The sequence below is a fragment of the Cornus florida genome, unplaced genomic scaffold (genome assembly GCF_030987335.1).
Source record: "Cornus florida cultivar Cherokee Brave unplaced genomic scaffold, ASM3098733v1 CherokeeBrave_3.0.0_Hap2_Chr11, whole genome shotgun sequence".
NCBI classification, from domain to species: Eukaryota; Viridiplantae; Streptophyta; class Magnoliopsida; order Cornales; family Cornaceae; genus Cornus; species Cornus florida.
Window position 1 is genome coordinate 117,697,231 of NW_026775581.1, and position 71,490 is coordinate 117,768,720.

The 71,490-nt window shown below is 33.4% G+C and overlaps 8 protein-coding genes and 1 long non-coding RNA gene across 12 annotated transcripts in view; 6 read left to right on the forward strand and 3 right to left on the reverse strand.

Moving 5' to 3' along the window:
- The first annotated feature begins 4,014 nt into the window (after positions 1-4,014).
- LOC132284721 (pentatricopeptide repeat-containing protein At2g38420, mitochondrial) lies at positions 4,015-11,350 on the forward strand. Of its 3 annotated transcripts, XM_059786848.1 has the most exons (3): positions 4,015-5,795; positions 9,487-9,659; positions 10,315-11,350. In XM_059786848.1, the coding sequence occupies exon 1, from the start codon at positions 4,085-4,087 to the stop codon at positions 5,642-5,644; it is 1,560 nt and encodes a 519-aa protein (XP_059642831.1). In that variant the 5' UTR covers positions 4,015-4,084; the 3' UTR covers positions 5,645-5,795; positions 9,487-9,659; positions 10,315-11,350. The 3 variants fall into 3 exon arrangements, with proteins under 3 accessions (XP_059642831.1, XP_059642832.1, XP_059642833.1); XM_059786849.1 differs by lacking the exon at positions 9,487-9,659 and having other exon boundaries at positions 10,315-11,349; XM_059786850.1 differs by lacking the exons at positions 9,487-9,659; positions 10,315-11,350 and adding an exon at positions 9,346-9,480.
- A 4,596-nt stretch (positions 11,351-15,946) lies between these two features.
- On the reverse strand, positions 15,947-16,674 carry LOC132286000 (wound-induced protein 1). Its single transcript, XM_059788251.1, has one exon. It carries the CDS (start codon positions 16,574-16,576, stop codon positions 16,103-16,105), a length of 474 nt encoding a protein of 157 aa, XP_059644234.1. The 5' UTR covers positions 16,577-16,674; the 3' UTR covers positions 15,947-16,102.
- A 9,056-nt stretch (positions 16,675-25,730) lies between these two features.
- LOC132285817 (putative pentatricopeptide repeat-containing protein At3g08820) lies at positions 25,731-28,261 on the reverse strand. The gene has a single exon (XM_059788044.1). The coding sequence runs from the start codon at positions 27,960-27,962 to the stop codon at positions 25,896-25,898; it is 2,067 nt and encodes a 688-aa protein (XP_059644027.1). The 5' UTR covers positions 27,963-28,261; the 3' UTR covers positions 25,731-25,895.
- Positions 28,262-30,746: 2,485 nt separating this feature from the next.
- LOC132284381 (uncharacterized) lies at positions 30,747-35,239 on the forward strand. The gene is made up of 4 exons (XM_059786481.1): positions 30,747-31,268; positions 31,988-32,057; positions 32,137-32,203; positions 34,904-35,239. Exons 1-3 carry the CDS (start codon positions 30,978-30,980, stop codon positions 32,184-32,186), a joined length of 411 nt encoding a protein of 136 aa, XP_059642464.1. The 5' UTR covers positions 30,747-30,977; the 3' UTR covers positions 32,187-32,203; positions 34,904-35,239.
- A 1,662-nt stretch (positions 35,240-36,901) lies between these two features.
- LOC132284380 (probable protein phosphatase 2C 65) lies at positions 36,902-39,922 on the forward strand. Its single transcript, XM_059786480.1, has 5 exons — positions 36,902-37,479; positions 37,894-38,256; positions 38,355-38,472; positions 38,562-38,785; positions 39,426-39,922. The coding sequence occupies exons 1-5, from the start codon at positions 37,264-37,266 to the stop codon at positions 39,831-39,833; spliced, it is 1,329 nt and encodes a 442-aa protein (XP_059642463.1). The 5' UTR covers positions 36,902-37,263; the 3' UTR covers positions 39,834-39,922.
- A 5,212-nt stretch (positions 39,923-45,134) lies between these two features.
- On the forward strand, positions 45,135-48,934 carry LOC132286711 (cation/H(+) antiporter 15-like). Its single transcript, XM_059789077.1, has 2 exons — positions 45,135-46,980; positions 47,385-48,934. The coding sequence occupies exons 1-2, from the start codon at positions 46,018-46,020 to the stop codon at positions 48,594-48,596; spliced, it is 2,175 nt and encodes a 724-aa protein (XP_059645060.1). The 5' UTR covers positions 45,135-46,017; the 3' UTR covers positions 48,597-48,934.
- A 3,290-nt stretch (positions 48,935-52,224) lies between these two features.
- On the forward strand, positions 52,225-55,262 carry LOC132285282 (uncharacterized). The gene is made up of 2 exons (XM_059787449.1): positions 52,225-52,409; positions 54,955-55,262. Exons 1-2 carry the CDS (start codon positions 52,299-52,301, stop codon positions 55,183-55,185), a joined length of 342 nt encoding a protein of 113 aa, XP_059643432.1. The 5' UTR covers positions 52,225-52,298; the 3' UTR covers positions 55,186-55,262.
- A 1,497-nt stretch (positions 55,263-56,759) lies between these two features.
- LOC132285083 (uncharacterized) lies at positions 56,760-59,049 on the forward strand. Of its 2 annotated transcripts, XM_059787251.1 has the most exons (4): positions 56,760-56,966; positions 58,325-58,525; positions 58,613-58,671; positions 58,855-59,049. In XM_059787251.1, the coding sequence occupies exons 1-3, from the start codon at positions 56,856-56,858 to the stop codon at positions 58,664-58,666; spliced, it is 366 nt and encodes a 121-aa protein (XP_059643234.1). In that variant the 5' UTR covers positions 56,760-56,855; the 3' UTR covers positions 58,667-58,671; positions 58,855-59,049. The 2 variants fall into 2 exon arrangements, with proteins under 2 accessions (XP_059643234.1, XP_059643235.1); XM_059787252.1 differs by lacking the exon at positions 58,613-58,671 and having other exon boundaries at positions 56,763-56,966.
- Positions 59,050-64,264: 5,215 nt separating this feature from the next.
- Positions 64,265-71,490, reverse strand: part of LOC132286069 (uncharacterized) — a 9,990-nt gene continuing 2,764 nt past the window's right edge. Inside the window, exon 4 of the long non-coding RNA XR_009472664.1 lies at positions 64,265-66,475. This is a non-coding gene — a long non-coding RNA (uncharacterized LOC132286069). The remainder of the gene's footprint in view (positions 66,476-71,490) is intronic.

Sequence of the window (71,490 nt, forward strand, 5' to 3'; positions counted from 1 at the left end):
CATACCTCTTTTATTTATTACAGATTTAAAATAAATAATAATAACGAAACATGAAATAAAAAACATGAGGAGATTTTATTTCTTCCGCCTCAAAGTAATATTGATGAGATGTAATTCTTAAATTAAACAAAAAAAAGACTAAGTTCACTGAAATGTTCGCCAAACGGGTGGCAGGGATTAGCTAGGGATTAATTTGAGTTTTTTGTTGTGAACTTATTCTCTTTATTTCCATCCAAAAAAAAATGTCTTCCCTTTGGATATCTCATCAATTCCTTCTTCTCTTTCCTCCATATAATTTTTTTATTTGCTATTGAAAAGAGCATAAAAGTCCTAAATACGGTCATTTCCGGAGTAATCTAAATTGTTCAAATTTTCTTCACTTAAGTCATTTTTTGTATTTACGATTTCTCAATTGTTTGTGCATGAACATATTCCACTCCTTAGCATGATTTGTGATGGTAATGCGAGATAATTGAACATATTTTCACATAAAGGGAATTTTGAGGGAAAATAAAATAAAATAAGTTTTTCCTTCACATACTTCGTATATGATACTTTTATGCTATGTTTGGATTATCGAATCAGTATTTAGTTAAAATTTTGAATTAAATTTCTTCCAATTTTATATCCAAAACATCAATTCGATACTTCTAAACGTGACAATGCATGTTTGTTTTTTTCTTTTTATATTTCTTTTACGTAATTATTAGAGTTTAACATCAAATAGTTAGAGTTATCACATGGCCACTCTAACAATCAAGTATTTGGTGTGCTCGATGCATTGTGCATCGGGAACATCACAACCGTCCGTGTATAACACGCACGGTTACGGATGACTATGATAAGCCCGACGCACAATGTACCGTGCACATTGTATATATTATCCGCTCCAACACCCACATGAATTCCATCATAAAAGTTGCATGCATTTATTGGCATGTTACAATTCGACCAACTTCAATTCTAGGTAAAAAAATTCGAAAGGTATAATAAACAAAAATAAGGAGATAAGAACTTATTAAAATTTTGTTTTACATCACAAATTATCTCAATTCCTAACACCTACATTATCAAACAATATAGAAAACTATTCTTAAGTGATTAAATTTTTAAGAAGTTATTTATTTATTTTATGTGAAAATTAATCAGAGTAATTTTCATTATAAGAGGAATTAAAAATATATATATGGTTCAAAATTTGAACTTATTTTTCTTTAATTTTAATTTTAATTTCAACACATCAATTTCATGCTACAAATATGAGTTCTAATTCAACCGCTCGGAAAACACGGGACTTTTTTTTTTTTTTTTTTTGTGTGCATACGGACTTCAATGAACAATGTTACTTAAGCCCAAATCTTAAACCAAATACCGGATCCCACTCTCTGGATCACACCATGCGGTTTGGCCCAATTCCTCGGCTGAAGACTTGGACGTCTAAATTTCAATTCATGAAATTTCGGGCTTTGACGGGTTATTGGTGACCGATGCTGTTTAATCCTCTAATTTTAAAAACCTCCTGCACCAACAAGAAATTCTTACGCATATGTTTTCCTTTTTCGTTTTTTATTGTCTATATAATTAATTATGTACAACAAATATCAAAAGAAAATTACACTACAGAAGATACATATATGGAAAGAGATATATAGGAAGAAGATAATGAACAATTGACATGTATAATAACACAAGCCAATCGAAAAAATAAAATAAAACTAAAAATATGACTTCTAACAGTCAAAGATCAGAGATTTATAAAGGAAAATAAAGGTATTAACCTGTAATTTCATATTATACCCTTATATCATCAAAGATTTTATTTCCAAAATAAAATTAAAAAAAAAAAGATTAGAGAATTATAAATTGTTGGTCCCAGTGTTATTTTGAGGTTTAATCTTTTAATGTCAAAATTATTATCACATGTTCTTCTATGCTGGATATTTCAAGTTCTGGTCTGCATTTATCTTTTCTGGCATATACAGGGATAGTATGACATGTCCATTCCTTGATCAATTGAACTAGTAAATATCAGCAACGGATAGATGGAAAAAGTTGGGGTGGAATTTGAGTGACCCAATCCGAGCCCTAACCCATTTTTCGTAAGTTTGGATAATTATTTCTACGTTGGAATCCAGAGATCTCAACCAAAATTTAGTCGAGCAACTCAAACTTGGGATATATATATATATGTATGTATGTATATATATATATAGATATAATCGTGATCAATTTTGTATTTAAATATTGAATTTGTGTATATATCGGTACACACAAGTTAGGGGCGGCAAAATGGGTCATGACCCACCAACCCACTCATATTCGCATGTTTTAAAATGAACATGGGTGTATCATTTTAAAATATTAGTCAAAATAGATAATTCATATTCAACTCATTTTTATAGAGAGTTAAATGGGTTGAATATGATTCACCCATTTTGACCCATTTTTCACCTATTATATAAGAGAGATAGTTTCACATCATCTATTCAACTCAAATTCACATATTCTTCCTCTCTAAAATTCTCTCTAAGATTCTCTTTACATCATCCTCTTTTTCACTCTAAAATTCTTCGTAGTACTATAGTATTGCTCTGTTACATTCACAACACATATACAATGTATTCGTGTATATTATATATGCTCTGCTTTCCTGCCAACAATATCCGTTACTTATTTTTGATAATTCTTGCGACAATATCTAATGGTCCATTCCTTTCTCTCTCTACATTCCTTTCTCTCTCTCTCTATATATATATATATATATGTATATGTATATAGGATGTTGAAATTGAATATCGATGTTTCTTATCATGGATGGTCTAGAGAGGGAGGGGTGTAATGATCCTGAAGGATTTTATGGGAAGGTGTGTTAGAGTTGCATCAATCTTCTTTTTTGGTTTATCTATTGCAAAAATAACAAAGCATTTGTCTCGAGGGAATCATTTTATCTCTCAGCCCAATGGGTTTACAAATAGGTTGACATTGACCAGAACTGCAAGTCAATTTTGCAACTCAAGCAGTGGATTGTTCAACCATTATAATAGAGAACATTGTTAATCTATTGAAGTATCTTCTATATTATGGACTTCTCGTGTATGTAATATTACGGCTCGAAACAAACCTATATTTATATTTGTATTTCAAAATAGGAATACTGAATTTATTCATTTAATTATTTATTCTATAAAAAGCTTAATAGATGATTTCATATAATATATATATATATATATATATATATATATATATATATTTATCTTACTTTCATGCATGTCTTGTCATAAAATAAAATAATATAAATTTAAAGAAATTTCAAAATAAATTGATGGATTTACAATTATCGATACATATTTTTACAAACTTTTATTCATCTAGAAAAAAAAAAAAAACTATAATAACGAGATTATCTAAAATAATAATATTTCTATTTTCTAAAACGGGTTGGTGGATCATGACAGGTTAACCCGGCCCAATTTGATTTAACTTATATTTAATCCATTATAAACGGGTTGAATATAATTCACAATTCATATTTGACCCTGCCAAAATCCTATCCAACCCGCCCATTTACCCTAACACAAGCATAGAAGTTTACGATGTTCGCAAAAGAGCACAATGTTAGAAATAGTGTGAATTTGTTGGGTTTTAAAGATGTAGTTGTAGGTGGTGGAGTTTATTCCGACCGAGTGGAGTTGATTTAGTATGAGCTCAAACAAAACGAATCTTGGGAGGTTCCGCATTAAGACATTGAACTCACAGATCGATCATGGCATCAACATCAATGACAATTTTATTTTTTGGGGTGGGGGTTTCATTTCAATATAATTGCCCCAAATAATACTAATAGACAAGTGTAACATAAACGGTGTAAAATTATTTTTAAAATAATACAATTATTATATAACCGATGTAACTGCGGATGACGGCACAAAATGAAATGGGACCCGATCCGGGTTTTTCAATTTTTGGTTTTAAAGAAACAAGTGTTGTGTTGTTAAAGATCAACGGTACTGCATTTACAAGCTCACATGGTTGGTTAACATAAACAAACTTTGAGAGCAACATCCACGAGCAAGCTCCATTGTAGATGTTGAAATCAGTGACTCAATGCAGACACTTATCTTCAAGAACAACCATTACATACAATTATCATCTCAGGAAAAGAAGAAAATTGCTGAACTCAATTCACAAATCCAGATGGGAACAAACCCTAAATCAAGAAGCAGCCATGCGATACCTAAAACAACAATCAACAAAAACCTCACCAACCCATCTTCTCTCTGCTCTCATAGACTCCTTCAAAATCTTCAACTGCGACCCAACTCCCTCTGCCTACCACTTCCTCATCAAAACCCTAACCCAAACCTCTCAGTCCCACCAACTCACCCCACTTCTCAATCACCTCCAATACGTCGAAAATTTTCAGACACCCGAATACATTTTCGTCTATCTGATCGAATTTTATGGCCATAACAATATGATTCAACAAGCCATTGATCTTTTCTTCAGAATACCCAGTTTCAGGTGTACCCCTTCTGTGGTCTCCCTCAATTCTTTACTCTCTGTTCTTACAAAGAACAGAGAGGGTCTTCGAATTGTTCATCAAATCTTGTTGAAGAGTCAGCTGATGAGTATTCGGATTGAAGGATCGAGTTATTGTATATTAATCAGAGCTCTTTGTAGAATTAGGAAGGTTGGCTATGCAATTAAGTTGTTGAATTGTATGATTATTGATGGGTATAGTATTGAGGCCGTGAGTATGTGTTCTTTGACATTATCAGCGTTGTGTGAACAAAGAGATGTATATTCTGGTGTTGAGATCATGGGTTTCTTGGAAGAAACGAAAAAATTAGGGTTTTGCCCAAATGGGGCAGATTGGTGTAATGTGGTTAGGTTTTTGGTGAAGAAAGGGAAGGGTATGGATGCTTTGGATGCTTTGAATCGGATGAAAACGGATGGAATTAAGCCCGATATAGTATGCTATACTATGGTTTTGGATGGGGTTATTGAGGAAGGGAAATACACAGATGTGGATGAGCTGTTTGATGAAATGCTTGTGTTGGGTTTGGTTCCTGATATTTATACTTACAATGTGTATATAAGTGGTTTGTGTAAGCAGAACAAAGTGGAAGAGGGAATCAAGATGCTTGATTTTATGGAGGAGTTGGGGTGCAAGCCTAATATGATTACTTATAACATACTCTTGGAGGGGTTCTGTAAGGTTGGGGAGTTGGCAAAGGCAAAGAAGCTTGTGAGGGAAATGGAGCTGAAGGGTATGCAGCAGAATGCGTGGACGTGTGGGATTATGATTCGTGGGTTGGTTCGGATTGGTGAATTTGATGAAGCCTGTAGTTGGTTGAGGAAGATGTTAGAGGAGTGTTGCATTCCACATTCTTCGACAATCGATGAAATAGTATGTGGTTTGTGTCAAAGAGGATTGGTTTGTAATGCCATGGAACTGCTGGAAGAAATGGTTGGTAAGGATGTTGCTCCTGGGATTAGAGCATGGGAAGCATTAATTCTTGGATTTGGATATAATCCCAGTTTTGAGGAGACTGCTTTCATGGATTTAATGAGTCCCATTGGAACTGAATCAGTTGAATTGGTAGAACATAACTTCGATCATAGATTTCAGGCGAAGTTGTGAAAATCTTTGATGAATATTGGATTTCTAAGAGATTATACTGAGAACTCTCCCTCTTTTGGGACAGTTATGGTTTGTTTGTGAACATTGGATTGACTATAACATCTCCTGCAAGTTGCTGGTGAAGAATTGAATCACAAAATGCTGGATCATGGTAATTTTTTTGGGCACCATGTTCATGTCTTTTATGGAGTTCACTAACGTAAAACAAAAGAATGTATTGAGAGGTTTTATTCAATCTATTCTCTTGCAAATTTTCCGTTCTTCTGTAATATAACCTGTTATTCTTACCATAATCCATACAATTATACATGTCATGAATTGGTTTTCAATATACTTTTGTAGTAGATGACACTTTGTGGTCTTATATCCTGTTTGAGTTTTTCATCATAAATTCTCGTTTAACCTGTCCACTTAAGTTTAGTGTTGCTCTGATGGATAGTTTATTTAGATTAGTTGATTTTACCTCTGCCAATAGCGTTCTCAATTGTTTGAAGTTCCTCATGTTATTTCTTTATTTATTTACCATCTTCGTCGTCGTCATCTTCTTTTTTCCTATGAAAACTTGCATAATTGTTATTCTTGCATTATTCTTATTCTTTTTCGTGGTGCTCTGTCTAAGTTGCAATGAGTCTATACAGAATACTTGAAAAAACCACCCTTCCGTTGAGACTCAAGGAGGCTATGACAGGCGAATAAACCGGAATGAGATGACCTGACTTGAAATGAACTTGTTCGATTTTTTTACCCATATCTGTTGTTTATACTTGTCTGTGATTTAGAATTATTTGTAGCTGGACCAGATTCAATGTGCTTTATACTTGAATTTGTTCATCCATCATATATATGTGTGCAGAATTGATAAATGAAAGAGGGTAGAATTATTTATAAGAAAGGAACATACATTAGTTTCAATTTTCCTATTCTGAATTGATTGTCAATGTGTAAAAATAGTTACCATATTGGCTTGGAAATTGAGCCCGAACATCTCCCAACTTAGGAATATAAACTGCAAGAATACATGGTACCTACAAACGGATCAAAATCCTCTCCTGCGCAACAGTAGGACCGGTCACAGCTAGTGAGTTAAAATCGTAAAAGTTAAAAATTAAAAAAGCAAAACTTTTGTATAATACACACATACATACGAGACCTAATCAAAACCAGACCAACTTTTTGCTCTTTTTTTTCTTTCTCTACACAAACATTTCTCTAACCTACAACTTGTATATCACAACATTTTCCTAGCCTACATCCCAACTTTCTCCTTACCAACATCCTACTTATTGTATAAATACATAAATAAACATATCTTAATATAAATTGTATATCACAACATTTTCTTAACCTAAGCTACATTTCAACTTTTCCCTTACCAGCATCCTAACTTTTTCCTTACCAACATCACACGATTTATTGCTTTATCTTGTTTGGGATGTACGTTAGAAAAATGTTGGGATGCTAGTAAGGAGAAATTTGAAAAATATTGGGATGTTGTTAAGGAGAAAGATGGGATGTATAGACTTTGTATGTTTACACTAAAAACTGACTTACCTATTTCCCAAACTTTCCTCTTACAAACATCACAACTTTCTCCTTACCAACATCATACTATTCATTGCTTTGTCTTGTTTGGGATACACGTTAAAAAAATGTTGGGATGCTAGTAAGGAATCTTGTTTGGGATACACGTTAAAAAAATGTTGGGATGCTAGTAAGGAAAGAGTTGGGATTTACGTTAGAAAAGTATTGTGATGCAAGATCAACGTCCAAACATTTTTCCTAACAAGAGAAATAGATGAATAGTAGACCATATTCTAAGAAAATATTGGGGTGTACATTACGAAAATATTGGGATGTTGTTAAGGAGAAGTTGGGATGTATAGATTTTGTATATATGCACTAAAAACTGATTTACTCTCTTTTGTCTTTTTTGACTAAGTGACGTGGCAAACTTTGTATATATACATTAATATGTCTTCAGTAAAAATTGATTTACTTTCTTTTTTCTTCTTTAACTAACTGACGCGACAAAATGGTGTCTACATATCACTTATAGGCTGGGACATTTTTTCTGTTGCGCTGGAGAGGATTTTGATCCACCTACAAATCCAGTGATTAAGGCCCTGTTTGGTTTGTGTAGTGTAGTGTTCTATGTTGTTCCCTACAGTGCTACAGTACCCATTTTTAGACCACAATACGTTTGGGCCGGGCTGTGTTGGTCCGAATAGTTGCAGAACATTCTGTAAAAAAGGGCCAAATCTTGGAACACCAAATTGGCGTTCTCGCTTGTTCCGACTTTATTTCAGGGCCAACTTTCACTGTAGTGGGTGCAACAAATGCACCCACTTGTTCTCATTTCAGAACAACTATAAACTGAAAATTCAGACATGTTCTAGGGCTAAAAGCTTGCCTTGCAGCGTGCCGACTCCACTACAGCAAGGCGATTCATGGTCTGCTTTCTCTTCCGCCTCTCCCTTTCTCTAAAACTTTTTTAACTAAGATCACAGCAACCTATGTTTCATCGAGCCAATAACTCCAGATCAGAATCAAATGAGCCGCCTCTCTCTCTCTCTCTCTCTCTCTAAAACTCTAACGAATTCTCTATTCCTCCCTATTTATTAATCCAATTCGTGTAATCAAAATCGTTTCTACTCTTTCCCAAAATTTTCGAATTATAAGGTTTAGTTAGTGAAGCTTACCTGAAAATTGAAATTCTTTAATCAACAAATGCCAGATCTCGAACCCTAAAACCAAGAAATCAAATCTTTTTGAAGATAAACAGGTAGATCAACCCAAAAATTACCGAATATGATTTTTGCGTTGCTGAAAATGATCTTTATCTCACCTCTGCGTTTTCCGGCGAACCCAAAGCTTCGGCGCGTCGATCTATCACTCCGACGAGCTCTTGTGCGCTCTCGTCTGCCGATTCGGCGAACCCCACTTCTGCGTTTTTTTAACTGAATTTTTGTTTGATCCAAATTTTCAAATTTCTTGCAATTTCTTCACCTGCTATATATATATATATATATATATATATATATATATATATATATATATCAAAATAGTTTACACTATTATACTTGAATCTTCATTTTTTATATTTGTCCATCTAAAATTTAAAAAATAAAAAATAAAATGGAGAAAGAAAAGAACAAAGGAAACAAATTGTGACTTATTATTAGATAATATAATATATAATCAAATTTGTTTTTCTATTTTTAGTAAAAGGGTATTATGAAGAAGCAAATTTTCTATTTATAGATTTTTATTTGTAATTTTTTAACAAAAAAAACCCAACACTCGTATTAACTTCATGCAATGGAATTTATTGGTAATATTTACAGGTTTTTATTGGTAATTTTTTAACAAAGGAAACTCAATAATTTTTTTTGATAAATTATAGTTTTGGAATTTATCACTTAAAAAAAAAAGATATTTCATGATTTTTTTTATTGATTTTGGTTACACTTTTATCCTGTCAAACATGTTTTGTTCTCATATTTCTTGGAATGAAATACCTTGCTAAACATGTTTTACTTTATTTCTGTTCCAAAATTATAACTGTAAATTTTCGTCGTCAAACATATTTTGTTCTCCTTTTAAAACATCACATCTCAAAATAATTACATTACACCACACAACACTTTCCAAAGGCATAGGGCCTGTTTGTTAGGTGTTTTACTTTGGTGTTTTTGTTGCAGGGCTCCATTTCAGGCCCAAAAACATGTTTGGTAGCACTTGTTTTGTTTTAAAGAGTACAAAAATATTGTTTTAAACAGTACTCAATTTGGGCCCAAAAGTGAAATACCGAAATGGTGTTTTTTGTTGTTTCTAAACTGTAGCCCAATAAAAAGCACTGTAGCGGTTGAAGTAAGTTGGGTCTAACACTGTAGTGGAGGAAGTAACTTTAAACCGCGTTTGCAACATGTGGCCCGATCTTTTCTCTCTCCTCCGAAACCCTAGAGAAGGCGATTTGGGAGGCGACGAAGATTTGGGAGGCGACGAAAAGGAATCGGTAAGTACTCTCTCTTCTATTTCTCTCCTGTTTAAAGACCTTTCCTTTGTTGTTTCCTTTGATGTTGCTTTACTTCCAAATCTACAAGCACGAAGTCGTTAAAGCTCAGATTTGATTCTGGTTTGGTTTGTTCACGAGTGACTTAGCAAGTGGTGTGGAACACCTATTCCTTTAAGATCGTAACTGTTTTAACATTAGAAATGAGTGGGGGTATCATCAGTATGCATAATATTGTTGGATCATGCATTCAGTGTGCAAAGAAAACAGATCCTAGTAGCTCGTAATGAGTGGGGGTATCATTAGTTGGAGGGTTGACTTTAATGCTTACTCCATAGGATCTGTTTTCTTTGCACACTGAATGCATGGTCCGTTAAAAAAAATAAAATAAAATGCTAGGACGGATTTAATTGCATTTGAAGCATATTTTTTTTATAACCTATTTAAATAGGTCGCTTTTGGTTGAATTTTTGGCTATTTTGATTCGGGTGTGTGTATCTATATATAAATATAAATGGTTTGCGTGCAATCTATGTTTAGGCATTGTGAAGTATAATATTATTAGGGGTTTATTTATTTTGTTCAAAATTATGTTTACAATATTACTCTGACGAAATACAAGGGTGTGATTTAAGAAAAGTTTGTTCTTTTATTGCAGGGGATAATTGACTTTGCACTGAATCCAGTAACATACAAGATTGATACTGATCATTATCTTTCAATGCAGTTTCATTTGAATTTTCTACTGTAATTATCTAGATATCTATGCTTTCATGCTTTAATTGTCCTGTGACTATATTTTTATTTGCCTCTCATAATTCTTTTTATTTATTTATTTTTTGTTTCAGTGAAATTCTGTTTCCAGACATAATATCTTTTGATTTAGGTAATCTTTGCCATCCTTATATATTTGATATTGTTTCAGCTAATTGATTAATTGATGAGCTTCTGATTGTATGTTTATCTTGTTTGGAACCATTATTGAGTTTGACCTACACTTATATATCTCGTGTGTGTCCATGATAGTTTGCCACTATTGTTTCTGTTGTACTCGTGTGGAAATCAAACAACCTCTTAAGTTTCTTTTGGATTTCTTGTCTGGTTGCTGAGAATTTCACATCTCCTTAGTATTCCTCTTTTGTGGTGTCCTGGATCTGCACTTCTGTACACAAAATATATGTTTCCATTTTGACTTGCCTATCAATTGATCGATCGATCGTTCCATCTGATATTATCAAAGAAGAGCAAGCAACGTGTATTGTAAGTAAGGGCGTCCTCTTCTCTCCTCAGATCTACAGCCCCTGTTCTCCTAGCCTCAGGAGTCTCTTCACTCTTGCCGTTTGACGGAACAAACAAGGTTGTTTTCCCTCTGAGTGTTTGATAACAAAAAAATTCAATCCAACTTCTATTTTTTATTTATTTTTTATATAATTTGTTTTTCTGATCATGTCAAGCTGCATATATATATATATATATATATATTGTTGATTTTGGTTTTTGATTATTTGTTATTGTAAGAGATGGATCTTTGACTTTCTAAGTACCTTTATGATTTTTTATTGGAATTAATTTGATTGTTGATATATAGTAGCTTTCTTTGGTTTCATTTGATTTCGGATAAAATTATAGCTGTAATGAATTTGATCTCCATTTTTTAATTTGATTGGCGATGTGTAGTTGCTTTATTTGGTTTCATTTGATTGCGAGAAAATTATAGTTGAAGCTTGTAATAAATTTGATCTCCACTTTCCTAAAATTACCTTGCTATTGATTTTAGAGATTTTCTCCAGATTTCTGTTTTTAGCATTTATCAGAATAATATCTATAGCAAATGCTATAGACTATGCACTCATTGTGTGTGTGAAAAACAAGAAAAAATCCTCTGGCATTAATCCGGATTGAAAAATAAGAAAAAATCCTCTGGCATTAATCTGTGTGTGCAATGTTTGTGGAATATGAACTTAAACCACTTCCACATGTATGAGTGAGTGAGTGAATATTGTAGAGATGTTACTGAACTTATTGGCATATGAACTTAAAGCAACACTTGCTATCATATTAACTGAATTTCAATCACAAGGAACCAAATTATTCAAGAGCTACTTAGCATAATACCAATAATATAAAAATTTACAAAGTCACTTAGCACGCCTTTGTGTTCCAACTCAATTCAACTCAACCATCTCAACAAAGAAATGAACTTTGACATGAGAGAAGAATATACTGAGGCACCTCAACACTGCACCAAGCAAAGTTCCAATTCATTTCTTTTTTTTCCCGAACAATAAAAGAATTCAGTTGTTAAACAGAAAGTGATTACAACTATAGAAATATATGTTTGTGTGTTCAAATTTCATAAGAACACAGTAAAAAGATGGAACTCTATATGTCAAATTTTATATATATATATATATATATATATATATATATGTTTGTGTGTTCAAATTTCAATATATTTATTAAAAATATATAGACTATTTATATAGAAATAAATTTATAAATATATTTAAAATTTATAAAAATAAATTAAAAATAATGATAACCAAACATGTTTTTTGTTTCTGTTTTATTTTTTTTTTACAACAGTTGAAGTTACCAAACATATTTTGTTTTTAAAATTCTTGAAACGCATGGCTTACCAAACATGTTTTTCATGTTTCTGCTTCCGACATTTTTACAACAAAATATCTTTTCCAAACGTATTTCTGATTTTTGCCAAAACACTCCAATAGTAAAAACACTGTTTCCATTTTAGACAAAAATAAAATGCCTAAAGTAAAACGGCATGCCAAACGGGTCCACAATGAACGTACATGATTGTTGTCATTGTTTTCTTCGATGTTGTGTGTATTACGGAGTACTTTGCTTATAAATCCCGTGATTAAATGGCACACACATTGAGTGAAATGTCACAGAGTCTGAGGTCCCGGAGTGATTTCAAAATTTCATGTAATTTCCAACTATATAATAATTATACCGTTTTGATTGCACCAATGAGTAAAGCACAGTCAGTGTTCTTTATCCAATTAGCTTTTGCCACGTGTTTCATTTTTGTAGCAAGTAAGGAAAACATGGTCGCGTGGTCTTTGAACTGCAAAACGTTTTTTCGGCTGTCATTAGTATTGTGAAGTGGACCATATGCATGAGTCTTTTCATGTGGAAGCATTGGGATGTTGTGTTGGATTGAATTACATTTTCTGTGATTTAAGGTGTCTCTTGATTGGTCCATAATTGACCACCTTAATTGAGTGCCCTATGGGACAAGAGACCCCTGATTGATAGGCAGGTCTCAATTCCATCTCATTCCGATTGCAATTGATGATGAATTATTAAATGATTTCCATCAATCACAATGTACATGTGTCACGTAAGTATTAAAAATAAGATAAAAGAAATAAATATTTTGATATAGTGGTCATAGACACGAACTACAATAAGTTTAGCGGGGACATCGATCCTTACTAAAAATTTTAATTATTGTATTTTATATTTTTAAATTTATATATATATTTTTAATATTTACACTCATAAAATTTTAAAATTATCTATGCTGAAATTATAAAAAAAAAAAAAATCCTTTATATAAAATTATTCTCCTCATATAAATTTTTAAATACATCCCTAACCGTCACAATATATAATTAATTGAGATCATGTCGTGTAAAAATTTCTAATCTCAAAATTGATCAAGTGTTAAATCATGTCTCTCACTTAGTTATCTAATCTCACAATTGATCAGTTGTTAAATCAAGCCTCTCACTTAGTTATCTAATCTCACAATTGATCAGTTGTTAAATCAAGCCTCTCACTTAATTATCTTAATGTAATGTATTTGAGTTTTCTTATTTGCAAAGCGGTGTGATTATTTGAGTTTTCTTATTTGTAAAGTGGTGTGAGTTGAGTTTTCTTATTTGTAAAGTGGTGTGAGTCTAGTCATATGATAGGTCCACAAATGTCTTATGAGTAATCCATATATCTATTGTGTGATGAAATGAATTTTTCTATTGTATACATATTATGGAATGAATTTTTTGATTGTATAAATATTATTTTCCAATTAATTTACAATGTTTGGATTGAAATTAATAATGGCAATTTGCGTCCTAACTACTTGTAGAAGAGCCTCTCACTAGCATATGCCAAAAACAACCAAACATCCATTCACGCGTACAAAATTTGATCACATGTCAATTGGCCAAATGCTTGATTTAGATTTTAACATATTCTTAACATTATTTTGCCATAAAAAAAAAAAAAAAAAAAAAAGACACGTTATTATAGACTGAAACTCAAACCTCATTCTTACCAATTTATTTTCTTTAATTTTTGTACCCAAAAAAATGATTCCTAATTACCAGGCCCATGCTGGCCCAATACTATTTTTATGTTTTTTATACCTCTAGTTCAATAATTTATACAAAATGCTCTCCCGAATTTTTCCTTTTTCAAAGCTGCCCTCTGTGTCATGCTAGCCTATTAAATTCTTTTATATTTTATGCATATAATTTATTAAATTATACAAAATGATCCACTAATTTATGTTTTTTTTTTTTTTTTTTTTTAAATCCTTCTAATTTATTTATTTCAAAGTTTCCCATATATTATTTCCCAGCCTACTTAATCATGATACAATGTCCCTCACATGGTCAATGCATACATGGACAAACAGATTGGTGGAACAGCTCTCTTGATGGGTCAAATGCCATTTTGTGGTGAACCTAGGATTGTAAACGAACCGAACTGAGCCGAACTTTAGGCTGTTCGAACTCGGGTTCGTGATGAGCTCGAAAACTCGACTTGGCTTGGGCTCGTCATGGTATTAAAGAGCACTGGTCCGGCTCAGCTCGTTTAAGAAATTAAATTGAACTCACATTTAAAATTTGCTTACTCGTTTGCAAGCTTGCCAAGCTCGTTTAGTAAATCATTATATTTTTATTTTATACTTCCGAAAATTAAACAATTCCAACAAAAAGTAAAAAACATACGTAAACGATCCCTTAACAAGCCGATTGTTCACGAACATATACAAGCCTTATATGAGCATATGTTCACAACATAAACGAGTTTACACAAGCCGAGCCTAACACTGATCAGGCTCGCTCATTTAGTAAACGAGCTTAGAAATTGAGCTCGAACTTGGCTCTTTTGCTTTACGAACGAGCCTGAACCCAAACAACTCAGTTCATTTGCAACTCTGGGTGGACCCCACCAAGGACTGTGATAATGTATGATTTATATTTTTATTTAATTAATTCTTTCATTTTATACCATAAGAGGCTAAAGTGGATCCAATAGATAGTGAAAATAAAAGCTTAATCGATCTTTTACCATAAAATTTTATTGTTGTGAGCCGGAAAAGCAATGATAGGGTCCATGCATTAGAATGTGATCACTAGTGATGTTTCAACCTAATTAGAAGCTAAACCGCAAATAAAGGATTGGATATGTTTTGCAAAGTCTCATCACTCATTCTAGGACCGTTAGGTGTAACGTAACACCTTTTTTTTAAAGATATAAAGCAATATGTCGTGATATACTAGCTGTGATGAATTAGACCACCACCCACCACCTCGCGTTCGTCGACTTGGTGCACAATTGTTGTTGATTGGCAATTCTTACAAATTGTACATATATTAGACATGAGATTACGGGTGGTAATAGATTTTTCAATCTTTTCATTAAGAAAAAATTTCTAAACCATACGACACCTAATAATCGAACTAAACTTGACAATATGTAACAATTTGAGTAATGATCTTCGCTCATTTCTTTCACCGGAGAGGATTTGAGTCCCATTGACTTTAAAAACGAACATTTAATAACAAATATTGATTGATTAAAACCAAATCCAAGGCCCCACCTAGCTAGTCAAAAAGGTGGACGTGGTATATATGAGTTCTTTCTCCATCATTTTCTTTGAACGTGACTTCAACGGGTTACTCTAAAACTTCAACCAAACAAAAACAGTGACAATTTAAAACTTATATTACAGTTTATACCATTACTCCATTAGTAGTCCACGTGAAAAACACGTGCATATATATATAATTATATATACTATATTATTGATGGATTGAATTCCCTAACTCCACTCAAGGTGGGGAAGGAAAAAATCAGTCTGATGCACCTCAATGGGACCAGGATCTCTTACGTTCATATTGTGGTAATTACATTGACATTTTTGGCCCTCTATTCTAGTGACAAAATTATTTTCATTGTGATATATAAGACTATAAGAGAAGTATCGTGCCTTTTTTGCTCCTATGTTTAGGTTAGAGATCGAATTAGTGTACCATAATTCTAAACAACCATTATTATACAATTTTTTTTTCCCTAGATGTTTGTTACATGCACTTAGGTCCGTCCATTACATACAACGTTCCAAGCTTACAGTTGCTTACAGTTACATATATATATATATATATATATATATATTCCACAATTAATCAAATAGCAAGCACAAGACCAGGCAAGGAACGGTTCACCAGGTCTCGAGGCTGGCTCTGCCACAGGGTGGGGATCTGGACCCCAAACACCAGACCCATTGGCCTTAGCTTGCTCACCGTGAGCCATGTGTTGAAGTACTCTCTAAACTGCGTGATCAAACCATCTTTCAGAGTCCACACATGCACCCAATACACCTGTGTCCCTTCCCAGCCCTCCGCGATCACCCGGTCGTCGATGGCCGTGATGCTCCGAGGCTCGAACTTGAACTGGGTGGGCCCCGATTCACCGGTGAGCACCCTCATCATGTGCTGGCAGTTTTGAGGCCCGTGGAACCACCATTCTAGGTCACTCGCCAAAATTCCGGCCACCCTCTCCGCCTCGCCTCTCCCCAGTGCCTCGTAGAGCGATTTCACCGTCGCCTTGTTCTCCATTTCCGGTTCCGATACCGGAGTTTCCACATTTTTGGCATCCATTTTTATTCGATTAATAATGAGGCAAGAAGTGAGGCACTTAGTAGAGAATACTAGGAATGTGTGTTAGAAGAATATGAAAATGCATGGTGTGGTTCTAACTACTGGAACTCTTTTATAGCAAAATTTTGAGAGAGAGAGAGAGAGGACTTGATTATTGTTTAATGCTGACGTGGACAATCCAATGGCCTAGATTGGCTGGTGAGGCAGATGTATCCAATGTCTCCCCTAAATAATATTCTAACCAAATTCCTTCACACACACAAAACACCGAAAAAAGTAATAATAAAATAAATAATAAATAAAACTCCAAACTCAATGCTTTTTCTGGGGACAAACGATGAGATTCAAACTGTACCAGATAATACAAATCATGTTCTATTATTATATGACAATATTATATAGAAAGCTTAGAAAAGTTCGTAATGTCTCACTTTGTATATGTCATATCAAGAACACCATTTTATTTTCTCTAGCTTTATTATTAGTTCAACAGTAACGCCAAGCCCAAGGATCGAATAATTCCTTTTTGGTTTAATTTATTCTTTTTCCTAACTCATTCTTAGTTCTTCTCCTATTATTAATACTTTCAGTTTTGGTAGTAGAATATGCTAGAAATTGACCTCTATTTTGATCATTTTTTTTTTTTTTTTTTTTTTTTTTTTTTTTTTTTTTTTTTTATCGTTTTTGAACCCCTCTCGACAAGGACAAAATATCATACCTTCTTAGTAAAAATATTATATTATTAATTTATTTTCATTATGAGAGTAATATATATCGTCTAATTCTGGATATACAAATTGAATATTATATTGAATTTTAAATGACACTAACACACATCTCATCGAAAACTTAAAAATTGAAAATATATACTCATTCATTTTCTCTTATTTTACAATTACCAAATAAATTTGAGGTATTTAATTTTGAGATTTATCAATCAAAAAGCACCATCTGACACTTAAAAGAAGGAATTGAGAAGATTTATGAATTGCAAATATTAATATACCTTCAAAAGTTGCATGGGTTAAAATAATTCTAAATTTCTAACAATTAATAAATTCATCCTTCCAAAGGAAGTGGAGACACATGTTTGACAGTGAAATGATGTTCCTTTTCTTAATTATATTTTCTAATATTTTCTCATGTTTTTTAGTTAACCTAAAAGCTCCAAATATTTCTGTTTCATGGGCAAATATTATATATGCAAAATTGAAGCTTTTTAGTCATTTTCACAGGTCTGTCGTCTACACTGGCGATTCATTCATGCCAGCCTGCCTCGTCGTTTATTGTTTGACTCAGAGACATCGCTTTTAGGGTGGTGCCGTTTTTCTCGCCGATGCCAGCCGATAGAGACATGCATGGGTCACGTGGAGCCTCACACCAATCATGTTTATGGTGGCTTATGGCTATGGTTCATGATTCGCGATCGCGGTGTAATGGATTCGGATAAAATTAGTATAAATTGATCGATATAGATTACGTATTGAATTTAAAAAAGGATTACTTATTGATCGATATGTTACATATCAGACGATACGGTGAGCTATGCTATGATTATAAATGAACCTAGCCAAGTTGAACCTGCTCAAATTCAGCTCATTCGTTTGTGAATTTAGCTTATACTATACTTAAATATATATTGTGAGTAGTTTGAAAAGTTAAAGTTAAACTAGACATGTTTAATAACAAAAATTATTTGGGCTAGCTCAATTTGAGCTCTTGAATAAAAGGTAGTTTTTGTCTGTTTAATAACTTTTATAAATTTATACGAGTGTATGTTTATAAACATATATATGTAAGTCGGCTAAGATTAAAAAATTTATACAAATGCTTATGAACGTGTTCATGATTGTATGTGAACTTATGTCTATGAATATATTTAAGTTTACATGAGATCGATTATGTACTTTCATGAGTCTAGACAAGCCGACCCCAATATTGCTCATAATCAATTCATTTGTTTAGCAAATGAGCCTAAATATGTTTGGTTTCGTTTTTCAAAACAAAGTTTTTTTTTTTTTTTTTTTTTTTTTTTTTTTTTTTTTTTTTTTGAGAAAAAGAAAATTTTGCATGGTTGAAATTTTTTTTAAAAAGAAATAAAAAACAAAATTTCATTAAAAGTAAAGAGTCTCTTATAAATAATGATAAGCAGTTCGAAAAGTCGAATATATGCGATTGTTTTATGTGAGTGAGAAATGATATTATCATGATGTCATTAAATTTTTTTAAAAAAAATTGCACTGACCTCCCTTGAAATTTGGACAAATTACGCACCGGTAAAATGTTTAACCTTTATTAATTTGATATCTCTAGCTTAATATTTAGCGCGTGTCGTTAAAAAAAATATATATGACTATATTGTCATTTCCTTGCGTTAGAAGATTTCAATAACCTTATATTTTAACCTAAAATGACAAAAATAATATGAAATGTCATTGAAATGCAAAATATCAATTTTTATATCAATTTCATATTATTAAATTTTACAAAAAAAAATATTATATTTTATTTTTGTTAATGACATTTAATTAGGTTTCTTGTTAGGGTTTGATTAAGGTTTCTATTTTTAAATAAATAAATAAATAATACGTAGAGCAATATTGTGTTTACAAAAAAAAAAAAGTGTGTAATGGAGTCTCTTTTGATTTGACAATTTTTTTAATTAAACTAGTACTCCGTACAATATTACATTAAATAGAGGTATGAAAGACATTTCACATTTTAAAGAATGTCAAAGTAATATTACCTCCGTCCCAAATTAAATATCCTCTTTGGGGAACCATGATTGTGAGTCATGATTCCCCAAACAGGACATCTTTTTTAAAACAGAGGGAGTAAAAGTAAAGTGTTTTATGTATGTATAATTTGTCCAAATTTTAAAGAAGATTAATAATATCATTCTTTACTTGCATAAATTTAACCGTGTCCGATTATTCTTCAATAATTGAACCAAACGGGTTAAAAGTTTGCATATTTTGAAAGTACATTTGTGTAACAGTGATACAATTAGGATGATGGTTTGGTGTGCTGTTAAAATTCAAGCATCTTCAAAACCTGAGAATAGTTACTTTGTAATAATAATAATACCACACTAGCTAGGTTAACGATTCCTGTAGTACCTTTTATGTGCAAAGCGGTGACATAAAAAGATTCTTAAGAAATAAGCAAAATATGCTTTGTACATTGGCCGGCTTGTTCCATGGCCAAATTAATCATTGACAAATACGTATATATATATATATATATTAAAATCTTAGTTTGGTAGTTCTAAGCAAAATATGGCTTGCTATTAAAATCTTAGCTTAGTTCCAAGTGAAAATATGCTTTGTGCCCCCTCTGCGCACTTACACTGGTCGGCTTCTTATATATAAACATAATAAATAAATAAATAAATTTCTCCTTATTTGATTATGTACCTAGTAAACCTAGCTAGCTAGGACATGTACAAATGCACTAAATAATATATATATATATATATATATATATATATATATATATATATATTATGTAAAGCAAAAACTCATGTTGTTTCAACTGGTAACTTATGTAATTTTTTTTAGGACAAGATTAAATAAACACTCAAGAGCGAGACGAGACAGAAAAATTGGAGCTGGAAATATTAACTTCAATCACACTCATGTCTCTACTGAAGTACGCTCAACCTCTCCTTTAGAGAGGACTTGCTTTAGCCAAGTTATTATTCATTTAATTTAATTTGTGTGAAGTTATACCACTTAGATCAATGGTTAGATTGTCCAGCTAGAAAAAAAAATAATAATAATTTCATATACCTCTACTGTTATTTTAAATATATAAATTTCTTAGTGATTTGTAATGGATAGATTGTCCTGCTAGAAAGGAAAGGAAAAAAATTCGTACACATCTACTGTTATTTTAAATATATAAATTTCTTAGTGATTTGTAATGACCAATAATGGACCTTTATAAAATGGATATTTTAGTAAATAATATTTGGGAAAATGGAAAGGTTGTTGCCGACAGAAAAGTTCAAAATATAGCGTGACCCAATTAATAAATCCCGCGAATGACCCACTTTGAGTGGATCCCTTACTAGGCTGTGCAAATCCTCTCGATCTTCTGCAAGCCTAACATAATAATACTATATGTAAATACAGACATAGACATATAGAGAGAGACAGTACAAGTACAAACATATGATATTGATGCATTTAATGATACCAGTTGGATCCAACCAGGTATCGATGCCTCGTGTGCACGGAGTTAATTTGGACATTCTCAGTCAGCCAGTCAGTCAGAGACTAAAAGCTCACACGACGGAAATTATTTGAGCTGTACAATGTACTGATCATCGAAACTCGTATGGATAGGAACCAAGTATGGTCATCTCCGCTACCCATCATTTGTTCGATTTCTCAGTCTTCCTGTCCCAAACAATATTTGGAGGTCCCCTTCAATTAAATCACGACATATATGCATTAATTGCTACTCCGTAAACATATATATATATATATATATACACACACACACACATATACCTTATATGATTGACACTTATCATCTTTGTTTCTCTGTTTCATTCCTCATCCACTCAATATAGATGACCTCTATTTTGTTTTTTAAGTTCAAAGACAACGATACAATACACAAGAAAAAAAAACCTTTTTATCTTCATAAAGATAGGATTCGATAATAATATTACATTATCTTTGGAGTACCGAATTAACGTCTTGAATTTGGAATTGAAACACAATTTTAAGATTGTATTCAATTGCATGAAATTGGAGTTTTATAATTGAAATTTGTGGAATTGAAGAAAAATAACTCACAAAATTAAACCAATTTTTTTCTCTAATTCCATCCATGCAGTCGAATACAGCTTAAATTTTAACTAAATTTCTTTCGATTCTTAAACCAAGACGTCGATTCGATACTTCAAAACATAATGTCCTGTAACTTTCATGCATTATAATTTCCTCCTAAAGCTATAATCCTTATAAACATTTTTTATTATGATTATAAACATTGAATCATCTTTTCATTGGAATGACAATGTATGTGTAAGATTTACCTACGACGAGAGAGAAGAAAAGGAAAAAGAAAGCAAGGGGAAGAAAGTGGCACTAATATAGATTAATAGTTTTTTATTTTTTTTATTTTAACAAACTTTAATTAAAGGAGAGAGAACAAAAGTAGGATAAAAAATAATTGCAGACGTTGGCTTGATTTAATTTGATTTTCGCCTCCAAGTGTGACTGCCAATTAATTAAATACTGGCTTGTTATACGCATGCATTATGTGCCATAGAATAATAATATATGCAGTGTTGGGCAGGCAAAAAATACCAAAAATGAAATAGGAATGACTTTATTTTAGAACATTGGCGGGGCCTTTGTAGACAAAGATTCTTAGTAAAGAAATGGGTCCAAAAGATCAAGCGTTAGGTGATGAGTTGCCACTTCATGATCTAATCATTACAAACCTATGGCTTCAATTGGGTCCATTTCCCCTCACCCATGGGTCTAAATCAAACGGGTCGCAGTCTTCACGTGCATGCCCTCATAATGCAGACTGCGATGGCTCATCCATGGCTCTCATTCAACTCATAATGGCTGGAGATGCCCAGTAATGATCTGTACATGATTTTTCTTAATTGGCAAGAGGCACATGCATCCAATTTTTTCAACCAAGACTAGAATCTCACCATTCCCTTTAAGAGGTAGAGGATTTTTACAGCTTCAACAAATTACAACCGTTAAATAGTGTTTCAACACCATTACTTTCGCCTTGAAATAATGTAATTAAACATGATTTACTTGCATTAAAAACGTAATGCATGCTACAGAAGAGGATCTGGATGAAAGAGCGTCGTCTCTTAAACACGATCACAAGAACCAGAAACGGTGAGTGAACAAAAAGATTGAAAAAGAATAAGAGAGGATCATTTGATCCTGGAAGAGGAGGAAAAACCACTGCAAGGGCTCTCATTCTTATTGTTTTTACCTCTATTGCAGTCGTCTATATTAGTATTTTTTTTTTTTCTTTCTATAAGAGGATTGAGGTTGGGAGAGCTGTATTTTACTAGCCCTCTCTCAGCAATAAGAGGATTAAGTCCACCTTGTCCTGCTCATTATCAGATTCTTCAGGAGAGCTGTATTTTATTCTACTAACAAAATTATCCGCGGAAAAGCGTTGCCGGCAAACACTCTAGATTTTAAGGCATTTAGAAGATTCTGTTTCATACTCTCTCTCAACGAACAATTTCAATGACAATCCTCTATTCCCCTTCTTTAGCAGGAGCTGAACTAATAGTTTGGTCAGGTTGCTGAGCAAAGCCAGGACAATTCTAAGAGATCAGGCAAAACCAAAATGAGAAAGTTTTACCATTTCCAGATTCCAAGTTCCATCTTCCTTCGGTTTGGAGTTATCAACCATAACATGTATGCTCCCATCGACTCTACTTCCTGTGTAACTAAGAAAATGAAGATTAACTATACACAACGCTGTACAGTGACAAAAAAACGACATGCTTATGGAATAATATCACCAGAAAACTCATACATTAGGTGCATGACAATTTATACTACATTGTACTCTCCTTACCATTGCACCAGATCTTCAGAAATAATCAAAAGTTTATTGCATCATAGTACAAAATAATAATAATAAATAAGAGGCCAGACCACCTTGAAGAGCGAGTCAGTAACTTCACTGTGTGTATACAGCCTTAACAATGTGAAAATTGTGTGGTTTACAGTTTACATTACACTTATGATGTAAGTCCTTTGGGTGATCATGCAAAATTTTCTTAGATAGGAACTTTCTCAAGCACTAACCGAACTCTAGTCCTGTTTCCAAACAAGAGACGAACTTGAATACAAAACCAGTTATCTGTTGGGGTACATCAATTATATGTATAAAACACTACTTCGTAGCCTACACACTACAAAGTAGGATGTGAATTTAGACACTTGAATGTAGTCTTTACATGTATATCATGCGTATATATTTAAACAACTAGTTCTATTTTAGGTGGAAACCAGTTCCCACCATAAAAAAAATGTTTAATATGCATAGCATAATAAAGAACGGTGATATAAAAAATGGAAATTTCAACCAAATTTATGCAAACTAAAATAGGACAAAATTTTATTTCAGTCTTACCTATTCAATCCGAGACCGACTCCATTCCATTACTTTCCTCTACTGCACATAGTTCAAACTTCTAGAATAATTTATTCCAGTCTCAACTTAGTTCATATCTGTTGCAGTACTGAATCTCTTTCATCTATATTTCCTTCAATCCGAGACCAAATCCATTCCATTACTTTCCTCAACTGCAAATAGTTCAAACTTCTAGAAAAAAATTATTTCACAAAATGATATACTCAAGTTGATAGCACAGGGAAAAGGTATACGGTTTTTCTTTAAATAGCACCAGCAGCAGTGGGACAATTTCAAGGTTATGAAAGCTTTGATCAGCCGATTCCCATTCATCTTTCCATATTCTAAAGCTGAATAGAGCTAATGTACTTGATAACATGCGAAGGCAGGCCTTGGTACAACGATAAGGTTGCTTCATCGTGACTGGAGGTTGCAAGTTTGAAACGGGAAGCAACCTCTCCACATGCGGAGGTACAGCTGCGTATATCTGACCCTCCCTAGACCCCGCAATGATGGGGGTCTCGTGCACTGGGCTAGCCCTTTTATTTCACTTGATAACATGTGTTTTCTCCTCTTCAATCCAAGGAAATATGCCGAGGTCATTCATCTTCAATCATTTGTGAAGGCATAATTGTCTCAGGAAGATTCACCACTCTCATATCATTTACAAATGCAATAAAACATAAATAAATAAATAAATAAAAACATTGAGAGAGAGAGAGAAACCTGGCAAGTCATATTTGCTTTCCCCAAAATGGTAGCTACTTTTATGTTGGTTTTAGGAACCTAAATGCTGGTTAATCAGATGGCTGCATCTTCAAGTTGGACTGCTGGAACCAAGGTCTGAGTTGCTATGAAGTCATCACTCCATACAGTAGTTGCATTTGAAGTTGATATGATGTAATATTGATTTATAATTGCTATCAATCCATTCTATTGCAAATCTCATTCATCTAGGCCAAACTCGTTCAGTTACCTTCTGTAACTGCATAATGTTTGAACTGCTACAAATATGCAATTTTACGGACAATGTGTACTATTCAAGGAAAAGGGCAGAAAGGACGTAACGCAAAACCATTGATTCCTTGCTTTTATCATGAGCAGAAAAAGCATTTATAGGAGCATTTCGAAGTCTGAAGTTTCATCTGCCCAACTCCTGTTCAACTTTCCCTCTTTATTAGCCTCGAAGTAGAGCTGATATATTCCATAAAGCGTGTTGTTTCTCCCTCTGAAGTCAGGAAAACACGCCACTGCAGCTCACCTTCCATTGTTGGCAGTATAAAAATGTGTTGGGAGGCATCACCAATATCCCCTCTGAATTTATTGAAAATGCCAAAGTTTCTCATTCTCAAAAATTAGATCCCATTGCTTACGGATGCAAGGTATTAGGAGTATTATAAAATATATAAATAAATATATTTTTAGAGTAAATTCATTTTGAGTTGGTATCTATGCAACGACAGGGAATCTGACTCAACAATACAAGACAGCAAAAATACATATACAGACTCTCACTCCAACACAATGTTCTAGAAACCAAATATGCTTAGATGATTTTGAAAGAAGTTAATGATTATATTTTTCAAAAGCTCAACAAGAAGAACTAAAGCTCTATTAACTACGAATAGACATAAGGGTATATGGAACATGACACAATTATCTTTCACAAGTACTGTCACGCACTATAATTATAACCACACTCTTACACTCCACTTTCTACAGATATTTGTAATCAGTTCCTTTATTAAAGAAATCGAGTGAAGTGCAAGAGTACAAAAGTGGAGTACAGATATTACATGCCTATATTTTGTATAAAAAATTTAGTTGATTTTATTTTCTTGCAATTATAACTTTTCATGTTAAAAGAAAGCCATGCCTAATTCCCATTGCTCATTGGTCAAATACTGTCAAATGTGCAAAAAGTGTAGGCCACAATCCAAAATGAAGAGATCAATTGATGAATAAGGATTTTGAAGATGTTTCAGGCCTGACCAAAGAGTGGCAAAAGGAATAATATCAATATCAACAATTATTTATATATATGTTGCCTCTTTAAAGCTAGTAGGGAGAGGGAGAAGGGGGGAGAGAGAGAGAGAGACCAAGGTTTTTAAACGTACGTGACACATTGTTTGAAAAATAAATTTGAATGTTTGATAGGGTCAATATAGCCCTTACCTCACCAATAATCTTTACACGAACATGATCCATCAATGAAACAATGGAAACGGTTAGTGTCCCTGACAATTATCTCTCTACCTGTAATCTTGGATATGAGCTTGATGGCCATGTGACAATCACCACACACACGAAGGTTCTTCACTATTCGTATCACATCACTTGATGCTGTACTGATTAGACCAAATGCAACAGCGAGCTTCTCACTGTGACAACCAAGGAAATGCTCCTTCTCCTCCTCTTCTATGTCAAAAAGCACAAACTCTGTTGTCGGAACATAACCAGCTGCTTTCAATTCCCTTTTCAATTCACCAAGCTTTGCATATATCTTATCCGATGAGGGATGGAACTTGTCTCCCACAAGGAACTCATGAACAATGCCATCTACTTCAATCCAACTGCATCCAGGTGTTTTTTGAATACTTCTCTCACTCATGCTTGACCTAATCTTTGCAGCAGCATCCCATTTATGATTCGCGGAGTAAATATTTGACAAGAGCACATAGTTACCAGAGTTCCAAGGTTCCAACTCAATCAACCGTTCCAACACATGTTCAGCCAATTGGGTATCACGATGAACCCTACATCCACCCAACAAAGCTCCCCAAATGATGGCATTAGCCTCCATTGGCATATCTTTTATCAGCTGATGGGCCTCGTCTAGTAACCCAGCACGGCCAAGAATATCGACCATACATCCATAATGCTCAACAGTAGGAGTCAAGGAGAAAACACGATTCATGCTACTAAAAAATCGACGACCCTCATCAACAAGACCAGCATGAGAGCACCCGCAAAGCAGACCGATGAAGGTGTTCCCATCAGGTTGCACCCCAAATTTCTCCATCTGACCAAAGAGACCAAATGCAGCTTTGACATGACCATTCATGGAAAGCGCAGATATTACAGCATTCCAGACCACAACATCCCTCTCCTTCATCCCTTTGAAGACTCTCCAAGCAGAAGCCATCTTCCCACATTTTGCATACATGTCAATTAGTGCTGTACCCAAAACAGGGTTAGTCAAAAACTCATTTTTATCAATTAAGCTACAAGCCCAATCCCCTAATTCAAGCGCCCCTAACCTGGCGCAAGCGGATAGAACTCCAACCATGGTATAGCAATCGGGTTTCAAATTTTCTCTTTGCATACGGTAGAAAAGCTCTAGGGCTTCTTTGGGGAGTCCATTTGATGCATAACCCTGAATCAGTACACTCCATGAAACTATATCCTTCTCTGACATCCCATCAAAGGCACCACGAGCTTTCTCCATGCTTCCACACTTGGCATACATATCCACTAAAGAGGTACCTATGAAGACATTCTTTCCCATGCCAATGTCTACTACATATCTGTGTATCCACTCTCCGCTATTTAAATCCCCTAACCGAGTACAAGCAGACAAAACAAGAACAAGTGTGAAACTATCAGGCCTCATATCTATCTCCAACAGCTTCCAAAACATGTCAATAGCTTCCCTGAATTTGCAAACTCCTACATAACCACTAATGATGGCAGTCCAAGAAACAACGTTTTTCGCAGGTATATCATCAAATACCTTATGGGCGTTTCCCAAATACCCACACCTGGCGTACAAGCAGACCAAACCCGTCTTAACAAACACATCGTAGTCGAAACCCGCTTTCACGACAAGGGTGTGAAGCTTCAGACCCAACTGAAAATTCAAAAGCCTGGTGCATGCTTTTAGAACGAAAGGGAAAGTGAAATTGTTGGGTAAAAAGCCCTCTCTCCGCATTGAATTGTAGAATTCAATACCTTGGTCGAAGCAATCGCTGGAAACAAAGCCTCGAATCATGGTGTTCCATAGAAAGATATTGGGTTCGTGAGTTTGATCGAAAACGAGTCGACTGTAATTGGTGTTGCCCGAGTTGAAGCTAGATTTCAAGACCATGTTGAGGATATAGTTGTCTTGATCGAGGCCGAGACGAAGAAGTCGGGCGTGGATATGCTTGAGCTGCTTGAAGGAACTGATGCCTTGAAGGATATGGTTCTTGATCTCCAATGCCCTTGAAAAAGAGGGACTAGTTGGTTTTGTGAAGATTGTCATCAATCGTGACCTTTCCCGCTAGAAATTTAAAGTAGTTTAAAATGGGTTTGTCAATGGTCCTTTTTTTGGTGATTGGCGCATAAAAACACTAGCCGAGCACTGCAACGAATTCAGTCACGCGACTGTGATTCGAGAACTTGGATCCATCAAAGGCGTAGATTGTATCTTAAGATGATGAGATTAGACTATTTGAATGTTTACATCTATGGTACTACAATCACCAATTTAAGTGGAATAATAATTTCACAAGTTCTTGTGCTTTTAAATAGAAATGTTACCAAACAAGTCCTTCCATTGTATTAGCTTACATCTGGAAAATGTAGGGATCAAAATCCCTTTGTTACACTCTTTATTCGAATTGGGTATGATTCTTACTTACCCGTCCTTGATTGGCCTATCAAGAGAATTTAGAATACTCTGCTATGCAAATCGAATGGTGCAAAAAGCAACTCATTTTTCATTTTTCAAATGATATTGTATTGTATTTCGAATTTCACTATTATAATTATGATATTTCTATTGTAGTTTTTTTTAATTTTAAAGTAAATATGATTAAAAAAAATTTACAATGGAGTAGGAAATACTGTTGGACAGTGGCTAGAATATTCTTCGGACGGTGTTTGGTAGAAAAATTAAGGTGAAAATTACCATTCTCTTAGAATGATACTTCATTTCAAGGAATAAAAATTTATTTCACATCTAAATCTACTGAATGGTCATTTCATTCTCAAGTAAATTTTATTTAAAAATAAATAAAATCAAATTTCTAAAAAAATATCATATTTCAAGACTAAAAACCAACATCGGTTCGCCACCACCACCATTGCGGCCGCCGTAACCGCCTTTTACCACCACCACCACCACCACCACCACATCCAGGGACAGACTCAAATTATGTGAGAGGTCAATAATGAAATTTTTTAATAATTTTAGGAGAATAATAGTAATATTTTATTAGTAAATAATTGATAAAAAAAAAGAAGAAGTTAACTAAAGTATATTACGCGCGCGGGGGGCCTCTAGTTGTAGGTGTGTGCCTAACCACCGCTACCGCAGGGGGGTGGGGGGGGTGCCTGACCACCACCGCCTCCTTCCGCTACTACTGCTGCCACCTCCTTCTATCGTCGCCACTACCTTCTACTATCATCATCGTCTTCCTCCTGCCACCGCCTTCCACCATCACCACCGCCGCCTCCACCACCGCCGCCTCATGAAAATAGTGATTATCATTTCATTCTTATATCATTTCATGTCTACAATTTAACAATAAAATAAAGGGTTAATTTCACTGACACCTCCTCAGATTTGGTTAAACATCATTTTCAAACATCTTTTGAAAATAACTATCACTCACATTACAAACTTTTGCTCATTTTTTCATTCACACCCCAACCGTTACTTGTACAGTTATGCTACAATCTAAAATGACTTAAATACTATTTGATTTTATCAAAACTTAAAGAATCAAATAAAAAAGACTAAAATATCCCTAAAACTATACACACACACACACACACACACATTATATATATACTTACCCATTTGTTTGATATATAAATTTATAGATGCCCATTTTGTTTGAACCTATAATAAATTTATACTATATATATACACACACATATATATAATTAGTTTTAAATATGGACATACACATAATTAGTTTTAGAATATCCATTGTGTTTAAACTTCATACTATATAATTAGTTTCTTGTTTTAATTTGAATTTGGTCATGTATAAATTAATTTGGAACTTTTATTAAATTTGTTTTAATTCTAAGCCATCTGTAATTTATTTTTAATTGTAATTAATTGAATTTGTATTTAATTATTTTTAATTGTTATTATAAAACCCCAAATCCAATTAAGTCTCATATCGCTGGTGACAGTGACCTTTACCACGGTTCTTCGCCTCTTGATCAGCAAAAGGAACCCCCACTTGTGGCCAATTTGTATTTAATTGTGGCCTACACCTGTCTCATTCCTGTTGTAAGTCTCCACTGTCGCCATCGCCTGCTCTATCTTCCTTGAAAGGATTCGCCTTTGCCATTTCTTTCACATTGAACAATTTCTCTGACTACAATTCTCCTCCAAGATTGAGGATTTCGCAGCTACAGTACGACCTTTACCCTTTTCTTCCACGGGATCGTGAATATCCACCACCATCCCATCACCGTCATCACAACCGACCAACGCCGTCCGGCAATACGCCGTCATCGCCTCTGTACGCGGGTTGCGATTGTTACATGCATATATATTCTTGCTATTGTTTTATAATATCTGAGTGGTATGAGTGGTACAATGGTTATTTAAGAAATTTGATATTTTTAAATAAATAAGATTAAAATTTTAATGGAGATTTTAACGAAAAAGCAGAAATGAACTTGAGTGATATTTACTAAAGTTATATTTATTTTTAAAAAATGTTTGTGAGTGGTATTTGATTAAATTTAAAAAAATGTTAGTGAAATTAATTTTAAAATAAGAATAAGCATTATATTTCATTCAAGTTTACGAAATTAAATTAGACCTGAACTTTCTTATTATTTAGGTTTGAGTCATGGAGTATTGATTATTAATCCTCCCTGTCATAGAATTTGATAATAGTGTCATGACATTAATATCTACTTTAAAACCAAAATTGCTTTTAGAAAGTTTTAAAATGTTACTTGATACATAAAGGACATTTTTTATATTAAAAATAATAAAAATATAACGAGTATAATAATAATTTAAGATTTTTTAGTCTACAATTTACAAAGAAGGTAGATGTAATTATCCCATAATATCTTGTACAAACGTTGACTCTTTTCTTATAGAATCGCTCATGGGTCAAGTCCCTGTATTCGCAAATTCTCACTTTCGCGAAATCCCTAAAATCCTCAAATACATACTTTTATGTTTCTGTAACTATACATATATATATATACACACTGTTACACACACGTATTACTGAACTATATAACGTCGGCAACAGCTAATACGCTAGAAAAGCTCACTCAAACCACTGCATAGCTTATGAAATCTTCCGTACGCACAAAACGCCTAACGCGGACCCAAGTGAATTCGCCGGAAACGGTCGAGGTCGCCGGCGAATCGAAGCGGCGTAAGAAGATGGAGAAGAAGAAAAGTAGCGACAACGGAGAGCAGCAGAACCGCCGTGCGCCGCTGGCGAAGGTGGTTTCCGATTGCCTGTCGCGGTGGTTCCAAGACACTCTCAAGGAGGCCAAAGCTGGGGATGTATCCATGCAGGTATTGGTGGGTCAGATGTATTTAAGCGGTTATGGCGTTCCCAGAGATACCCAAAAGGTCAATTTTCTTGGATTCCTTTTGATTATATTTATTTAACAACCTTTTGGGATTATATTCTTTTACATCTGGTACTTATTTATTTTTCTTTTTCTTTTTAATTGATATGGGATGTTAGACTGTTGAATTGTTCATAGAATTAGGAAAAAGCAAACAAGATTAATTTTTGAATGACAAATTTTATGTTGTTTCGGTTTCTTAGAAAGAAAAAGAATCTTATCCAGTCAATTAATTTGCTAAGCTGCATTTATTTGCTAAGAAATTTGGGAAAAGGAAAGAAAGTTTTATATTTTGAATTGTGTTTAATGTTTGTTTTATTTTATCCGAAACTAAAAAATAAAAAATAATAATAATGATAGAAACAAAGAAAACAAATAAAACAACTTGCAGACCTGGTGATTGTATTAGGTTTAGTTGGGTGGAGGCTTTGATTGATTGGATTCCAAATTATTAAAATCGTGCATTCAAAGTTTTTAATTTTTAAAATTATTATTATTATTATTATTATTAATTTTTAAATTTCCTACCTTTTCTCAGCAAGAGAAGGGGCACTTGGGTTTCAGTTTGTGGTATCTGTTCATTTTCCTTCCATTTTGTTCTCTAATTACCCTTGTGTTCATCTTGCATCGTTTGTTCATATTACATTTGATTTTGAATTATCCTGCCCAGGTGGGCCAGCATTGGGTAATATATATTGATTTCATATGTTGCAATTTTAGGGAAGACTTTGGGTGACGAGAGCTGCAAGAGTTCGATCCTCAGTTTGGAGTGTTAGCAATAAACGTCCAGGTGAGCTCTCAGTGTGCGTGTTAGTAGGGATATATTAGTTGTGATCAGAAGTGATATTTTTCTGTTTGACCTTTGTCAGGTTACAATGCAAGTGATTCCGATTCCGAAGAGTTGGAGGGTGACTCTTGATTAGACCAACTGTAAAAGTGAGTTGAATTCTTTAATGTTTTCTTTATTCTTGGTCTATTTTCACTAATTTATTGGTTGTGTTACATTCACTTTAGATTGTGTGAAACTGAGCTTATGAATCCTATCCATTTGTTTTTTCTTGTCATTTTATTTATTTATTTTGTAGCTGTCTGTTGATTATGCAATGCGATGCATATATTTTTCTATAGAGGGACCTTTCCGCATCATATCCGTGTATTAGATTTAGATACTAATTGGATACTTGTTAATATGTGTCAGAAACTTCCCAATTGTAACTATAATTTGAAAACAGTTTTTTTTTTTTTTGGTTTCTGAACATGTATCTAATACTTCTCGTACACTCCAACCACGTATCCGATGATTGAACATTAAAAAAAATCCCAAGTATGATATTATGGTACTATAATTTTTAGGAAGAGCATAAAATGGGTTCTAATTTCTAAATACTTTGACTTTCTTTAATAAAAAAATAAAAAAAAAGGAAGAAAGGAAAAACTCCGTTTATACATATCTAGATAGGTACAATCGAACTGTATACTTCATAGAGTATATACTTTTCTTATTGAGCAATCACAGTGCATTGACTACCCTCTGTACCACAGATTGGTGATTTTGCCTCTTACATGATCTTGCTCTTGCAACTGATAAGATGTAATGGCTTTCTGTTTGGCATATTTTTGTTTAAAGAACTTGCTTCTTCCTCTTTCGGTCATCTGAGTGGGAAAAAATGGGTGAACCTCTCTCTGTCTCTCTCTCTATATGTGTGTGTGTGTATATATATATATATATATATATTAATCCATCCCTCTTTTTCTCCCCATAGTTGAAATATCTGGTCCTGCTGTCACTGTCAGGAACACCAAAATATGTCAAAGGCCAGCTGCTGCATGATACTTCTATAGGACTAAACAAAAAAGACTAAAAAAAAGATACCTAAGACTTTCACCTCTACTAAAGTTTCTTCTGTTATAGTTGAAGTTTATGTTTACTGGTTGGAAGACAATTGGAAATACCATAGAGTTTTTTTGGGACCTTCTCATTGAATTATGACAGCCATAAAAATTTATTTTAATGCTAAATATGTTCTGGAAGCATTGCGAGATTACCCATAATTTATATTCAAAATGTTTGTATTAGGTGCTGGACTGTACTCAGTAGCCGTAATACACATGTTCCTAAAACATAATATGTTCGTCGGTTATTATGGGTGGTGTAAAACATTTTTGGGTTGAGTTTGAAATTTTGCTTCTTATATGGTAAACTAGAGGCCCTATATTAATACTAGATTTGCATGGGTCTAGTGGTGTTTCTGAAGATCACAATTCCCCTGTTTCAATATCACGGTTGGCAACAAGAAGCTATGGGTGAGACAAGTTGATACTAATAAAAGAAAGAACTTGTGAATGAATACGTAAAATTTTGAAATTATAATTGGAAGAACCCTACTCATAAGCAATAGCTTAAATGAAACAATGGCTTAATGCACATGACATTATGAATAATAAAACTACAAAAAAAAATGTTTGACACCTCAGCAGATTTGCATTTTTGGAATGTGCTTCCAACCATGGAACACTTTTATTCTATAAAACTAAATTTAGAGATCTAGAAATTAGCTTCGATTTCTTCCACTGCTTTTCTCTTTTCAAGGATAAAAATCAAGAATAAAGAATTGTTGGGTATAGCAGTTAAAGTGCCAAGGGTGAAAACATGAATTCAGGTTTGACTCTATGCAAATAATGTGGAACTTAGGTCCACCAAGTCTACAGTACCCTTACCAACATCTCCGATTATCAGGGATGATTATCATTTATAATGAAATGCAGATAAAATTCTTTTAGAACATAAAAAATGTGTTTTTAGGAAAATGAAATGGAAAGGACAGTCATACATCTAGAGCTTAAAGTATCCTTAATGCGATTATTCTGTTCCATGCTTTTACATGATCAATTTTTATACGAGTTTCTAAGGTGGATGGATAACAATGCATTTTAATAATGTTAACCTTCATTAATTATATATTAGCTTCATTTAAAACGAAACCACTCCGGCAATTTGAACTACCTCACCCAATGTCAACTATGTGGCTATATAAGCCTACACCTAGAATACCAAGTTTCCGATTATAGTTTATGTGGCTTATATTTTTGCATTCCACACTGGAATGATCTGAGATCCTAGTAATCTTGGTGCAAAATGTCACTGTTGGCTTACCTAACTGGAATAACCATTAATAAAGAATTGGGTTCGAATATTTTTGAGCGTTCAAGGATCATTAATATAACAACCTAGGAGGCAGGTCTCTGTTATATATCCGTGTAAGATTCAAAGCTTCCGTTCAGCTGTTGGTTATTGGTGGATTGCCGTGTCTTCAACTGTATTTTGATGTTCTCATGTGGAATGGCATATACTCCGTAGTTTTTTTTTCTTTATAAACAAAATACAAAACTAAGAACTTTTGGATTATTCAATCTTTTGTCTGCCTTGTTTTTGTTTGCTGGTTTGTTTGTTTCGTTGCTGTTTTGGATTCGGCCTACTGCTTTGCGGGTTTGCCTTTGTTTTGTTTGATGGTTTCGTTGGTTTTGTTGTTGGTTTCAGCTGTAACTCCTTGTATATCCTTTCCTTAATACATTCAATTTACTGAAAAAAATAAAATAAAATAAAATAAATCTTATGTCTGCCTTCATAATTTGCAGGTCCCTGGCTTTGTGACTGTTCACTCACAATGAATGTTCCTGTGGCAATCTCATACTTTTTGAAGTTAAATTTCTTGATTTTATCCAGATTTATGATGTCCAGGAGCTCATCATTGTACAATTATTTATTATCGTAGGATATTATTTCATTTGCACTTTATATGCTACAATTTTTTGTGGTATTCATAGGATATTATTTTTTTTGCAATGGATTAAGAACCTGAGGTATTTTTAGAATAGGGAAGAAATCCGGATGTAATTGTTTAGGGAGCTGATTATTTGGCTATTCACTTTCATTCTCTCTCTAAATGAAATTACAAATTAACCCTTACACCACACTAGTTTGATTATTACCATTTTTAATACCATAATTATTAAAGTTGCACACTTCTTATTCTTTTTAATTTTTTTTTCAATTCATTCACATTTTTATCTCACTCACTTTAAAACCCCATCATATAAGGTACGTTGATATTTAGAAAACCTATCACATAAAGTATGTTATTTATTTATTTTTTTATTTGAAACTCTTTTTTTAGCATATTATTATTAATTAATTTTATTTTTTTATTTTTTTATTTTTAACTTTCTTAGCATTATAACTCATGAACGTTTTTCTCATACGCTAGCAAAATCAAGCTTGAAATTTTCACTTTGATGTAGCATCAACAACAAAACACTTAAACCTTTTTTCTTTTTTTTTTCTTTTTTTTCCCACGTTTTTTTCTTTTCATTTCTTAATTTCTATATGTTCTCTTCTAAAATCAAATAAGCTTTACAGCAAACTTTCTGTTTGAGTAAAATTAAAATTTCCTCTATATTAAATTCAATTAAATGTTTTTCTATAATTAGAGAGGATCTATTTATTGATATATAGTTGACTTATAATTCAAATATGTTTCATCTAATCACACGTCTTTTATTATCCTAATCATAATCCTTAAATTTTAGGATAACCCTTCCTCATATGCAAATTGTGTGTATAATTCTCTATCCCAATGAATCAAATTTATTCTAGAATAAATATGGATAGATTCATCAAAGAAAAGTATTTTCAAAATCAACTAAAAAATATATATTCTAAATAAAAAAAAAGTAGAACAAAAGAATTAAAAATTACCATTATCACCTTCATTAGAAGGGTGGACTGATTCATAAATTTTTGAGATTTCTTCAATATTAGTTGACTTAATAAGTTTAATAACTTCTTTTAACTCAAAAACTGTATCATTAGTGAGATTTTCACCCAAGAATTCTAAAATTAAACCCTAAAGATAAGGGCAATTATAAAATTACAATTATAAAAAATAAACAATAAACCTAGTGTGATGTGAGGATGTGAGGATTACATTATAATTTCAGTTTAGGGTAGAGAGAAAGAGGAACGCCAGCTCTCAATGTTTGAATTTTATATATATATATATATAAAAATAAAAGTGGTTTCCTTGAAAGGGTTTGTCGTTTTGAAAGTTTTTTTTTGCTTGTAGTTTTGAAAGATAAAAAAAAATTATATATATATAGATATATATCTAGTGTTTCTTATTTGTTTGTATCATGAAAAATGTTTAGAAATGGAAAAAGATCTTTTATTTCCATTAGCCTACTAGCAACAAACATATAACATTGAAACCGTATATTTATTTTTATTTTTTTCTTTCTTATTGATACGAAATTCAGACACTAATCATTTATCTTACTGAAGTTTTGAACCCTCACCATTCCAACCGTCGCCACCCCTTTTGAGAGGTGGATTAGAGAGTCTTGAAACCATTTGGTGTAACTATTTAACAGCAAAACTTATTTTTGCTAATAACCACTCTCTTTGGTAATTGCAGTAACAAAAACCTAAAGATAGTAGTTATTTACCAAATCAGAAAAGAGAAGGATAAATATAAGGGTTGTCAGAGTAAGGGCAAATGAGTAAATTGGGTCACGAATTTATCTTTGGACTTTAATGGATTGAGATAAGCACGAGAGAGGATCATAGATTTTAAAGAGACAAAACATTCCAAAAGAGGTACAAACGAGGACAATGCCGTTATCCATTCTTAAAAATCACAGACCATATTCATGACAATCCTCAGAAGACACGATCAATGATTGGGTTCTAGCTAGCTAATTTGTTCTTGTCTTAACAATTGATGTTTTTCCAATTCTATAAATCAAATCCCTCTCATTGAATTCTACCCTCCTCAGCCCCCTCAATGCATCTAACCTGTTTGGGTCCCAAGAAAATTCCGTTTCTCTTCAGGTTCCCGCTCCATTCTCCGGGAAAATCACTGGGTCTGGACTGAAAATTTGTGGGTTCCCTCCCATTGGTTGTTTGAAACAACTTTTTTTTTTTTTCAAGGATTGTGAAAATGGGTGCGTGTTGTAGCAAGGGTGATCGAACGTTTGATGGGTTCATATTGAATGGTGAGGATGATTTCAAGGAGAGTGATGTTGGGAATGAGGATCGTATACCAAATGGAGATTTTGACGCACGTGTGAGGTTGCAAGGATCATGTAAAGATCTTTCAATGTTCACCCAACAAGGCAGAAAAGGGATCAATCAAGATGCTATGACTGTTTGGGAGGTAAATTTCTAATTTAACAATCATTTTCTTTTCCAATCATTATTTTCCTTTTGTATGTGCTTCAATTGTGAGAGTAATGGTGAATCTATTGACAAAGCGATTCTCATTACAATGTTGATCCGTGTGATCTCATGTTTTTTTTTGGAAAAATATATTCACAATTGAAATTATTGGCTTCACCCTCTTTTCTCTTGATGTTGATTAACCATTTTCACCTTCTCTTTTTCTTTTTTCTTTTTTCTTTTTTTTAAGAACAATGTGAATATGTGATCCTTGTGAAATCTTGGTAATTTTTTAGCAATTTATACGTGTTGACAAGTTTAATGAAATATCATTTTTCTTGGTTAATACGGAAACTAATGAATTGATGATGAAATGCATATGGCTAAAATTTCAATTACTACTGGCATCCAGAATTTTACTGGTGAGAAAGATATGTTCTTCTGTGGTGTGTTCGATGGACATGGTCCCTCGGGGCACAAAGTGGCACGCCAAGTACGTGACATCTTACCGTCGAAGCTGTCACATGCATTTAAAAAGTCGAAAACCAGCGGAAACTATGGTAGTGGTGATGTTGATGAAGCACACAACAATGATGGCAATGGTGATTTTGATAACAAAGATGGTCACGACGAAAACACTGGTCACAATTCATTCTTTTCTTTGTGGAAGACCAATTTGATAAAATCTTTCAAAGAGATTGACGATGAACTTTGTGCCGATGCGAGTATTGATAGCTATTGCAGTGGTACAACAGCAGTAACTATAATTAAACAGGTATCATTGGATGCTCAATTTTGCTTTAGAGATATTAGTTCACAAGGAGATGACCGTTCTCATTTTTTCCCCCCTCATTTTGTTTGTTCAATGTTTAGGGTAATCACTTGGTAATTGCAAACTTGGGGGATTCTCGAGCAGTCCTCTGCACTAGAGGCAACAAAAATCAACCCGTTTCCGTCCAACTCACAGTTGACATGAAACCGAATCTTCCATGTGAGTGTTTTCTCTTGAGCTATCTTCAAAGAAATACTGGAATGTTCAGTGTAATGAACCTTTTCTTACTTTCTGTGTTGGTTAATCAGGTGAAGCGGAAAGAATTAGGGACTGCAAAGGCAGAGTTTTCGCGATGGATGAAGAACCAGAGGTGTTTAGAGTATGGATGCCTGATGATAATTGTCCCGGTCTTGCAATGGCAAGGGCTTTCGGAGATTTTTGCTTGAAAGATTTTGGCCTAATTTCAATCCCGGAAGTCTCTTATAGAAAGCTTACAGACACAGATGAATTTGTGGTTCTAGCAACTGATGGGGTAAGAAAACATAAAGAGTTCTTTTTATGAGTGTGACTGTCTGACAGACATTTCTTCCATATGATAATTCTGGCAAACTTTTAGTTGAATAAATCTTTTCTTTCTCTTAGCTTTAGGCAGTCAATTGTTTAAGTGTGAACATAAGCACTATCTTGGCTAGTTTTTTATGTGGCAATATATAAATTTATTGTTATTTATAGCTCTTGGACCATCCATAAAGTTTTCAACATCAACACTAATCATTTCATATATATGAAAATCTTAAAATACCCCAATTCACCTTCCAATAAATCTTAAAGTGATATCGATATATCAAGAAGTATCGCTTTACACACACATATATATATTTTCTGCTAAGCATGGCGAAATTTGAACCTTCACTTTGAACTCTTACAGCAGTGGTCAAATGGGATTGAAAATTATGATATTTGAGAACATTTCTTAAGGTCGCAAAAGAAGGCACTTTATCCACTCTTCAGTGAGCAAATTTTTCCGACTACGAGATTGCAAGAGCAAAATCATGATCTTTTTGTTGTATAGAATTGCTTTTTGTGGTGGTGGTGATTTGGATTCTTGGCTCTGTAACTTGTTTAGTAGCTCAATAGCATTCTCGAACACTTTTCTTTCTCATTTTTTTTAGGTATGGGATGTGCTAACAAACAACGAGGTGGTTGAGATAGTTGCTTCAGCAAAAAAGCGACACAATGCGGCTAGAGTGCTGGTGGATCGCGCTGTACGAGCCTGGAGATGCAAATATCCATGTTCCAAGATCGATGACTGTGCAGTCATATGCTTGTTTCTGAAACCTCGACTTTTGTTAACCAAATCCACGTCGGAAAGGAGCCATCAAATACCGGGTTACCCATTTCGCGGGCTTACTTGTTACTCCAGAAGCATGAGCACGGAAGACAGACTCACTGTTATAAATGATGAAATTACAACAGATTCGAAGGACTGCATTGCTCTAAGCAATGTGGCTCGAGTGGATTCTATAGTGAAGGTGCCTCGACTCGAGACTGGTCTCAACCACAGGAGAAAATGTAAATGATGTTGAAGATGATAAGAAGATAATGTGATCTCCTTAGACTCATTGATGCCTACAATTTTTATAAATTAATCAAGAATATGCTTGAAGAAGCCCAAATTCTGCAGATAGAGAAAAGCAGTAGTGGTGGTAGTTCTTAGAAGCTAGGAAAATGAGTGCTGCAAAGTATGGACCCATGTCTGATGGGTGAAGTAACACTTTCTCGAGAAAAAAAGGGCAAGAAAGAAAAGACATCAAACAACATTAGTACGTACATCAGCTCTTGTGTTACATTGTTCAGGATTTTTGGTCTTTGTTTTTGTTTTTTATAGTAATTGACAGGAAGACTCATTGAAAATTGTTTGGGAGGTTATGTCAATATTTTGTATCGATATTACCAACTTGTAAATTGTTGATTGAATGTTTGGAAGGCCTGCTTGTACCACACTTTTTGTCTTGCCTGACCACTCCATACCTTATATGCAACCCTGTTTTGCAGTCGTAACTAAGATGATGGATTTTTTAATTTTTTTTAACTATATCTGCAAACCCATCACGATACTACATTGCACCAATAGAAATAAATGGGTATGGATTGATCTTAATTGGACTCAAATCGTAAGCTGGTCAATACGATTAATTTAATTAATTAATTGTCCCGTACTAAGGTTGAGAGGTTCAATTCATTTATATTCTTAACAAAATATACATTAGCTCTTTAACTGTCATTTTTTTTTTAGAATTTGATTCATGCTAAACTTTAAGATTTTCAAGTGATTAGAGTTACTTGAACATTTATATTTTGGCTACTTGGTTGCAAGGTGTTTGAAGCTTTTCTTCTTACTTTAAGTATTTTAAACTAGAAATTATTTAGTAATTTGGTTGATTGAGACTTACATTCCAAACACGATTATAATCTTCGAACATAAATTGCCACCCTTATAAAAAGATGCATTAACATATGTTCTTTGCAGTAATGATTACGATCGCAATGTAACAGACTCGGAATCGAACTTCAAAAAGGATCACGAACCATGCACCCACCCAATAGACAAATATGGGTGGGTATCACTTGCAACTTGTAAGTAACCATGTATTGTAACTTGTAAATAATTTTATACTTGTATACTCGCGATTCCCAGACTCAATGGACATCAATCACCTAGAAACCTAGTTGGTGGAGCCTACTACTCCTCGACATGAGAAAATTTTTATTGCACCTGTTGCACTGTTCGAGTCCACCTCTCCTAATTTGCTATATATATATAGTAATAAATAAAAGGAAAAAAGATTATTATACTAATTTGTTGCAGTGAATTGCTAAAACTATTTCTTTTAATTAGTAGCAAATAACTTTTATTGTGTATAAATAATTAAGAGTAGTGATACTCACACCGAACACTTGCCTAACCCAATAATTTTTAATTGGTTATTTTATACCAAATACAATTAAGTAGAACTCTCTACTTCTTTATTTTATTGTATAATTGAATAATTAAAAAAATAAATCTAATAATTTACTATAACTATTCCGTTCAAGAATCATTTTCTAATAGGGCAAATTATAATGACCTCCCTCGAGGTTTCGTCAAGTTACAATAGCCTTTCTTCTTGTTTGCCAAATAACCTCCTTCGAGGCTTGTATACGTAAAACAATGACTTTCCTTCCATTAACAGAAAATACTATTAAAATAATGATGTCATCAATTTTTTATTTTTAAATTCCTATTCTACCCCTCAAAGAAATGTAAATTAATTAATTAAAATATCCAAAATACCCCCATAATTATTTATCCTCTCTCCTCTCAAATCCTCTCTCCAATATCTTTTTCTCTCCTCTCCTCTTTCTTTCCTCCATCAAAACCAAAACATAAAGCGTAAAGCGCCATATCAATTCTGTCCCTGTTCGCCGGAAATGGTTCCGTTGCCGATACAAACTCCTTGATGTCCCGTGCACGCCGTTGTTCATCACTGGTTCATTTCCAAGCTGCTTGCTTGCCGGGAAAGAAAGACCCATTTCCTTGCCGGCAAGTTCCTTGCTCCACTGCTGATCCGTCCGCTTCACTGCCAGACATCTCTGTCTACGCCGAACTGAATAACCAAACCAGTCATCAGCATATAACCAAGCTTTTAACGCCGTTCAGTCAAGCCGCCGGCATCCTTGCTTGTCGCCACTGTACCTCCTTTTACTGCCGTTGTCGAACATCCCCGTGCCGTTCTTCTTGCTCGCGCGAGCAGTCCAAATGCACCAGCACCGGGCCGATTGCTTTGAGGAATACTGGTATAAAAAATGTGGTGGCTAATACCAATGCGAAGCAAGAAGGAAGAGAAATACAAAGTGCTAATGACCATCTTAATAAATTATTCTCATATATTTCGAATATTCCCAATATCTCAAATTGGGAGCTTTTCTTAGCAGTCCGATGACGAAAAACTCCATTAAGTGCAGCACTCAACCAGTGATTGTTCAAAACTCAAACCAGACACAAAATCGTCTAGTGTGGTTCCATGGTCTGTGGAGTGCAAAAATTTTGTTCTTGTGCCGAGAGTGTGAATTTGTGCTAATCATGAGCAAGGATGAACAACGGGTAGAAAGGATTTGTTTATGATCTGTTTCGGTTCATCAAAATCCAAAAAACTAAGCTCCGGCATCAGATCGGTAGCGGTAGAGCTTGCCAAAAACGTGGAGGGAGATCTTGAGTCCGGCGGGTTTCGACATCTCACGCTTTGTGCAATTACGCTTTGTCCAACGGCGAGGGGCAATTACGGAATATGAAAGGATGTCGCGATTCCGGTAGAATACAACGAGCTTTGTGCTCGACGATGGCTGCTGTTTGACGGGCTGGCGATGGGGAAGATGATGGCATGGGTTACGACGGCGACGGATGGAGCATGGATTCACAAGTATTTGAGATTTTTGGGCATTTTTGTCTTTTCAAATTACATTATGTTTTTTAATAAATACAATATAAATATAAAAAGGGTAGAAAAATAATTTCATTAAAACTGTTAAACCGTCAATTTAAAGTTTGAGATCATTCTTATTTGACAAACAAAAGAGAAGGTCACGTAGGTTGACGAAATCTCCCTTAAAAGAAATGCCATTCTTATTTAACAAATAAGAAGAAAAGTCATGTAAGCTGACGAAACCTGAAGAGATTAGAGTAATTTGCCCTTTCCAATAATTTATCAGCAATGTTCGGTTAGGACTACTCTAAATACAAAACTAGGTCTCCACATTCTGCTCAAGATTATTATTTTTTTTTTCAAAAGTTTTGTGTCAATGGGTGACCTTTTGATTATTAATACATACCCTTGCGAGAAAAAATCATTGTATTGTAAAAATTGAAAATTGCAAATCTCTCTGCAAGGGATGAAGACAGAGAATGATTTACCGTCGTAATAGTGGCGGTGATCATCGGCACGTCATCGGAACTCTCATTCACAAACGGAACTCCAGCTCCGGCGATGTTCCTTTGTCTCCGACGACCCCTTCCGCGTCTATCAAGTTGGTGTGTAACGTGACCCAGTACCCAGATTCTTGCTTCACGAACATTTCAGCTCTCGAGGCTTTCAACACCACCACCACCGACCCATAAGAGATCTTCAACCTGTCTCTGCACATCATGTGGCTTTGAACGACCTCGTGAAGTTGTCTTCGGTGCCGGAGAGGATGATGTCGATTGAGCCGAGCAAGCGTTGATTGCTTCTCAGAGTGTGTTTGAAGACGCTGTGGATAGACTCAACGATTCAATATCGTCAATGCCTGCTCGGCTCGCCTAAGATTTTGTGATTCTTTCCAATTTCAACATTGCGATTATTCATCGGAGGCTTTTGGGTTTCTCTGAGTCAGGAGGATATCATTTCCCAGGTGGGTTAGCTCTGGTGATCCGAGGCTACTTCAGATGGGGAATCCCACGCCGGATGTCACGGTGGCGGCAGTAAGGCAGCGCATACGTCAGGACGATCAGAGAGGCGGTGCCAAAGTATCTATGGAATGTGATGATTTAGGCGTCGGCGTCTGCAAGATGAAGACCATCATCTCCGGCAACTTCAACTTTGTCGATGGGATTCCGACCTCTCTACCGCTTACCTTTTGTAATTTCTCACCTTTTTTTTTTTTTTTTTTTTTTGGTAATCACTTCAGCAACTTTATTTAGATTTAGTGGCTAAAATAAAATTACACTAAGGAGACATAAAATTAATGCATTGTCTATTTTTAAAATTATCAAATTATTTTTTTTAATTTAAATATATATAGTTACAAAGTTTAAAATATTTTAAAAAGATAAAGAACAAAAAACTTTGACTTTTTAAAGAGGATAACTAATTTGGAACATGTAAAAAGAGAAAAATGGACTACTAATAAGGGAAGGAGGAAGTATTAACTAGGAAAAAAAATTTATTTTAATGATTGTTTATAAAGCTTTATTATGGAAAAGCATTAATGGCATATGGATGAATTAGTGCTTTCGCCATTTCTTTTTTCCCATGGACCTTATATAATCCGACCACTACTAACCCCAACCTTACTATGACAAAAAAAACAGGGAGTGTCAGGACAATTTGATTTTTTTTTCTCTCTTGATCAATAGTTGAGGAGTAAAAAGAATTTACTAAGATTGATATATAATTTAATTCTTGTTCTTCATTAGTAGTATAATAATCTCAGTATTATAAAGTTTTATTGAACATTAATTATTTTTCCTTCCTTCTATTTCCTCCCTGTTTTGGGAGGATACAAATTTACTAGTACTATTTAGAGGGTTAAGTAATTACACCTCCCAATCCTTGCTTTTCCTTCTTTTTATTTCAATGAAATTTAAAGCAAACACGAAATAGAGTATCTCTCCATTTTCTTCCTTTCCCTCGATCCAAACAGTGCTCATCTTGGGAACACAGAACCAAAGTGAACTTGATTCTAGAATTCTAATAGTATTTCATTATTTACTCCAAATTTAACTAAGGAATGAGAGCCCAGCTGCAAAGTTGTTATTCTATTTTTGGACCAAGTCCAAAATTAGAAGCAATCATACTTGTATGTGTTTTAGGTTCATGACTCAATTCATCTAACCACTTGTTTTGTTTTGTTTTTTTATTTTTTTGTTTCTTCCGGATAGATTTGTTGAAAAGTAACGGTTTTCAAATCAAAGGTATTGTCATCTTATTTCATAACCATGCAATACAGAACACAAACAGAAGTTGTGCCCAGTACAGTTATATTTGCAGGATGATTAAATTACTGAAGCAATTCTCATGTAGCACTATGTAAGGTCAATAACCAGCTAAATGAAATTTGCCCACCAAACAATTTCTTCCTTCCTTTTCTTTTTCCAGAATCAGAAATTCAAATTAATTTGTATTTGATCATATATCTCACATATTCCCTCCGGATTCAATTTCTGTCGGTTTCTCTACTGCGGTTGGTAATGATGGAGACACCATCTGCACCAGCACCAAAGTCACCATTCATTACCACCATAAAAGGCGTGTCATTCTACTGCGATCAATTTGGGTCAGTCAGCTCTAGGGGTATTTGGTATGGAAATCCCTTGCCGTTTGTTTTACCACATCTCATGTTACATCTTGGTTTAGCAATTCTCTTCTCGGGAACTTGGCGTCACCTTCTTGGGGGGTCTTTGAAGCAACCTAGATTTGTCACAGACTTGATGGTATGATCCATATCCTGTCCGCCTATTTCATTTCAATTTCAATTAATTTTTTCCTTCATTAATTCTCTATCAAATGATAAAGTTCAGGTTTTGCATCTATAAATCTTTAATGATTAACTACTATTTTCATGGATGAATTTACCAACAAAGTGATTGGGTACAGAAAAATGCTAGTGGAAGAGGCCTTAGCCAGCAAAGAAATTAACAACAATAACAACAACAATGTTCTCTAATAATAGAAGTCCTTTTTTGGTATTGTTCTCAATCTCAAAATACTTTTCAATAAAGTAGTTTCTTGCAACAAAATCTGTTTTGTCACTATTAAGGCTTTTGTTGCAGATGGCCCAGTGTGTTGTAGTGGCATAATTGATCAAATCCACAAACTAAGCATAGAACATTAATTTGATTGCCAAGCTGTATAACAGTACTGCTACTTTTTCTCACTTTCATCTGCGCTGACTGTTTTTTTCTTTTTCTAAAAAATTGACATTGATCACTAGGGTGGTATCATCTTAGGACCCTCAGCTATTGGGTTCATGAGCAAAATTTATGACTCCCTATACCCGCCTAAGAGTATGATTTTGATCGATGTCCTAGAAATGCTTGCCTTCATGTTCTTGGCTTTCATTGTTGGAGTGAGGACAGACTTCGGCATCTTAAAGAAAGCAGGAAGATTAGGAATTATTATCGGCATTGGTGTTTTCCTGGTACCATTGGTAATGACCCTAATTGTGGCTACATTTCTCGCTAGTAAAGTGGAAACAAACCTTAAGGACATCCTCCCTGTGATGGCTCCCCTGGTGAGTGGGTCATCATTTCATGTAATATCTCTCCTCTTGGAAGACCTCAAGCTTCTTAATTCAGAACTAGGCCGTCTTGCTCTATCTTCCTCTATGATCAGTGGCATTTTAAGCTTCTTTACAAGTATAATTTTTATGTCTACACGGAGTATAACAGCCAGTGGTTTTAGAAGTCCAGTATTGCCAGCGGAGCTCGGCAGAATTTTTATGGTAATAATCATCATTTTTGGCATTCGTCGATTGGTGCTTTGGATGATGAGGAAAATCCCAGAAGGAGAGCCTTTGAAGGAATCTTATTTAATTGGCACAACTGTTATGATTTTGATAGTAGCTTTTGTAAGTGAATGCACAGGTTCACAAGCCATGTTTGGTACGGCAGTCTTGGGACTGGCTGTGCCGGCAGGTCCACCGTTGGGTTCAGGGATTCAGCACAAGCTTGATTACTTTGTCGCAGCAATGTTGTTGCCAGCTTATATTGTAAATGTGGGTATTCACATCGATGTTTTTGTTGTAAAGCCAAGCACTTTTGGGTATGTTGAGCTGATCATCTTGGTTGCTACATTGGGGAAAATTGTTGCGTCTGTCATCCCTGCACTCTACTACAAGTACCCTTTTAAGGATGCTCTGTCACTCGGCCTCATCTTGAGCTCCCAAGGCTTATTTGATGTGCTTTTCTTCTCACGTTTGTTGAAGTTTAAGGTATGCACCTATATATTAATTCTTCAGCTTTTCATGCATTTTCAAAACAGCAGTCATATCGTCATACACATGATTAATTACTGAATTATTAACACCCTTTTTTTTTTTCTTTTTTTTTCAATGTTTGAAATTGAGTACTTTATCTTAATGCATGAGTAGAGAATATTTTAATTTTAGGATATATTTCCTAGCTCACATGCACTGGCTAAATTAAATTAAATTAAATTCTTGAAGTAGAGCCACTAAAAGTACTACTACTAGACTTCTTTCTATGTTGTGAAAATTGATATACACAATGGGGTCTACATAAACCCCTACATAAAATTCTGCAATATATAACTAGTAATCTTTTTTCTCACTAGGCATTGATCCAGTGGTTTTTATCTTTTGACAACTATGAGCAGATAATAGATCCTGAATGTCACACCATTATGACTTTGATGGCAGCGGTGCACTCGGCTATTTTTACACCCTTAGTGAGTTACCTCTATGACCCTTCAAAAAGATACATAAACTACAGAAGGCGAACCATCCAACACTCCAGACCCAACTCAGAATTCCGAATCCTCGCATGCATTCATGAGGAAGATGACCTTCACCATATAATGGATGTCCTCGAAGTCTCCAATCCCACCAGAGAAAGCCCCTTAGGTATTTTTGTCTTAGACTTAGTGGAGCTTGTTGCACGCGCCGACACACTCATCATCAACCACAATCTCCATGAAAAACACTCCTCGCGGTCCACCAGAACCCAACGGATCATCAATGCCTTTCGCCGTTATGAACATCGGTTTGACGGACTTGCAAAAGTCAATTGTTTCACCGCGATGACCCCTTATGTTTCCATGCACGACGACATATGCTCACTAGCCCTTGAGAAGAGTACGTCCTTGTTGATAGTCCCATATCATAAATTCGATAAGCTTGCAATTAGGGCAGTGAACAAAAATGTGCTGAACAAAGCCCCATGCTCAGTAGGCCTCCTAGTGGACAAAGGGATAGCTTCTATTTGGAGGTCCAGGGCCGAAAAACATGTCATGTTTCATGTGTGTGTCGTCTTCTTGGGAGGACCAGACTACCGTGAGGCATTGGCATATGCTATGAGAATGGTCGAAAACCCTAGCATAAAACTTACAGTGGTTAGATTAGTTGCATCTGTCAATTATGTCACCGACTTGACAGAGGCAAGGCTTGATGTAAAAGCCATTAGTAAGTTAAGGATGTTTGGAAGAGAGAACCATGAGCGAATCCGGTACATGGAGCACAGTGTTCAAGATGGTGTTGAGACATCTCAGGTGCTTCTATCGCTCAACGATGATTACCATCTGATAATGGTAGGAAGAAGACATGATAATGAGTCCCCTCTGTTGACGGGGCTCACGGATTGGACTGATTCGGAGGAATTGGGAGCCATTGGAGACATGCTTGCTTCTTCGGATATGAAGAGCAATGCAGCAGTGTTGGTGTTGCAACAACAAGCTTCAGTAGAAGCGAATAACTTCTGCAATAATGGAAATTATATAACATCAATCAAATATGATCATATGACGAGTCATGGACACATTGACAGAAAAAGCTCTCGCGTTCATGATCAATTGGCAATCTCTTCTGTATAGAATAAAACAGTGAATGCTGTAATATGTACCTTAATTTAGTTCCTTCTAGTCTGTTGCATAGAGCAAACATGCTAGCTAGTGTGCCTTTGTAAAATTTTCATTAGTGCTTACAGAATATTAAAAGATGTGTGTATTTTTTTTTTTTTTTTTGTCCTTTAATTTTTTTAAAGTTAAGGTTTGGTAGGATGAACTTTTTCTTTTTGAAATTAGAATTGACATTTGTTGAAATTCTGAACTAGTAATACTATTTCAATTTCAATTTCTAGTTATCAATTTCATGCCACCAAACATAGCAATAATGTGTTTTTCTACACATTTACAGTTTGGTGTATATTATAGTTATATTTATTTTTAACCCATGTACTTAGAGTTTGTTATGAATGATCATCACATTTATAATGTTGGTGTATAAAATATTCCTTCTTAATATGCAAATCTTATTAATCACATGGATTTCATATGAAGTTATGAATGATCATCACATTTATAATGTTGGTGTATAAAATATTCCTTCTTAATATGCAAATCTTATTAATCACATGGATTTCATATGAAGTTATTATGGCCAACTACGAGGTCGATCTCTTGATATTTGTTGTGATCTTAAATTAGCACATTTTGAGCGAATAATAATAATGTAGAGATTACATCTAATTAATATTAAAGTGATTTCTCTATTTTAAAAAAATAAAAATAAAATCAGCTCAAAATATAATTGAATCTGAACTTGGTCCAATCCTACCTTAAAAACAATGCGGATTGAAGCCTGATAACCGGTCCAAATTAAGAGGCTGTTTGTAGGCCCAACTTCGAGGGGTCGAGCCTCGGGTGCACGTTTTTTTTATGTTTTTCTACTCTCATGGGCGCGTTGACTTGTAACGCACTCCAGTCTAGCTAACGGAAAACATGGTGGACTTCGCTTGTTGTCGTGGCCCAATTTGGTAAATTCTCAAGTCTAAAACATGTGAGCATTCATTCATGTGCCTAATCCTTGGTGATATTTGTTTAGAATTTAAATATATATATATATATATATATATATATATATATATTTTATCAACACATGTAGAACATATGACTAAGACATCTGGTACTTTTCATCTTCTATAAAATAAGTAAATAACCGTCTTCGAAATATCAAAATGAATATATATCAAAGTGTCAGATCTCTTTTCTTAAAATAGAAAATAAAAATACACTAAACACATAACACACTATATAATAAAAAAACATAATTATAATCATAATGTGGGAGAATTAACATATATAATATAATATTATTTAAAGTTATATAATTGTCTTAATTGATCAATATATACATAAAAATTTATATTTATATTTATATTATCAGTATATATATGCTCTACTTTTTAAAAATTTGTTTTATATGTCATATTTGTATCCATATTTCTTACATGTCCTCACTATTTCTTAGCTCGTAGTAATTGTTAAGAATCTTCGTCTTTTGTTTATGTAAGTGCAAGTAAAGATTTGTGTTCTTGTTATTGAATACAAATAAAATAAATATTTGTGTTTTTTTTTGCTTATCTTTTTATCTTTTAAAATGTAAACTCGTAAAATTTTAAAAATTCTCTTTTAACTAAAAAAAAAAAAAAAATCAAAAGCGCTTTGGATTGGAAGCTTCAAATTTTATTCTTTGGAATGATGAGAGAGAGACGTGTGGGATAAAGGGTATGAATATTCTATGACAAAAACAGGGGAATGGAACGGTTTGTTGTATTCACATTTATGATAGCTCTATAAATAAGCATCAAAACCATACTCTAAACATGTTTAATTTGTGCAAATTATAACTTAATTAACTACCATTCTACACGTACGTCATTGTCCCCCACTTTATTAGCTCCTCCAAACATCATCTCCTCCCTCCCCTTTCTCTCTCTCACTTGTCTTGAAACTTGAGATTAAGGCTCGTTTGTTTAGATGTAAAAATTTTTTTAAATTTTTTTTTTATTTTTTATATTTGGTTGTCGTAAAACATTTACAAAAAAAAAAAATATATTAAAATTTTACAAAAATAATTTATTCATCAATTTTTTTGTAAATTATTTTATATGTCATGCCCAAAGGACTTGACCTTAATTTCGACCTAAACCTTTGTCAAATATCGAAAAGTACAAATAAAAAATATATTTTAATTAAAAAATGAAAAATATATATATTTTATGTACGGAGCCTAAGACTTTGTTTATTTCAACATAAAATATTATTTATTTATATATTTAGCTGTTTGGTAAAATTTTAGATCGAGTTTATCGAATGAAACGTGTAAAATAAGTTACTGAAAATAGAAGGATAAATTATTTTTGTTAAATTTATAAAAAAAAAAAAAAATTCATAAATATTTTATAACAACCAAACACTATATATATATATATATATATATATATATATATATTAAAAATGAGTTTACATTCAAACAAAATGAGCATTACACTAAAGTCAAAGTAGGACAACTAGAAGACGCTAATGAAAAATGACTAATTGGCATAATTATTTGAGTCAGACATGGTATCATCCCATTAACATTGTGGTGTTGATTTATTAGAAATGGAAAATGATTGTAGGTATGAATCCAGACGAAGCAGACACTTAGAATTTGGGGGATGGTGTGAAACACAGTCTCCTTGGAAAATATAATTTGTTTACTGAAGCTGAATTCGTATCCAAACAAGAGAGGTAGAGCCCAGAGGGGGCAGAAGACGCGGTTGAGAAGAAATTGTTCCCCAGACTAAGTGTTGTCAAATTTGGGTAGTCGGTCCATCTTTCGCCATTGAAGGTGGTGGTCTTAAAAGGTACATCAATCAGATCCGTGCTACACGGTATTGTATCGTTCAATCTAACTTAAATTATTAGTATTAATTAATACTACTACTTGTCAACCAACTAATATATTGGATAACACAATCTTATCTTTTTCTTTACCATTTGTTTGTCTGTCATGGTCCCACCTCTATTCTCTCTCTCTCTCTAGCTGTTCATATATATATATATGGACGATGGTAATGTTAGATTCTTAAAGTATTCCATATTTTATTATCTAAAAAAATTTCTTGATTTGAAGGCTCGACTTTCAAGACGTGAGAAATAATAGTCATTAGGTTACCAGGGGTGATTTGCATCACATTGGATCACGAGAAATCACATTGGATCATGAGAAATAAAATAAGTATGAGTAGATATATATGCAACACCGTTTAATAATTTAAATTTTTGAGTAAATGGATAAGTGTCTATCCATTGTAGTTCGTATCAATGCCAGACTTAATCCTTGATGCGTTGCAATGCTAAGCGTCCGAGTAAGCCACCCAAATAAGTGTGGTGGCCAGATCATAACGAAGGTGTTGTAAATTCGGATAAAAAAAATGTTACAAGAAGGGACTTGTCCTATATCGAATCTGAATAAAGAGTGAAATAAGTATAAATAAGTTGGTATACAGTGCTACACAATCGTTTAAGTTTTTTAGTAAATGCATAAGTATGAAAATGATAATGAAAACCGTGAAAGCAGGTTACAGGTAAACAATAACAAGCTGGTTGACTACAAACTTCCAAACATAGGATGGAAGCCAACTACTGTAATAAAAAAGCAACTACCCCTGCTTTATCTATTTATAAAGTTCCATCTCCAACTTGTTCTCCTACACACACACACAAACACACAGAAAGAGAAAGAGAGAGATGCCTTGCCTTGACATCTCAACTAACGTGAACTTGGATGGAGTAGACATCGAATCCATCTTCACCGAAGTAACAAAAGCTCTGTCTGCCATCATCGGCAGACCGGAAACTGTAATGTTTTCTTCACTATACCTATATCTATATATATATATATATATATATAGTTAATATTATTTGATCTATCATTCATCCATCATTTTGTCAAGTACATTAACTTCCCTTCATTTGCTCTAAATTATTGTTAAGAGGTATATTTTATCTCTTTAGAAAGATTCAAACTCTATTAGAAACTCTAAACCAATCTTCATTCACCCAAATCTCTGTGAATTATATCATTAAATAAGGTTGAACACTTCGATCCAAATTCACCAACGATTGAACGAATTTATTAGTTCTTCACTACTGTTGACTTAAATACTGCCACATCTAACATAACAACTGCTCTCGTGAGTACTAAAATCAACTTCTTTAATTTATACACACACACACACACAAATATATATATGGTGTTCATGTCTGATTTTTTTTTTTTAGAAGTTGTTGTGTTCGATCGTATCCTATCTCATGTATTCATCCTAAATTCCTAACATTAAAATGAATGCAAACATCTGAGTCTCATGTCCCTCTTCTCCCCTATGATGAAGTTTTTTTTTCCTTCAATTTTTGTGGGATTTTCTTATTCCTCTCCTCCTTTTGAACAATATATTTAAATTTCATTAGAGTTTTCAACTTTTCATAAGTACTACTATTCACGTTTATTTAAAATTTTAAACATAACAGTCACCTCTCTCCTGACGTTTATATATATATATATATATATTGATAATATATTACTTCTTTCATTAACAGTTACTACTAGTCCAGCTAATCGATAATTTAAAATACTAGCTAGTTTCATCCCCCCAACAAGTTGACTTGCAAAGTAATTAAAATAATATATTTACAAAGTTGAGGGCGAGTTGTTTTATATATATCCTTAATCACTTATTGCATATTTAATGTTTCAATGTTCAATTCAACAAGGGAGCCCAATCATTTCCCATTCATTAGATGGTGTGTATCGTGTTGGGATCCCGCGTCACGTACCAATTATTAGTGTAGCACATTTACATCGTAAAACAGCATATATCTACATAAAATAAAATAAATTGCATTAGAGAATTCAATCATGGTTTTCATATGGCGACATCACGTCGGTGAAAACTTTAAATGTTAATTATTTTTACCTACACTGTATCTATTTTGAGACGAAGTAAATATTTATAAACATAAAATACAGAAAAGTCCAGTGTGATTATAAATTTACTCTCTCGTGAATTAATTGGCCTTCTTATTTTTATTTTTATTTTTATTATAATATTTTTGTTGTGGATCGCTCTTATGCGTAGTCGTTTTCATGGCTTCAAAAACTACAGGAAATGAGCACTGGATATTATTATTTCCTACTTGTCGTTGTTAGGTTGATGTCCCTCTCACTATGGCCAGATACAAATTCCCCACCACAAATATGACACCCAATTGTATCGCTTCTAGCACCCTCCAAAAACCTGTACTTTAATAATGCAACATATAATACATATTACATCAGATATAAACACTTTAATTTTTTTTTTTTTAAATTGAGAATATATTGTTTTTATATTGGTATTACATTCTTGATTTAATGTATTAAAAATATATATAAAATTGTACCTGATTGGAAAGAAAAACACTAGAATCAAACAAATAACTAAATAATGCACCATTCGGATCATGTACTATAGCAAGGCCCTTTCAATAAATGCTATTAAATGTGTTCTGTATATGTCAGCAATTGTATACCAAAAAAAAAAAAAAAAACGTGTAGATCCACAAATGCTTTTAATTGTCTATATTGGTTTCGCGGGATGTACTTTGCATTTATTCATATGAGTTGTAAGTACACAATAACTGTTTTTTCATACATAACAAATACGATTTGAATGAGTCCAATATTCGATGCGATGGCCAACCCTTTCTCTTACTTTTTAATTAAATGAACACCAGTGTTAAATAATTGTCACGATCAACATTCATATAATGCATACTATGATATGTGTATTCTACAAATTGCTTAGTTGCTGGAGGGTGTGCTTCTTTTTGTTTCTATTCTTTTTTTAAAAAAAAAAAAAAAAAAAAATTTAAACTACTCCCAATCTACAATTTGACAGATTCTTATTTTTTATTTTTATTTTTTTTAACATATGCAAAAACTTTGTTATCACGCTGAATAATTATGTTATGCATGACTAATAATTGAACGACATTATTATTATTATTTTTTAATTGAACGACATTATTATTTACTCACTCCATTAATTAGAATAATCAATACATTTTTATAATATTTTTTCATGTGATAACGAGCATAAAAGATCCCATTTAGTTGGGGCGTCACAGGGTTGTGGCCCCCACAACGCACCTATATAAGGGTGCAGCTACTGGAAGGTTGAGACCCATGAAATTATGCTTCTTTTGAAAGTTGAAACTCTCCTCAATTTTATTGTAGAAATTGGTACTGCGTGTAATTAACGACTGGCCCACCCATAATTAATGATTGACGTACAAGAAGATATATATATATATATATATATATTTTGTGTATATCAAATATTGATATTTTATACTTAAACTACAGCATGTGATGGTGCTAGTGAAGGGATCGGTGGCCATATCATTCGGAGGGAGCAAAGCACCAGCTGCATTCGCAGAGATAGTATCAATGGGGGGAATCAATTCTCAAGTAAAGAGAGAGCTCATCTCCACCATCGGTTCAATTCTACACAAGACGCTCTCTGTCCCCACCTCCCGGTTCGTCCTCAAAGTCCATGATACAACTGCAGGACGAATCAATCACTCCAGAATGTGATCATTTGTTTTGTTTGGAGTACCGAATTGACATTTTAGAATTGAAATAAATTTAAACTATTTCTTTTTTTTTTTTAATTTTAAATTTAATGTGTGAATTCGTGTTCCCAAATATCGACAATTAAAGAAATTAAAATAATACACTCCTAAATGAAAAAAATGTCTCTCATGTTTAATCATCATGCATTCCATTCCTGTAAGTAAAGAAACGATTCGAGATGAGACAGACCTTAATAATTTTTTTGTCATTCTTGCTTGAAATGAATGATCCAGTAACATATCTGGCTGTAATACTTAAAAATTAAAAAAATAAATAACTAATGATAATGAAAAAAAAAAATACCAAATTTGAGTTTTAGGCCAGAGAATGCTGAGACCAAAACATCTGCAACAATGAAGTCTTATTAACTCGGAAGTATCAAACAAATGAAAAAACTAGTCAAATTGGAATAACTTCTGTTGAAGTGCAGCTGTCAAAAACAATAAAGTGTGAATTTATCGTCTTATGAAAAAAAAAATTGTAATACACGCACGAACATGTGTTTTACAAGGACGATTTAAACAGTGCAACGGGTGTAAGGAAATTTTTCTCACGAATTTTTCTCCTACGCGAGGCCTTACACTTACTAGTAAACATACAAATGATTGATTTATCATAAGATCCAATGATACTGTGAATTAGATTTATCAGGAGACCCAAAGTTATTGGGAATTTGATTTATCGCAAGTTTCAAATATATTGTGAAATTTATTCAAAAGGTAAAAATTGCTTCATTTAGCTGTAAATGTTCTTTTGCAAAATATCACACAAATGTAGTTTTTATAAAGAATTTTCATTCACACAGGCATATGTATGTTTTCATTGGTAAGAAACATATTGAGGCACCAAGTTGGAGGCTTGAACTCTTAATTTTCTATTTTAAAAGGTACAAAAATACTACTAAGTATTCATTTATATTTAATCACGGTTACTTTGATTTCATTTTAAATTGAAATAGACATGATGATCCTTTTATTTAAAAGTGATATGTTTCAAATGAGGCACATCATTCTCTTAAATATATCTATATATATATATATGATGAAATTAATTCTATTTCTCTTTCTTAATTTTTATACAGGTTTAAATTGAAAATTCAAGACATATTTGAAATTGTGTTTAGCCCATTTTATGCAATGGTAAACAAACACCTTAAAATGATTAAAAGGTTCATTTGAATGAGAAATTTTATTTTGGAAAAAATTTTATTGAAATTATTTGAAGTAATTGTAGGTCAATTTGCAAGGTTTTGACCCATTAAAAAAACAAAAAGGATATAAAATTCAACCCGTTTCAAAATTTCATAGTTTTCATTCAATATAATAGAAAAAGGGAAACTGAAACGAAAGGAATGAAAAATGAAATGACATGGAAGAGGAGGCTCTTGATTTTCTTGAAACACAATGGAGCAGAACATTTTTTTAAAAAAACAGTAGGTAGTTGTTTTAAGAACCCTTATCATAAAAGGGCATTTTCGGTAATTAATTGTGGGGACATTTTCGACATTTAAGAAGAAAGCAAACGCATTACTAGAAGAGAATTGAGAACTGCGAGTGAGAGTGAGAGTGAGAGTGAGAGAGAGACACAGCAAAAAATTAGGGTTTTTGTTGCAGACCTAGCCGACTACAAAAATGCCTTGCCTGAACCTGTCGACTAACGTGAGCCTGGAGGGCGTTGATACCTCCTTCATACTCTCTGAAGCCACTTCTTCTGTCGCCAAGCTCATCGGTAAACCTGAGAATGTATATTCTCTCTCTATATATATACATATACATATATATATTTATATCATATATTTTCTTCTATGTTTATGAATATACATATCATACTTGTTTTTAGATTAATTATTATCAGTGAATTTGAAGTTTCCGTTGTTATTATGCCCTTGCAATTTCTCAAATGTGAGCATAGTTTGTAGGTAGCAAAACCCATTATGGGTGTTGTGCAACCAACTATTAATTCAAGAAAAAATCCATTTCAGGGTTCAATTTATAAACCATAGCGATTAGGAATTATTAGATTTTGACGTTGAGGTGTGTTTTTTTTTTTTTTTTTTCATTTGATTTTAATTTTGAAATGGGGATAATTTTCTGTATGCTAATTTGTCTGCTGTCTCATTTGTGGTTAAAAAATACATGACCTTTAGCTTTCAATGACCATTTTTTTGCTGAAATGATTGGTTGTTGAAGGCAATACAACTTCTCATTTGAGTTTGTATTAATTATTATTTATCTGTTTGGTATTGTGAGCCTGATAAATGCATTCGATTTCTTGATTATTTAGGCATACATTTCATTTTGCTACTAAAATTTGATGGATTCTATTTCTTTGTGAACTTTGACTGACATGGTTGAATAAATTATGGCTTGGATGATGAGAATTGCTTGGCTCATGTAAGTTATTTAGCTCCTCCTCTGAACCCATGTGGAAGTTGCTATCCCGAATACAACAATGGTGGATATTTAAATGAGGGTTCCTTTTGGCATAATATTTAAACAATAAAGAGTAATTGTGTATACCAGTCTAACTGGTATTTCGTTTTGCCCCTTATATATTTTATATCCAGTGTAATTATATATTACTATTCTATCTCTTCAATGCAATGAATAGAATTTTCAGGCTAAAAGATGCCTTTCGTTGATGTCTCTTACTTTAGCGTTCTGTTCTGTTCTCTGTGAGGCCATCTAGTTCTTTTTTTGGTTGTGTGCATGTGCATGGAGGTTCTCTTGGTTCCCCCGTTTCTCATCCCCTACCCGAGAGCCTACTAGTGAAAGAAAAAGCAAAAGGGTGTGAATAACCCATATTAAATATAATCCATAATTTCATAAGGATCTCAAAGTTCGCAAATTCATGTTAAAAGTGTAAAAAAGGCATGCTCTGCAAGTGTGGAATGCTGTTCCCATCTTTATAATTTGAAGCAGCCTAATTCTTTCAGTGAATATTAGTTCACAGGCATAGAAGATCTTTGGTCATACATTATAAACTATGATTTCGTTTAAAGAAAATAAATAGGTTTGAATTTTGATTAAGTTGCTTTAGTTCTTCCATCACTTTCTCCTGTTAATAAGCCATTAGCAACTTTGTGTTTGTTTTTATACAGTATGTGATGATTGTGTTGAAAGGATCGGTACCAATATCGTTTGGTGGGAATGAGGAGCCAGCAGCTTATGGTGAGTTGGTGTCCATTGGGGGTCTTAACGCTGATGTAAACAAGAAGCTGAGTGCCGCGATTGCTACTATACTTGAAACCAAGTTGTCTGTTCCCAAGTCACGATTCTTCCTGAAATTCTATGATACTAAGGCAAGCCATCTCAACTTCATAAGTTGTCGCTAAATGGGTCATTGCCAAGCATTTGCGTTGCTCATTGCATTCTTCCTGTTTGTTTAGGCCCATCAAACTCAAGAATATGCACAATGTCTGCATGCTTTACACCAGTACTAGATCATGTAAACAAACCTTTATTATCTGAAATCATGAATGACGCTTTTACCAGTTTTTTTATTTCTTAAAATATCGTTTTAAATACAATATATTTGCTTGTTCTTTTCATATTCCACATATTTATTTGGAGTCATTTCATGTGATATACTGACTCTTGATGGCACTGATAATTTCATTAATTTTTGCAGGGCTCCAACTTCGGATGGAATGGGTCTACCTTTTAGATTCTGCTTATACATCTGGTGTGCTGTCTTGACATTGTCATGAACTCAATGCTATTCGTGGAAGAAACTTTATCTGTATGATAATTTGAGGTCATAACAACTATGGTAATACTGTGAAGGATTTTATTTAATTTTTATGTCTGTGATGTGCTGAACTTACGAGGTTCTACTTTCTAGACTATGTGGATCATCATTAATGCTCAGTTTGATAGGAGGAATGGAAAAATGGATGGAAGGGAGAGGGGGATGGATGGATGACCCATACCTATGGGGAAGGGATGGTGTCTCGGGATTAATAATGGAAAGGACAGACAATGTGACACCTTATTTTTGTTTGGTTAGATGGAAAAGAATGAGAGTTTTTATAATTTTGTAAATAATTGAAGCTAAAAAATGGCATTTATATTTATATATTAGTTTTTCTATCTCTCCCTCTTCTCTTCTATCCAATTTCGGACAGATGAAAAAACGTGTTTGGCGGGATGCTTCATCTCTCCTTACTTCATCCATTCTGCTCCTTCCAAGGAAACAAGAGAAGCTTCTTTTATTACTCCTCTCTTCCATCCTTTCTCAATCCTTCCAATCAATCAATCATAGTGTAGTAATGGTTGATCTTTCAGGATCTCTTTTACTAATGATGTGTAGAAACACTCTCCAAGCTGAGCTACATTATACATGCATAGAGTATTCGCTAGAGGCATCCATTTACCCACGGGTCTTGGATCAAAATAACCCATATGTTAACTATTTATCAGCAGTTAAGATTGGTCCAGAAAGACAATTCTTTGTTCTTTTAAGTGGACCTCACCTGTTTTTGTATTTTTTGTTCTCCTTCCTTCCTTCCTGGCGTAAAGGAAAAACAGAGCAGCAACTACCACTGTTGTATGTTTGTCAATGTTGCATGGTTGTCTTCTTTTACTATTTTCTTTTGTGTCAACTTATTTTGTAGTGAAGATGTCTTTTTCTTTTGCTAAGAAAGACATAAAACTGTTTGCAACATATCTCTCATTTCTTGCCTCTCCTCTCTCCTACCATCTTTATCAATTTGATTGAGAATGGATTGAGAATTTACTGGGTTTGTTAGTCAAATCTTCATGGAATGAAGCTTGTCTCAAAGAATGTGTGTGTTGCAACATAAACACACCATTTTGGATTTAATAACTCTTATATATAAGCTAAATTAGTCGTAGATTGAATTTGGATTCTCCAAGTAAGATAAAATTAATTCTTTTTACAAAGTGTTCAAGTCTCTCCACGAAAACTGAGAGCTATCTGCCAAATAAAAAAAAATTAAATTCACATGTGAATTCCTAGTATGTGGGCAACCAAGATAATTAACTGGGCCTAACCCATATAACAGCAATCTAAAATCACGAGTCCACAATCGTAGACGTTTTAAATTCAACGGCCCAAGGATTTTTTAGAAGAAAGTTTTTCCTGCGAGAGCTTGAAGCAAACCATGTAAATTAATTATTATTATTATTATTATTTTTTACAGAATTAATTTCCTAATTGGCAACAGCGGTTTTTTTTGTTAATTTTTGCCACCTTTAATTTTATATATAATAATAATTTTCTTTACAATGAAAACAACAATGTTTACTTGGTAACTTGTATTCATGGGTAAATTGAGAAAAATACTGTGTTTCTTGCCCACTTGGCTTCTTCCAGACAAAACAAACAAAGCAAGAAGATAAACAAATTAACAAAACAAACAAAGCACATCAAAGCACATCAATGTGTGTGTGTGCACATATATATATATAGATGGCATAAAAAAATTGATCGGTGGTTCATGCGATGTGTGTGAGCTAATTGTGTGAATTGTATGATCTAACTGAATCCCGGCCATACTGAAATGATGGATTCTCATATATTCAACTCACCATAATATTTGGGCTTGGGTTATTTTTTGGGCCTAATGCCTGGCCAGCTAACTAAGACCATGTGTTAGGCTTTTGTTCTTGCTTATGGGTCCCACTATAAATTTATAAATTTAATCAAGCTAAGATTTGGATTTTTTACAAGTAAATGAAAAGTTTTTTTTTTTTTGAAAAATATGTATGAAAGTGATTCACACTGTATCGCTAAACCAACACCTTTTTAACAGGTATACCTAACCAAAAAAAAATGAAAAGAAAAGAAAAAAGTGATTGTTAAATATGGTGTAGTCCATTGATTTATAAATAAGTGTTTGTTAATCTTGAGATTGCTCACAGTATAAATAACTCAAGCTTAAGAGTAGCCACTCGCTTGAAAAATACATTGAGACTGTTACCCTGTTGCTGGCTACTCTAAAGATTACAAGTTCACAAGCAAAACCCTGTGCATCAATTTAGTTTGTTTCTGTTAAACTTGGATAATGGTGGGACCATGGATGATGAAGGGCATTCAAGCACTGCAGAGGTAGAGCAAGCGCTTACAAAACCCCTCAACAGTGATTGCTAGAGCTTTAGCCTTCAGCTACCAAAATGGTCGTCTGAATTCTGATATTCAGTTGCTTTTTTTCCTCGTATGGAGTGATGAGATCAACATTGGATCCCATTCACTGGATAGACGTGACAAGATATCAACGTGTGTGTGTGTATTCCAAAAGTTTAAGCAATACTGAATATAGAATAAAGTATATACATTATTAGTAGGCCTTAGAGCGAAGGGGCAAGCCAAAACAATCTCAAAGGAGAAATATTTTGGAGTAAGAACAATACAAGATCGAAGTGAAAAAAAAAAAACCAATCAGAGTGCCCAACCCACCAAGCCGAAACAAATAACCACTCGATTGAAAATTACATTGAGACTGTTACCCTGTTGCTCGCTATTAAGGCTCAGTTTATTTCAACGTAAAATATTTTTCTGAATGGAATCCAATGTTGAAATATTTTCTTTTTTCAAGTAATTTTTTTTTTTTTTAATGTTTGGTAAATATTTACGTCGAGGTTGAAATCTAATCCATCAAGCGGACATATAAAATAACTTCTTGAAAATTGATGGATAAGTTATTTTTGTTAAATTTTAATATTTTTTTTCTTTGTAAATATTTTACGACAACCAAACATCAGAAAATAAAATAAATATTTTTTAAAAAATATTTTACATCCAAACAAACGGAGCCTAAAGATAATAAGTTTTACACAAGCAAAAACATTTTACTATAAGGCCTAATGCAAACCCTGTGCATCATTTTAAAAGGCCTGAGCAAATGTCCAACACAAATGGTTTGATCAGAAGTGAAGGTGTTTAAAAAATATTTTACATCTAAACAAACGGAGTCTAAGGATAATAAGTTTTACACAAGCAAAAGCATTTTACTATAAGGCCTAACGCAAACCCTGTGCATCATTTTAGAAGGCCTGAGTAAATGTCCAACACAAATGGTTGGGAAAAAAAAAAAAAAAAAAACCCTATAAGTTTGCATGCATCATCATCCAATCACCAATTTTAAACTCAATTAAACAAATTGAGTTTGGATAGCAAAATTGGAATATTAGAACCTTTTTCCTTCTCAGCTCTATCGAATCCTAACCATCAGATTTGGCTAAGCCTACAACTATAGAAAACAACATCAACAACAACAAAACTTTTTTTTCATTAGTCATTGGATTCATATTGGTTGCTGCCTAACACAGCCCTTCTCCTTTATTTAGACTTGCCTCCTCCTTTATTTAGACTTGGGATCGGTTGTGTAATGAAAACGGAGGGTATATCACATTTAACTTAATCAAGCTAAGATTTGGATCTTTTTTACAAGTAAATGAAAAGTCTTTTTGTGAAAAATATATTAGTATAAAAGTGATTCACACTGTATCGGTAAACCAACACCTTTTTAACAGCTATACCTAACCAAAAAAAATGAAAAGAAAATAAAAAAGTGATTGTTAAATATGGTGTAGTCCATTGATTTATAAATAAGTGTTTGTTAAACTTGAGATTGCTCACAGTATAAATGATTCAAGCTTAAGAATTACGCACATACACACGCAATATATTGTTATGACAGAAAACACAAAAATTTTGATTCCCCCACTTGTCAAGTCTTCAAATCTTGTTTCCTATCTGTAATTTTTTTTCTCTTCCATCTTTTTGTAGAATCCAATTGCCAAAAGACACGATTATGAAATAACAGAATAAAAATAAAAAATAAAATACATATATCATGCACTATACATATACGATTCAACATATTATATGAGCAATACTACGCATTTGAATTTGTTGTTAAAAAATATATTAAGTATTTGCACATTTTTATTTTTATTTTTTTGTAGCCAGTCTTTGCTCAACCGTGAGATTGTGTTTGACACTTTCATTTTAAGTCTCAAAATTATGTGATATTGTGAAAATTAAGAGCTTACTTGTTTTGTCATTCAAAAAATAATTTTAAAAATAAAAAATTGTTTTCAAAAATTAAAAAAGATGATTCTCCAAAAACATGCAATTTTTTAACTTTAGTTTTCATAATAAAATTCTTGGAATCTACATACAATTTTTTTATTTTGAATTTTCCAAAAACAAAAAAAAAAATGTTTTAAAAAAACAGAAACCAGCAAACTAAGTTCACTTTCATATTCAGAAAAAAGGCTTCCAAATTATTTGTTAATAATGATCTGTTGTCAATATACTGCGCATTTTTGCGATTCACCAAAATTATTAGCCACAGTTAGCAACTTAGAAAGGAAAATGAGCATTTGAAGGATAATAATGAAATAATATTTTATAAGCTTGTGAGTTTGTTTCTGTTTAAACTTGATGATGATAAGGATAACGGTGGGACCATGGATGATGAAGGGCATGCAAGGAATTGGAATTGGTTTGGGGAAATTTTTGTATCACTAGGGTAGGGAATAATAATTACTTGGTCGATTTCAATTTTTTATCAATTTCTACTTGAAACTCACCCATTTACACAAACTTTTTTTTGGGTAAATTATTATTATTATTATTTTCTTCCCGAAATATAAGCTAACCCATCCACTTTCCACGATCTTCAATTTTAAAAGATGAAAAAGTACTAACTATTGATGGCATACCTCAAAAAATTTATGATATTTCTTCTAGTCAAAATCCTAGAACTATAAAATTGAAGTTATTAAGATAAAAATAAATAAATAAATAAAAATAAAATTCTCACACGAGATGAAATCTACCGTAAAGATACATGTCATATAAAAAATTTAAAGAAAAATTCTTAACAAAAAAGACTTAATGCTATATTTAGTTACATGAAAAAGTCATAGAATTTCTTAACAAAAAAGACTTAATGCTATGTTTAGTTACATGAAAAAGTGATAGAATTTGTACCTTTATCTCGTTCAATCTTAAATTTAAAACACCGTTTCAATGCTACCAAATACAACTATTGAAAGTTCATATTCCATTTTTTTTTTGTACACTTTGTTATAGATTTTCTGTAAAGAACCCTTCTTCTTGAATTATTATTTTTGAGAAGAAGAAAAATGTAAAAATATTTTCTAAGATTATGATCCATAATTCTTTAAATGTATAATTTTCTCTTACAAAAGTTATAACAAGACACATTTAACTGATTCAAAATATTTAAACCTGATGCTAGGAGAAATGCCGATTCAGTCCTTGGATATCAACTACTCTGCAAGAGTTTTCACCATGTCTGTGTCAGATTCAATTCATCACTTACAAAACCCCTCAACAGTGATTGCTAGAGCTTCAGCTACCAAAATGGTCGTCTGAATTCTGATATTCTGTTGTTTTTTTTCCTCGTATGGAGTGATGAGATCAACATTGGATCCCATTCACTGGATAGACGTGTGTGTTATATATATATATATATATATATATATTCCAAAAGTTTAAGCAATACTGAATATAGAATAAAGTATGTACATTATTAGTACTTACCAAAAAAAGAAAAAAGAAAAAAAAGTATGTACATTATTAGTAGGCCTTAGAGCGAAGGGGCAAGCCCAAACAATCTCAAAGGAGAAATATTTTGGAGCAAGCCCAATACAAGCTCGAAGTAAAAAAAAAAAAAAACAGAGTGCCCAACCCACCAAGCCGAAACAAATAGCCACTCGCTTGAAAGATAAATTGAGTCTGTTACCCATTTTACTATAAGGCCTAACGCAGCAAATGTCCAACACAAATGGTTTAATCAGAAGAAAAGGTGTTAAAAAAAAAAAAAAAAAACATATAAGTCTGCATGCATCATCATCCAATCACCAATTTTAAACTCAATTAAACAAATTGAGTTTGGATAGCAAAATTGGAATATTATAAAATTTTTCCTTCTCATGTCTATTGAATTTTGACCATTAGATTTGGCTGAACCTACAACTACAGAAAACAACATCAACAACAACAACAAAGCCTTTTTCCCACTAGTCATACGATTCATGTTCATATTAGTCATAACTCATGACAAAGTTTTACTTTAACTGTTATGCTGCCTAACACAACCCTCCTCCTTTATCTAGACTTGGGACCGGTTGTGTAATGAAACACCGGGTATATCACATTTTCCTAATATTCTACTTGATTAAAACCCCATTTTTCCAATCAGATATAAACCATTTACAACACATTTCCAGCAAAAATAATTTTTTTTACTTCCCCTCAAAACAATAGCACAGAATAAGATAAATCTTTTAAGACACTACCCATAAAAAAAATGCAGTTCCAATTGATAAAAGACACTTTCAATTTTCACCAAAAGTAACACTGCACAAACACTTAACAGAGTGACATATATCTATTGACATTTAGATGAAACATAAAAACATGAGTTTAATATACACAGAATGAACAATAAAACTAACATAAACATATATCATTGCACTTATAGCAGTACCTATAAATTCTCCACTTAGGTACTAAGAGAAATAAACCTTCAATAACTACAATTCTCAATTCCACTCAGAGAAATGTTACCCTGATAAGTCAAAAGTATCTTATTATTTCCTTCAAAGATGTCCAAGTACCAACAATTGCCGTGAAGATACCCATTAAGATGATGGCACCTAAAGCTCCAACAAGTGACATGAGAGATCCAAAAAGGGGAACAGTCACAGCTACAACAATCGTGCTGATTACCAAGCAGGTCTTGAACAATAGGCTAAGTAGTCTCCTATTGTTAGAATGGTGAAATAGACCTTCAATCAAGTGCACTATCGGTGTAACCATCAATGAATATTTTGAGATCGGATTGATCAAGGTAATATAGATGGTCACTTTTGAACTAATCTTTTCAGTAGGAAGGCTTAAGCTTATCTGCAGGGAGGCACCCAGAAAATGGGTATCATCTTAATAGGTATCTTCACATCAATTGTTGGTACTTGGACATCTTTGAAGGAAATAATAGGATACTTTTGACTTGTCAGGTTAGATTTCTCTGAGTGGAAATGAGAATTATAGTTATTGAAGGTTTATTTCTCTTAGTACCTAAGTGGAGAATTTATGGGTACTGCTATAAGTGCAATGTCATCGAACTAATTAAGGTTCTTTCTTCACAAGTGACTGGTGGTCTAATGTTCCCCTTCAATGATCAAGAGCCCAGTTGCAACCAAAAACAGCTCTATGTTCATCAAAAACAATATGAGCCATCACCCAACTCCTGAGAAACAAACAAAAATAGAAGGAAAAAAAAAAAATTAGTTTCCATCTAGCCTACATTTCAAGAAACAAACAGAAATGGGAAAATTTTCATTTCCATTTAGCCCTACATTTCAAAATATAGTTGTGTGAAGCTGGAATCTTAGATTTAATTAAGTTGGAAATTCTAATTCGTATATAATATCGAATTACATCACAAAAATATCAACAGTAAAAAAGAGATCTTAGTTTCCTTAATCTAAATTTAAGTTTAATGAACATAGTTTCAGGGAACAGTACATGTTGGCATTATATGGTATATATATGATTCAAAGTCAAGAGCAAGACGAAAAATAATACTAGCTGTATGGTAAAAGCAAGTAAAAAAAATAACAAAAAAAAAATTACATATAAATCTAGCTAACACTACCCTTTGATACCACAGGATGAGTAGGAAAAAGAGAGTGGCATACCATACTAAATTTTCAACAGCGTAGTTACAAAATAAAATAAATAAATGGGAAACTGCAAACCTTTTCAAGCAAATACCAATATGTTATATATAACTTCTAAAGCATGTCACTTGAATATGCATTCATAGCTAGAACTTTAAACTTGAAAAGCATATTGTATAATACAATTCTCAAGGGAAGCTAAGAAAAAAAAAAACTATAAATCAACAAGTATGTTATTCGCAGCAATTGTTGCCATCTAACTAATTTGCCATGATTAGTGAGAAATGGTTCTCTATTTAAAATGTGTGTATTTGTTGAGTAGTGCTATTCCACCGGACTAGAAAAAAACCGACTTAATACCAACTACTCTGCGTGATTATCCAAGTGTCATGTGACTAGCGGAGTCCATTCTAAAACTAAAATATACAACTCACAACTCCTCTCCATTATAAGGGTCTGTTCCTCTGCCTCTTAGGTTTGAAGAACCATGGCTTCGACAAAACAAATGTAAGAATTCTCGGACTCAGAGAGCCAATTTGAGGTCATTGGAGTAGTGAGATAGAATTCTCGGACTCAGAGAGCCAATTTGAGGTCATTGGAGTAGTGAGATTCCAAGAGCAAGCTAGTGGCAATGGAGTTTGGGATCTACAATTGGGTCATGGCAAAGGCGAAAGAGGTTGAGAAGGAGAAGGCAGAGCCACAGGTGTAGTTCTTGAACTGAAGTAGTAAGGGATAGAAGGTACGTGATGTAGTACATGAATGGGCAGACATGAATAGTGCGTGAACATTACTCGGGAATGGTGTTTTCTATTTTCTGTTTTAGGAAAGTTTTCCATTGTTCTAATTTCCTAATAGTTTGGTGTCTGTTTTAGGAAAGTTATTTAATTTCCTATATGGTTTAAGATTTGCTTAGGCCTATAAATACATGTTATTGTAATAGTTTAGGGATCAATTATCTCTTTTATTAATATAAAAAAACTGAGAGTTTTTCTCAATCTCTTTTCGTGGATTCGAGTGTTTAAAGAATACGTTGCTATTCTTAATTATTTTGCTTGCTTTCATTGATCGGTTGCGTCAAGTTGGTATCAGAGCCATTCTACATGGACGGTAATTTGGGAGAATGTGCGGTGACCGTGGAAGAATTCACAAAGCACATCAATGTATATATATATAGGTGGCATAAAAAATTTGATAAGTGGTTCATGCGATGTGTGTGAGCCAATTGTGTGAATTGTATGATCAAACTGAATCCTAGCCATACTGAAATAATGATCCTCAGAGATTCAACTCACCATAATTTTTGGGCTTCGGTTATTTTTTTGGGCCTGGTGAAGTTTCAATCATCTGGAATATGGAAAATGTACCAAAACAATAACTTTTAAGATTCTGGAGCTTCCAATGAGTTTAATTTGCTTACAACCATTAAAAAGGTTCTTGGTATACTTGTTCTCTCTTGTCCAAATTGTTTATTTTCATTTTATTTAAATTATTATTTTATATTAATTTTGAAAGAAAATAAAATAAAATCTTGTAACAGTGTTGAGTTATAATTATTAAATTAATGTATCAATTACTATAAAAAAAATTTTTTGATAAAATTGACGACATGTTTTACGGACTGACTGATATATACATATACACTACTACAGCAGTCTCTTCCCTTTTGAACCTCTGTAAAAAAGGACCCCTCTTTTTCTCTCTATTCTTTTCTTTATCTCAGTCTTCAACAAACCAATTCAAATTTTATCCTCAAAACTCATCTATTTCCAATTCATCCCTCAAAAGTTAAACCAATTCTGAAACATTAAACCAATTGAATATCCTTAGAACTCCTCTGTTTCCAACAAATTCCCCATTAACCAAACACATCTTCCTTAGGACCTGTTTGAAATGTGTTATGATATTACTGGTCTTTAACTTTGGGCACATATCATGTTTGGAACAACTGATATTGGTTTGGAATAGTTCGTAACACGTTAAATTTTTTAACTCAAACCCGTGTCACTAAATTGATGATATTGTGTGTGTTGGTACTATAGCGGAGGAACTAAAGCAAAATTTTCAATTTTCCAAAATAATTTTTCATTATCAAACATCATTCCGATTCCTACTCAAAATACTCCTACAACAAAACAGTTATTTTAGTATTAATAAAAAACATAACGCCTAAAACATGTTACATGTCAAACGTCCTTTGAATCATATATATTGTTAGGGATGGCAACGGGGGCAGGTTTGGGCGGGTGTACCCTCCCCCGCCCCCGCAACCGGTTAAAAACCCTGCTCTTGTCCCTGCCCAAAATCGCAAAAATGAGAGGACTTTTCACCCCATTCCCGCAACCGTTTAACATTTTTACCCCCGCGGGTACACGCCCCGCCCCTTTTAAGACCATAATTTACTTATTGTTGAAATAGATTTGCTATTTTTTTTTTTTCCCCTCATCTTCAGTTCTTCACCATTGCAACTTTCCTTTTAAACAAATTCAGGTACTTAATATATATACTAGGAAATATATATATACTAATGAAATAGGGGTACTTAAGTAATTTGTCTATCTAAAAAAAGGCGGGGCGACCTCACCTGCTCCCACACCAAACCCGCGCGAATTTTTATTACATCAAAACATCTCCGCCCAAATAAGCTAAATGGTCTCCCAAAACCGCCAAAAAATGGGCTGGGCGGGGCGGGTAACCGCGGGGCAGGTCAAATTGCCATCCCTATATATTGTTGTTATGTTTTTATCATTTTCCCACCGTGGTGAACATCAATATAATTTAAAGGAAGCAATAAAATTAATTTGTTAAAAAGGAACTAGACTGCCTTTGTGATAGATGGATACATAATAGAGAGAGTGTGTCGTTATAAATTACTACATAATAGTTCAGTCATAGACTCATAAATTACTGTGTGAGTCAATTATGTGAATTGTATGATCTAACTGAATCCCAACCATATTGAAATGATGGATCCACAGAGATTCAACTCACCATAATTTTTGGATTTCGGTTATTTTTTGGGCCTAAATGCCCTGCCAGCTAACTAATACCATATGTTATGATTTTGTTCTTGGCTGCCACTGTAAATTTATACATTTAATCAAGCTAAGATTTGGATCTTTTTACAAGTAAATGAAAAGTCTTTTTGTGAAAAATATATAATTATAAAAGTGATTCACACTGTATCGGTAAACCAACACCTTTTTAACAGCTATACCTAATAAAAATATATATATATTTAAAATGAAAAGAAAAGATAAAGTGATTGTTAAATATGGTGTAGTCCATTGATTTATAAAAAGTGTTTGTTAAACTTGAGATTGCTTATAGTATAAATGACTCAAACTTAAGAATTACGCACATACACACACAATATATATTGCTATGACACACAGCACAAAAATTTCGATTCCCCCACTTGCCAAGTCCTCAAATCTTGTTTCCTACCAGTAAAATTTTTTCTCTTCCATCTTTTCGTAGAATCCAATTGTCCAAAGACACAATTATAAATATATTAAGTATTTGCACATTTTGTGCATAGCAAAATTCTGAAATTCTGATTTCAGAATCTCAAAAAATCAAAAACTTAATTCTTATTTCAAAAAATAAAAAAATTCTGAAATTCTGATTTCAAAAAAATAAATAAAAAATAAAAGCAATTACTGAAAGAAGTTTCAAACCATTTTCTGCTTTCTATGAACAATAAATTATTCTTGCAAATACTAAACCCAGTATAGAGTTTAATATATGGAAGTGGATGGTTATTGATTTGGGTGCTCAAATTTTATTTTATTTTATTTTTTTCTGTAGCCAGTCTTTGCTCAACCATGAGATTGTGTTTGACACTTCCATTTCAAGTCCCAAAATTATGTGATATCGTGAAAATTAAGAGCTTGCTTGTTTTGTTACTCAGAAAATAGTTTTTAAAAAATTTTAAAATAAAAAAACTGCTTTCAAAAACTATAAAAGATGATTCTCCAAAAACATTCAATTTTTTAACTTTAATTTTCATAATACAATTCTTAGAATCTATCTACAATTTTTTGATTTTCAATTTTCAAAAAAAAAAAAAAAAAAAAAAGTTCTAGAAAAACAGATACAAGCAAACCAAGTTGACTTTCATATTCAGAAAAAAGACTTCCAAATTATTTGTTAATGATGATCTGTTGTTAATATACTGCGCATTTTGCTGATTTATTACAAAAGATTGAAATAAAGTTAGCTTAAAATAAGAATATCTTTCACCAAAATTATTAGCCACAGGTAGCAGCTTAGAAAGGAAAATGAGCATTTGAAGGATAATAGTGAAATAATATTTTATAAGCTTGTTAGTTTGTTTCTGTTTAAACTTTATGATGATAAGCAAGGGCGGATCCATGATTTCTCAATGGGGTGGGCTAAATCAAAATATACCTAAGTCTAAGTATAAAGTTACAAACACAGACACACACATATATATATGTATATATGTATGATATACGTCTCATATTAGATTAGTAAGGTAAGTTATACATATATAATATTAATTATTGTCTCTATCTGTAACTTTGAGTGCATCAGAGCTTTCCATTTCATTGTTGGACAC

Bases quoted from the DNA above. Each gene is read 5' to 3' on its own strand.
- LOC132286711 (XM_059789077.1), top strand. From the start codon at position 46,018: ATGAGCAAAATTTATGACTCCCTATACCCGCCTAAGAGTATGATTTTG. The intron at 46,981-47,384 runs GTATGCACCTAT...AACTATGAGCAG, and splicing joins CACGTTTGTTGAAGTTTAAG to ATAATAGATCCTGAATGTCA.
- LOC132284721 (XM_059786848.1), top strand. From the start codon at position 4,085: ATGTTGAAATCAGTGACTCAATGCAGACACTTATCTTCAAGAACAACC.
- LOC132285083 (XM_059787251.1), top strand. From the start codon at position 56,856: ATGCCTTGCCTGAACCTGTCGACTAACGTGAGCCTGGAGGGCGTTGAT. The intron at 56,967-58,324 runs GTATATTCTCTC...GTTTTTATACAG, and splicing joins TCATCGGTAAACCTGAGAAT to TATGTGATGATTGTGTTGAA. The intron at 58,526-58,612 runs GCAAGCCATCTC...CTGTTTGTTTAG, and splicing joins TGAAATTCTATGATACTAAG to GCCCATCAAACTCAAGAATA.
- LOC132285817 (XM_059788044.1), bottom strand. From the start codon at position 27,962: ATGACAATCTTCACAAAACCAACTAGTCCCTCTTTTTCAAGGGCATTG.
- LOC132284380 (XM_059786480.1), top strand. From the start codon at position 37,264: ATGGGTGCGTGTTGTAGCAAGGGTGATCGAACGTTTGATGGGTTCATA. The intron at 37,480-37,893 runs GTAAATTTCTAA...ACTGGCATCCAG, and splicing joins ATGCTATGACTGTTTGGGAG to AATTTTACTGGTGAGAAAGA. The intron at 38,786-39,425 runs GTAAGAAAACAT...CATTTTTTTTAG, and splicing joins TGGTTCTAGCAACTGATGGG to GTATGGGATGTGCTAACAAA.
- LOC132286000 (XM_059788251.1), bottom strand. From the start codon at position 16,576: ATGGATGCCAAAAATGTGGAAACTCCGGTATCGGAACCGGAAATGGAG.
- LOC132284381 (XM_059786481.1), top strand. From the start codon at position 30,978: ATGAAATCTTCCGTACGCACAAAACGCCTAACGCGGACCCAAGTGAAT. The intron at 31,269-31,987 runs GTCAATTTTCTT...TTGCAATTTTAG, and splicing joins TTCCCAGAGATACCCAAAAG to GGAAGACTTTGGGTGACGAG. The intron at 32,058-32,136 runs GTGAGCTCTCAG...GACCTTTGTCAG, and splicing joins TGTTAGCAATAAACGTCCAG to GTTACAATGCAAGTGATTCC.
- LOC132285282 (XM_059787449.1), top strand. From the start codon at position 52,299: ATGCCTTGCCTTGACATCTCAACTAACGTGAACTTGGATGGAGTAGAC. The intron at 52,410-54,954 runs GTAATGTTTTCT...CTTAAACTACAG, and splicing joins TCATCGGCAGACCGGAAACT to CATGTGATGGTGCTAGTGAA.